Source organism: Clarias gariepinus, chromosome 3, assembly GCF_024256425.1.
Source record: "Clarias gariepinus isolate MV-2021 ecotype Netherlands chromosome 3, CGAR_prim_01v2, whole genome shotgun sequence".
NCBI classification, from domain to species: Eukaryota; Metazoa; Chordata; class Actinopteri; order Siluriformes; family Clariidae; genus Clarias; species Clarias gariepinus.
Genome location: NC_071102.1, coordinates 18,027,000 through 18,091,758, shown reverse-complemented (window position 1 = coordinate 18,091,758; position 64,759 = coordinate 18,027,000). Strand labels below are relative to the sequence as shown.

Here is a 64,759-nt window from a genome sequence, read left to right as displayed (position 1 = left end):
CAAATCCAAACCCAAGTAGAGGACCATGGACAGCGTTTACCTTCGTTAGAACTCGCTACAGATGACCTGAGCCAGCGTGTGAGCGAGTTAGAGAACATCTGCTCCGGACTTCGGGAAAACAACTCTAAGTTAACACCGCGGTGAAGTTGGTTTTATATTGGACATTCGCCACACATTCAAGATTATCTCATCTGTTTATAAAGAAATAAATACCCCAAAACGACAATTCGCATATTTTCTTACTTTCTTAGTAGACAGAGAAGCTATTACAAATAAATGTATTTTTATATCCTCTCCTGTTACAGCCTGCTGGACCTAAATCTTTCAGAAACGCTGCTTACCGCCGCTTTATAGCGATGGAGTCACTAAGGGACCGTCTAAAAAGTGCATGACCAAGACCCAACCGTACAGAAGAATACAAAATTACACAGAAATACCTCACAGGACATCAAACATATTACACTGTTAGGCTATAGTATGGATTATTTGTATATTTATTTATTTGTTTGTTTAATTGATTAATAATTATTTTAAGGTACAGTATGAAACAAATGATTATACAGACAGTTCCTGTGCCAAAAAAGAGATTTTGTTAAATGAGAGTCGGGTGTGTTTTATAATAAAAATAATAATAATAATAATTGAAAAGGTGTGTATGAAAATGAATGCACTTTGGTACAGTCTAATATGAGTTGCAAAAAATGACAATTAAATGAAAAAAATTCAATAACTTTTTTTATATAGAAATTTCACATGTAAAATCAACTGTACTATATTCCACTTTATCATTGCTAATAACTACAACCATTCACTTTGCAATATTCAGTTTGATATTTTTTTAAATTATTTTTTTACATAAAAAATATGAATTTTCAATAGCTTTTTTGTTAAGTGGATTACACATGTAAAACCAGTTGTACTATAATCCACCCCATTATTGCTAATAACTACAACCAATCCCTTCGCAATATTCAGTTTAATATTTTTTTTATTAACTTTTTCCTATAATGTATATTCATTTTCATTTTTAAAAATTATGAATTTTCAATAGCTTTTTGGTTAAGTGGGTTACACATGTAAAACCAATTGTAATATAATCCACTCTATCATTGCTAATAACTACAACCATCCCCTTCCCAATATTCAGTTTGAATTTTTTTAAATTAATTTTTCATTATTAAAATTTATGAATTTTCAATAGCTTTTTCGTTAAGTGGGTTACACATGTAAAAGCAGTTGTACTATAATCCACCCTATTATTGCTAATAACTACAACCATCCTCTTCGCAATATTCAGTTTAATATTTTTTTTATTAATTTTTTACAAAACAATTATGAATTTTCAATAGCTTTTTCATTAAGTGGGTTACACATGTAAAACCAGTTGTACTATAATCCACCCTATTATTGCTAATAACTACAACCATCCCCTTCCCAATATTCAGTTTAATATTTTTTTATTAATTTTTTATAATGTATATTAATTTTTTATTTTTAAAATTCGCAATGATAGGGTGGATTATAATACAATTGGTTTTACATGTGTAATCAACATAATGAAAAAGCTATTGAAAATTCATAGTTTTTTAAATAAAAAAATAATTAAAAAAATATTAAACTGAATATCGTAAAACGAATGGTTGTAGTTATTGGCAATGATGGAGTGGATTATAGTACAACTGGTTTTACATATGTAACCCACTTAACCAAAAAGCTATTGAAAATTCATTATTTTTAAAAATGAAAATTAATATACATTATAGGAAAAAATTAATAAAAAAAATTTAAACTAAATATTGGGAAGGGGATGGTTGTAGTTATTAGCAATGATAGAGTGGATTATAGTACAATTGGTTTTACATGTGTAATTCATTTAACGAAAAAGCTATTGAAAATTCATAATTTTTTATGTAAAAAATTAATAAAAGAATTATCAAACTGAATATTGCAAAGTGAATGGTTGTAGTTATTAGCAATGATAGAGTGGATTAAAGTACAATTGGTTTTACATGTGTAACCCACTTAACGAAAAAGCTATTGAAAATTCATAATTTTTTAAAATGAAAATTAATATACATTATAAGAAAAAATTAATAAAATTTTTTTTAAACTGAACATTGCAAAGATGATGGTTGTAGTTATTAGCTATGATAGGGTGGATTATAGTACAACTGTTTTTACATGTGTAACCCACTTAACGAAAAAGCTATTGAAAATTCATAAATTTTAATAATGAAAAATTAATTTAAAAAAATTTAAACTGAATATTGGGAAGGGGATGGTTGTAGTTATTAGCATTGATAGGGTGGATTATAGTACAACTGTTTTTACATGTGTAACCCACTTAACGAAAAAGCTATTGAAAATTTATAATTCTTTTTAATGAAAATTAATATACATTATAGGAAAAAATTAATAAAAAAAAAATTAAACTGAATATTGGGAAGGGGATGGTTGTAGTTATTAGCATTGATAGGGTGGATTATAGTACAACTGTTTTTACATGTGTAACCCACTTAACGAAAAAGCTATTAAAAATTCATAATTTTTTTGTAAAAAATTAATTAAAAAAATATTAAACTGAATATTGCGAAGAGGATGGTTGTAGTTATTAGCAATGATAGGGTGGATTATAGTACAACTGTTTTTATATGTGTAATCTATTTAATGAAAAAGCTATTGAAAATTCATAATTGTTTAAAATGAAAATTAATATACATTATGGGAAAAAAATAATATTTTTTTTTTTAAACTGAATATTGCAAAGATGATGGTTGTAGTTATTAGCAATGATAGGGTGGATTATAGTACAATTGGTTTTACATGTGTAACCCACTTAACGAAAAAGCTATTGAAAATTCATAATTTTTTTGTAAAAAATTAATAAAAAAAATATTAAACTGAATATTGCGAAGAGGATGGTTGTAGTTATTAGCAATGATAGGGTGGATTATAGTACAACTGTTTTTATATGTGTAATCTATTTAATGAAAAAGCTATTGAAAATTCATAATTTTTTTAAATGAAAATTAATATACATTATGGTAAAAAAATAATATTTTTTTTTAAACTGAATATTGCAAAGATGATGGTTGTAGTTATTAGCAATGATAGGGTGGATTATAGTACAACTGTTTTTACATGTGTAATCCATTTAACGAAAAAGCTATTGAAAATTCATATTTTTTATGTAAAAAATTAATAAAAAAATTATCAAACTGAATATTGCAAAGGGGATGGTTGTAGTTATTAGCAATGATAGAGTGGATTATAGTACAGTTAATTTTACATGTGAAATTTTTATAGCAAAAAAGTTATTGAATTTTTTTCATTTAATTGTCATTTTTTTGCAACTCATATTAGACTGTACCAAAGTGCATTCATTTTCATACACACCTTTTCAATTATTATTATTATTATTTTTATAATAAAACACACCCGACTCTCATTTAACAAAATCTCTTTTTTGGCACAGGAATTGTCTGTATAATCATTTGTTTCATAATGTACCTTAAAATAATTATTAATCAATTAAACAAACAAATAAATAAATAAACAAATAATCCATACTATAGCCTAACAGTGTAATATGTTTGATGTCCTGTGAGGTATTTCTGTGTAATTTTGTGTATTCCTTTGTACGGTTGGGTCTTGGTCATGCACTTTTTAGACGGTCCCTTAGTGACTCCATCGCTATAAAGCGGCGGTAAGCAGCGTTTCTGAAAGATTTAGGTCCAGCAGGCTGTAACAGGAGAGGATATAAAAATACATTTATTCGTAATAGCTTCTCTGTCTACTAAGAAAGTAATAAAATATGCGAATTGTCGTTTTTGGGTATTTATTTCTTTATAAACAGATGAGATAATCTTGAATGTGTGGCGAATGTCCAATATAAAACCAACTTCACCGCGGTTAAGTAAACGGCCAAAGTCGTAGACCTAGAAGGCCGGAGCAGGAGACAGAACTTGCGTGTCCTGGGTCTTCCGGAGGGTACTGAGAGTGGACTCCCTACCGAGTTTTTCTCGAAGTTTTTGTGCGAGGTGTTTGGGAGTGAAACGCTCCCTTCCCCGCCTGAGATTGACAGAGCCCACCGCATACCTGCATCCAAACCCGCTTCAGGTCAGCGACCTCGGCCCGTCATTCTCCGTGTGCACCGGTACCAGGTTAAAGACCTTCTGGTTCGGGAGGCTCGGCGGAGAGGGAAGCTGGAATACCGCGGTCAGCAGGTTCGTATCGTGGAAGACTACGCTCCCGAAGTTTTAAGCCAGCGAGCCGAGTATAGAGACGTTATGACTGAGTTATACAACCGTGGACTCCGGCCTTCTCTCCTGTATCCAGCACGGCTCCGGATAACTCTCTCTACCGGACAGAAGAAGTGGCTTCGCTCGGTAGAAGAGGCGCAGAAACACATAGACAGTCTGCCGAAAACTACGTAGTGCACTATAGTTTTATTTTTTTTAATACTACAATTCTCAGGAAAGTACCCTTTTTAACTTTAAATCTAGCCATGTTTACGTTATTTCCTGGTAAGAGTATTGTGTTAAACACGTGTAGTTGTTGTTGGTTTTCTATTATTATTTTCTCTACTTCTAGTCACGTGTAATTTACATGTTTGTTTATTTTATTTAGAGTTACAATGTGATGTGGGGGGAGGGGGTTGTTTTGTGTTTTTCTCTTATTTAGAGATTTCAGTATTGGAGTGGGGAAATGTTTTATTTATATATTTAATTCTTAGTTTTTGTAAACTGTGTCGGAGCAGAAGATGGTGTGGTTAGCGGCAGGAAGAGTGGTTAGGTGGAAAATGGAAGGATGGAAGAGCTTGCTGCTTTGTTTCTTAGCAGCTATCTTTGTTTGTTTGGGGGTAGTGGGGTGTGAGGGGGAGGGGTGTGTGGGGCAGGGGTGGGGGTTCTCCAAAGCCAGTATTATGTTAGTTCAGTATACACGGTGTATCTTTAACGTGATGCTCTGTGTTTTACACTTCTGTTTTAAAGCTGACGCTGGGCATTTCATTATTTATGTTTATCTATCTGCATCTCCTCTCAGGGAGAATGAATAGTTCTTTAAACTTTGTGAGCTGGAATGTTAAGAGTTTAAACCATCCGGTCAAGAGAAGGAAGGTGCTCTCACACCTTAAACAACTTAACACTGCAATTGCATTTTTACAAGAAACTCACATTCGCAGTTTCGATAATTCTCGTCTTATGTCGCGTTGGGGAGGGCAGCACTACCACTCGACTTTTCAGGCCAAAGCTAGGGGTGTCTCAATTCTCATTAATCCAAACATCTCTTTTGAGCAGCATAATATTATTGCAGATATACATGGTCGTTATATCATTGTTTCAGGGAAGTTATTTAATACTAATGTAGTGTTGGCTAATTTATATGCCCCTAATTACGATGATGTTTCCTTCTTTGAACATTTCTTCTCTGTTTTGCCGGATCTGAGCTCATACTCTCTCATATTAGGGGGAGACTTTAACTGCTGTTTAGACCCATCAATTGACAGGTCATCTCCCAATCCTATACCTCTGAGTAAATCTGCCACGCTACTTCAGTCCTATCTTTGCAGCTTTGGTATTTCTGACATATGGCGCTTCCTTAACCCAAAAAAGAGAGAATATTCATTTTTCTCACATGTTCATCATACTTTCTCCAGAATTGATTATTTCTTCATAGATAATCAATTGATCCCAATGGTTAATTCTTGTGCTTATCAGAGCATTGTGATATCAGATCATGCTCCGGTTCTTATGTCTCTAAAGATCCCCAATCTACCTCAGATTAATAAAAATTGGCGTTTTAATTCATCGTTACTGATAGAGGATGATTTTGTTAAATTTATGGAAGATCAGATCGTTTTTTTCTTAAACACAAATGAAACATCTGAAGTGTCATGTTTAACTGTTTGGGATGCTCTGAAAGCCTACCTCAGGGGACAGATAATTTCATACACTGCAAATATGAAAAGGAAGGCATATAAAGAGCGAAAAGATCTAATCAACCAAATTAAAGAAATTGATCAGCAGTATGCTCTATTTAAAAACCCCGATCTGTATAAAAAACGTGTAGAATTGCAAAGTAAGTTTGAACTTATCTCAACACATGTTATAGAACGTCAATTATTAAGGAGTAGGAGCCAATTTTACATTCATGGTGACAAATCTGGGAAACTTTTAGCTAGTCAGTTAAGAGGATTTAGAGCACAACAACACATTACAAGAATTCGGATGGAGGATGGTACCATTACTACCGATCATTCTAAAATTAATGATGCATTCAGGAATTTTTATTCTCGACTATATACTTCTGAGTTCCCTAAGGACCATAGTTCAGTTGAGAATTTCCTGACTCAACTAGATATCCCAACACTGTCCCCTGATTCTAAATTAAAATTAGAAGGGCCCATATCACAGGAGGAAATCATTTCAGCTATTTCATCATTGCAATCTGGTAAGTCCCCGGGTCCTGACGGGTTCCCTGCAGAGTTTTTTAAATCATTCTCCTCATACCTTGCACCACAACTAGCTTCGGTTCTATCTGAATCTTTTCAGCAAGGTAAGCTGCCCGCGTCATTTAATGAGGCTCGCATCACCCTCATAGCAAAGAAGGATAAGGACCCAACAGAGTGCTCTTCATATAGACCAATCTCTCTTCTTAATGTGGATGTTAAAATCCTTGCTAAAGTCTTGGCTCGTAGATTAGAGATTGTTTTACCCTCTATTATATCTGAGGACCAGACCGGTTTTGTTAAAAATCGTTTTTCTTATTTTAACATTAGACGCCTTATGAATATCCTGTATACACCATCAGAGGGGATCCCTGAGTGTGTCCTTTCTTTGGATGCTGAAAAGGCTTTTGATCGTGTGGAATGGGAGTATTTATTTAGGGCTTTAAAAAAATTCAATTTTGGTCCAAGTTTTATCACTTGGGTTAAATTATTATATTCAAGCCCTAATGCCACAGTTCTGACAAATGCTCAGCAGTCTCAACCATTCAGCCTTCAGCGGGGAACTCGTCAGGGGTGTCCTCTTAGCCCATTGCTCTTTAACCTTGCCATTGAGCCACTAGCAATTGCATTCCGCAGTTGTAGGGACATATCTGGGATTTGGAGGCAGGGAGAAGAACATAAAGTTTCTCTTTATGCAGATGACCTTCTACTGTTTATATCAAATCCAATCTCCTCCCTTCCACCTGTGCTGTCATTGCTCAGTGAATTTAGCTATTTTTCAGGATATAGGCTGAATTTGCACAAAAGTGAACTCTTTCTGCTTAATAATACAGCACTAACAACTGGTATCCACAATTTTCCTTTCAACATAGTGAGAAATCAGTTTACCTATCTCGGTATTACAATCACAAGAAAACATAAACACCTTTTTAAAGAAAATTTTATTAGGTTGTTGAGCCAAACAAAAAAGGACTTGGGACACTGGTCACCACTGTCCATGTCCCTGGTGGGACGCATTAATGCCATTAAAATGAGTGTTCTTCCTAAATTTTTATATTTTTTTCAGTCTATACCTGTTTTTATTCCCAAATCTTACTTTGGTGCTTTAGATTCAATTATATCCTCTTACCTTTGGAAAGGTAAACATCCACGACTGAATAAGTCCCTACTTCAAAGATCTAAAAGAGACGGTGGCATGGCTTTGCCTAATTTTCGTTTTTACTACTGGGCAGCAAACATTCGATCTGTCATCTTTTGGGCATATTTCCACAACCAACCTAATCGGCCTGCCTGGGTGGAAATGGAGATAAAGTCCGTAAAAAATCTCTCTGTCTCTGCACTCCTTGGATCTGCACTCCCCATCCCCTCAATTAAATCTATCAATAACTCAGTTGTTAGGCATACCTTGAGAGTATGGGCTCAGTTCAGAAAGCACAGCGGTCTTCTGGGCTTCTCTCTTTCCAGTCCTATTGTCTCTAACCATCTCTTCCAACCTTCCTTACATGACTCAGTGTTTCAGGAATGGTACAATAAGGGCATCAAGCTTTGCAAAGATATGTTTGTTGATCATAAGTTTGCATCGTTTGAGCAGCTTTCTGAAAGGTTTAACCTACCCAATTCTCATTTTTTCAGATACCTGCAAGTAAGACACTTCATTAACTCTTCAATACCAAATTTCCCTGAAGCTCCTGATGTAAATATTCTAGATAATCTCCTATGTTTGTCCCCGTTACTTAAAGGCCTAATATCCACTATTTACGGTGGATTGATGGGTTTGAGTCACACCCCTTTAAGTAAAATTAAAACTGCTTGGGAGAAAGATTTAAATTTGTCACTATCAGATGATACTTGGAATTCAATTCTTAAACTTGTCAACTCAACTTCTTTATGTGCTCGCCACTCTTTGTTACAGTTTAAGGTTGTACACAGGGCTCATTTTTCTAAACTTAAACTTTCCCGTTTCTACCCAGGCATTGATCCTTGCTGTGATAAGTGTAAAAGTGGAGAGGCGTCTCTTATTCATATGTACTGGACATGCCCGAACTTGGAAAAATTTTGGAGGGATGTTTTTAAAACCTTGTCGTACATATTAAAATGCAACCTTGAACCAGACCCTCTGATCGCTCTCTTTGGTGTCACTGGAGAGGAAGACAAGTGTCTAACTCCAGCTAAACAGCGTTTGTTATCTTTTGCGACACTCCTGGCTAGGCGTTCTATTTTATTCAAGTGGAAGGATACCACGTCACCCACTCACGCCCAGTGGCTCAGAGATATTATGTCCTGTTTGTCCCTGGAGAAGATTCATTACTCAATCCGTCATTCAGACTTGAAATTTCAGCAGGTGTGGGGGCCCTTCCTTCGCTTTTTTCATATACATTAATAGTTCGATTCCATTCTTATTTAGTTGTTTGTCTGTTTGTTTTTTCTTTTTTTTTTTTTTTTTTTTTGCACGCAGAACTAAAAAACTTCCAGCTCCACACATGCGTACATATATATATGTGTGTGTATGTGTGTGTGTATATATATATGTTTTTTTTCTATTTTTCTTCTTTTTTTTAGATGCCTGGCGTCTAGCCTTTCTTATACATGTATAGCTGGCTTGGAGTCAGGGAGGGTTGGGGTGGGTGTTATAGGGCTTATAAGAGGGTCATAGAATCTATAGTATATTGAAACTTTACATGTTTACCCTGTTATATCCCTGTTTAAAATCAATAAAAATATTGTTGAGAAAACTTAGTCAAACTTATTTTTCTACTTTCTAACAACTTGATTATATCACTTTAGAAAAACCTAAAATTTAACATTATATTTAAGTTTAGTGTTTTACCTTAAAAGAAACAACTTACATTCATGTAGTACAAAGTAATAGGAGTAAATTATAGTAGTAAACTTTTGGTTTGAAGCAGAAATGTCCTTTGAGTGAACGGATACATTTAAGTTTAAACAGGGGCTTCGATGTTTGCTTTTAAGCAAGGTAAAAATATCAGTTTTGTATAGAAAATCAAAAATTTCCATCAGATCAATGTAGAAACATATTTTATATCAATGACCAGCAGTTTTTTTCAGTGTAGTATTCACTCTTATGCAAATTTTGTTTATACCCAGAGAAGGAACCAAAATGATCCAAAATGGTTAAAATAAAAGGCTGAGGCTGCAGGATCAGTCATATAACAACAAGTCATTGGCATATAGGGATAATTTATGCTCCAACCCATTACGAATAATACCCTTAAAAGCAAGAGAAGATCTAAGCTTGATAGACAATGGTTCAATAGCAAGGGCAAAAAGCAGTGGTGACAGTGGGCAGCCCTGCCGGGTACCAAACCCATATCATTTGTATGAACACTAGCTTGCGGGGATTTGTAAAGGAGGCGAATCCAAGAAATACATTTATCACCAAACCCAAATTTCTTTAATACGGCAAACAAGTATTCTTACTCAACCCTAAGCTTTCTCAGCATCCAGTGAAATTCCAACCTCAGGAGATACAGATGTTTGTTTGGAGTAAATTATATTAAAAAGTGTACGACTATTAAAAAACAAATGCCGTCCTTTTATGAAACCAGTTTGCTCCTCAGATAACATGTGGTAAAACATCTTCTAAATGGGATGCAATTACTTAGCAAAAGTTAGCCAGAACTTTCACATCAGCATTCAGCAATGATAATGGCCTACCGTATATGATCCACACTGAAGGGGATCCTTTCACTTTTTTTAAGAAGAAGAGCAATTGAGGCTTGGTTAAAGGTTAATGAGCCCTGGTAATGAGCCCTGATCGAAGGATTCATTAAACACACCAAGAAGCAATGGTGCCAATTTATCTATAAACTTTTTATAAAATTCAATTAGAAAACCGTCTGGGCCTGGAGCTTTATTAGACTGCATTGCCTTAATTGAAACTATGATTTCTTTAAGAGATAATGGAGAATCCAAGTCCCTTACAGATATTGTATCAATAACAGGAATATCTATACTTCGAAGGAAATCATTCAATTTTATATCATCTTTAAGGCATTCAGATTTATAAAGGGATTTAAAAACTGCATTGATCTCTTTAGGATAAGCAGTGATAATATTTAAGTCATTTTTAATTTGTGGTACTAGGCGTGAGGCATGCTGTCATTTTAGCTGATGTGCTAACAATCTACTTGATTTATCACCATATTCATAATACGTTCCCCGAGTCTGTAACAACCTACATTCTGTTTCTTTTGTTGAAAGAAGATCAAATTCTAATCGTAAGTCAACGCATTGCTTGTATAACTCCAGAGAATAATTAGATGCATAAATATGGTCGAGTTTGCTAATAGCTAGTGTGAGTTTGTTGAGCCTAGTCTTGCGACTTCGATTTAGAAAAGCAGAGTATGAGATGATTTGCCCTCTAAGATGGTTAAACAAAGAAAACTCTTGATAATTGGATATCCAGTGATAAAGGAGCATGGTCAGAAATCACAATACTTAAATAATCTGAAGAAACAACAAAGGATGAAGATGACTGTCAATGAAAAAATTATCAATTCTAGAATACGAATGATGCACCTGAAAAAAATGAGAATTTTTTATCTACAGGATTACGGAAAATCAAAAAATATTTTAGACATGGCAGAATGGGACACAACGTAAGAGCTAAAGCGATCCAAAACTGGATCAGAAACACTTCCTCAAAAACTATCAAGTGGGTGTTTTAGCAGGGAAGGCTACTAAGTAATTTATTTACAAAATCTGGATCATCGAAGTTTGGAGCATATACATTTACCAACAAAACCTTGGTCTGAAATTGCCTGTAACAATAAGACCTGCCATTTCTGTCAGCAATTACTGTATATGGCTAGGTGAAAACTGTATCTTTTTTCTTTTTTTTTATTATTATTATGGCCACACCCCGTAACTTAGAATTAAAGTTAGTATGAAAAATTTGACCTACCCAGGGACGGAGAAGCCTATGATGATCCTTAACTTGAAGATGTGTTTCTTGTAAAAACACTATATCAGTATGTAAACGTTTCAGGTGATTAAATACCCTAGATCTTTTAATTGGGTTACCTATACCTCTAATGTTACAGCTAAGAAAACGGATAGGTGTACTACTCCCAGCTAAACTTGGGCCTACATAGGAATTAGCCATTTATCTAGAAAATGTGAAAATGATAAAGATTCGCAGAGCCAGAAGGATGACACCCCTCCCCCCACATGCACACACACATACTGTACACACACAAACACACATAAAACACAAATTTAAAGTCTCCATCCTAACAAACCCTAGGAGACAGCAAAATAAACTAACTAAAAGAAAAGTCACTCTTACAGTAACTGTGGCCACGACTCGGAGAGTGAGCTCAATGTAGAAGGGGAAAAAAACTAAGGAAAACAAAAAGGCTGCTACAGATTAAATAGAACAAAAATAATGCGCAAATGGAAGTATCCTCATCCCCAGCTTATAATAATGTATAGGTAAATGATAACCTAAATCTTGAAAGAAAAAGAAAAACAGAAAAAAAGAAGAGAGAAAAAACATCAGCAACTACAACAAAAAAAGAAAACCCTAGAGGTGAATGCATGCAATATATCAATCAAAAACACTAACTTTGCAAAATAAGAAGCTTGTATAGATACTGTAGAGGTAGCATCAGAAAATGTAAACAGATCACACATTTTGCTTTTTAAAAAAGGAGAAAGAAAAAAAAAACCCTATTCAACAATAAAACAAAATTAAAGTTAAATATATGACGAACTATTTAAAACACTATGAGTGCAGATCACGCAGTTTGGATAGCTTTAATGTAGTCCTTTGCTTCATCGGCCGAAAGAAAATCTTTCCCTACACCATTGTAGGTTATCCTCAGCCGCGCTGGGTAAAACAGGCCGTAGCGCACGCCCTCAATTCCACGGAGTTGTCGTCCGACCTCATTAAAAGAAGCACCCGCTTTTGCAGTTTTTGCTGTGTGGTCGGGAAAAACAGAAATACTAAATTCCTTGAATTTAATCTGCCTTAACTCTCTGTCATGCCGTTAAACATCAAGGTATTCACTGTGGTAGTGAAATCTGGCCACAACAGCTCCAGGTCGTTCACTAGGCATTGGTACAGGCTGTAGAGTGCGGTGAGATCTGTCTAAAGTCAGCTCCTTCTCCAGGCTGATCGAGCGCCGTGACCTGTGGATTAGGCCTCAGTTGTGACTGCGTTGTGACACTGTAACCACCTTTAGAGACGAATATACAAATAAAACTGTTAACGCGGAAGAATGACAATAAAATTAAAACTGGAAGGCGCAATTTAATAACAATTTAAAAAAATCCTCCGAAAACACGTCTTACTCCACCACAAGCTCAACAGGCCCACCTCGACAAAACATTTTCTAAGACTGGTTTCTGGTCCTCCAATTTATAAAATGTAAAGATATCATTGAAAGAGTGAGTTGTGACCAACGTACAGACAAAAGTTTTATATTATTTATATAATCAAAGTGCATCCCCACTAGATGTCACTCTAGACTAGCAGGCAGACTGAAAAATATTTTATGGAATTAATCCAACTGACACGGCATTTACTAAATAATGTAAATATATTTACAGGTTTAACTTCAGAAAATTACCTGCATATTGCAAAAGTTTTATCAAATTCTGTCCAGCTAGCTTTGCTGTGACAAAACCTGGCTGTACAGAGAGACATACAAACAGACAGACATACAGACAGACACATAAACATACAGACACATAGACATAAATTTTTCTGAGACAGGTTTTGGGTCCTCAATTTAAAAAAACTAAGATATCATTAAAAGAGGGAGTTTTGACCAATGTACAGACAAAACATTCTGTTTTTACATAGATAACTATTAATAATAATAAAACTTCGCAGGGCCAAATATATACATATATCACACACTCATTTACACACTACGGGCAATTTGGGAACACCAATTACCCTAACCTGCAGGTCTTTGGACTGTGGGAGGAAACTGGAGTACCCAAAGGAAATTCTCCAAGCACCAAGGGGAAAACATGCAAACTCCATACACACAGAGGCGGAAAGTAAACCTGGCCGAAAATTGAACCTGGACCCTAGATGTGCAAGGAGACACTGATAATCACAAACCCTTTTAGGCTGTTCTGTATAGTATTAATTAGATTTTTTTAATAGACCTTGATTAAACCAACTACATACAGGGGGATGTCATCAAGCTACAGTGCATACACTCCTTATTTCAATAGTTGTGTGGTGTAAGGCGTTAATAATGCTGGGTGAATTCAAATTTTTTTTTTTTTTTTAAATAATTTAAAGATTCTCATCATATTAAAACAACTACATTTGGTGAAACATCTCTAAAATCCACATCTTGACTAATTGCATATGTATCATATGTAATATATTTGCATCATATTAAAAACAGCTTGCTCACTCTTTTTACTTTTAATGATATGTTTGGTATTTTAAAATATCACTTTTGACAATCTGTTAACATTTTCATTGGTTTAAGCTTGGCAATATCAATATTACTCTTAAACCAGTATTTTAAATCAAACTTCAAAATGGATTAAAATTATTCTGCAAATGTAATATTCCAATACAGTAATAACAAAGTAAATAAAACTAATTTCATTTCATGTTCATTTAGACAGTTCTGTGTTTAAAGTGGGTTGAGGGTTTTGATTTGTGAATCAAAAGACAAACAGGAGTTTCCTAAATTGTCTATGCTTGTGTGTCATTAATAAAACAAAAATCCAATTACAAATTTTATTCAATTTACTATTTATATACTGTATGCTATTAAACATACTATTTATTTATGCATTCCCCTTCCCCTTACAATAAAATAGTCAGTAATATTAGTGAGGTGTCAATGTACACTTGATCAGTTCTGTGTTTTAAGCCTTAAAAAAAAATCTAAAATCTGTAAATTCATAGCACAACATAAATGTGGACTGAATTCTTAATAAAGTATTGTATTTCGCTTTCATCTAAAGCAAGGAAGATGTCTTGTCCTGCTCCTTGGCTATCTGATGTACTATGCAATAACAGGAGAGAATTAAGAACTGCAAAGAGAAGATAGAAGAAATCGAAGCTTCATGCAGATCTTGTCTCTTGCTGTACCAGACTCTTCTCTCCAAATTCTCATGTAAAGTGACTTCTGCCAAAACTACCTTCTACAGAGAAAAGCTGGAAGCCTCTGTACGTGATCCGGGAAAACTACACAACATCTTCTCCTCACTACTCAACCCACCGACTCCTCCTGCCCCTTCCTCTCTTACTGCTTACAATTTTGCCGCATTCTACGATAGGAAAATTGCAGCAATCTGCCATTCTTTCGCTCCCAACCAAACTCCTACAGCAGAACCTCAGGACCTGCCCTTCCCTCCCTTAGCAGAATTCTTAAACCTGTCATCTGATGAGATTCAGCAGATCATCTCATCATCTAACCCCACCACCTGTTCATTAGACCTAATCCCTTCCACAATGCTCCAGGCCATCTCACGAGACCTCCTTCCCTTCACCACAACCATCAGCAACCATTTCATATCATCTGGTCATGTTCCTGCTGGTTTTAAGAAGGCAACGCTTATTCCCATCCTTAACAAAACCTGCCTAGATCCATCAGAAGGTAACAACTATCGCCCGGTATCACTCCTCTCTTTTATTAAAAAAATTCTTGAAATTCTTGGTTTATAACCAAATGTCTTTTTATCTCTCACAGAACAACCTCAATGATTCCAACCAATCTGGATTCAAAGTGGCACATTCTACAGAGACTGCCCTTCTGTCTGTCACTGAAAAGCTCCATGTCGCTAGATCTGCTAAACTGTCATCTGTCCTCGTTCTCCTGGACCTGTCAGCTGCATTTGACACAGTAAACCACAAGATTCTATTATCTATTCTTACAAGCCTTGGAATTTGTGTAACAGCGTGGCAATGGTTTGCTTTTTACCTAGAAGATAGGTCATATGAGGTAACATGGAGGGAATCTACATTTGCCCCACGTAGACTCTCTACTGGTGTCCTGCACGGCTCAGTAATCGGTCCTTTTCTGGTCCCCCTTTATACCCGGTCTCTTGGTAAAGTCATGTCATTGCATGGATTTTCATACCATTGTTAGGCAGATGACAACCAACTTATTCTTTCCTTTCCTCCCTCTGACACTCAGGTTCCCACTCGGATCTCAGCATGTCTGGTAGACATCTCATCCTGGATGGCAGCTTATCAGCTGAAGCTCAATATGAGTAAAACTGAACTGTTGTTCACCCTATTTATCATATTTATATCTTCATCTATGGACCACTGCACAAATCACTTTAAATAAGACACTTTATAAAGTCACTTTTTATGCATATTTGCACACCCCAGCCATTTCAAACTTCTAAATTTCTGTTTTTGACAAATTTCTGTTTCTATTTCCTTTTCTATATTTGTTATATTGATATTTTGTTCTATATTGATATCAGTGGCGATTTCTTTAAGACTGCAAGGGAAGCTCAGCTTCCCCTATAATGTCACAAAATGAATGGTAAAATTATGTACTATTGTATTAACATTTTATTGACTAAAAATGCGTTAGAAAACGTTCATCTCAAAGACGAGTTCGTTCAGAATCAGTTAGATATAGCAGATCGGCTGACTTGATTATGAGGCGCCGTATAGGGCTTAAATCAAACTTTACTCATGCACACACATATGAAACACTTGCATACACATATATGAAACACTCACACATACATATATACTACTAACTGCTCAAACAACTACATATGAAATGCGCGCGCACATACATACATACTTTCCGCGCACACACATACATACTTTCCGCGCACACACATACATACTTTCCGCGCACATACATACATACTTTCCGCGCACACACATACATACTTTCCGCGCACATACATACATACTTTCCGCGCACATACATACAAACTCTTCTCGCACATTCACCTATGAGATTCTCAGTGTAACCGGAAGGCATTTCAGTGTAACCGGAAGGCATTTCAGTGTAAAAGGAAGGCATTTCAGTGTAACCGGAAGGCATTTCAGTGTAAAAGGAAGGCATTTCAGTGTAACCGGAAGGCATTTCAGTGTAGACGGACTTGTCGCTTCATTCTCCCTGAATGGTAGTACTGGTTTGTATCATCACTGCTCAATCACATGACGTATTCGAACTATCCACATAATGTCTGAATATTTCAGCGGCAGAAAACGCAGGTGATGATTTGCAAAAAGAAAATTGAAGCACGGAATCTGTGGCTAATATGTCGGATCCTACAACAGAAAGAAATACTGTTTTGTGAAATGTGTTTCCTCGCCTTCGCTAATATGAACAATAACTCATCGGAATCCCACGGGACAAACATTGTTCCGACCCCCCATATCACCCACTTTTGTGGTGATAAATAAATCACTCGTTGTCTTCTAAACTGTCCATTAACGGTCTATTTAAGAAACGCTACTACTAATCAGGGAGAATGAAGTTCATATACATTGAAATTACTACTCCCTACACCCTACACCCTACTCCCTGCGCAGGAAATGTCTGAAAAGGGAACTTCACTCTACAAAATTCCACCATTCAGAACACCATGCAACGTCACTTCCTCCTTGCGTTACCATGGTAACACAAGCACCTCGGATACCTGTCGCTGCTGCTGTGGAAATTTCACGCTACAGACATTAAATATAGATTATTTATTGAAACAAAAACTGATACCATAAAAAAATATAAAACGTATTATTTATTTATTTATTTTTACAGATTACTAGCCTATATAATACGAATGGTTTCTTTATTAAATCAAAATGTAAATTATTGTGTCCTATTTATATGATGTCCTCGCCTCGATAATAATTATAATAAAAATATAAATTATTTTTCGAGTAAAATTTTTTCACACTCCAGCGATATGTAATGACTTATAGGAAATTATCCATTCCCTTTTCCGCTAAACTAAAGATCCGTTGTTCACTCGTTCCCTACACCGCTACAGTTGGCTTTGTGCGCGTGCACAGAAAGTATGTATGTGTGTGTGTGTGCGTGCAAGTGCGCGGAAAGTATGTATGTATGTGCGCAGAAAGTATGTATGTATGTGCGTGAAAAGTATGTATGTATGTGGCGAAAAATATGTATGTATATGCGCGGAAAGTATGTATTTATATGCGCGGAAAGTATGTATGTATGTGCGCGGAAAGTATGTATGTATGTGCGCGCGCATTTCATATGTAGTTGTTTGAGCAGTTAGTAGTATATATGTATGTGTGAGTGTTTCATATATGTGTATGCAAGTGTTTCATATGTAGTTGTTTGAGCAGTTAGTAGTATATATGTATGTGTGAGTGTTTCATATATGTGTATGCAAGTGTTTCATATGTGTGTGCATTAGTAAAGTTTGATTTAAGCCCTATACGGCGCCTCATACTTGATTTTCTTCTCATACATTCCCGTACAATAATAATAATAATAATAAATTTGGAGAACTAATACTACTAATAATAATAATTCTGAATGAAAATGAAGAATAAATACATATCAGTTTGAGCTTGACACGTTTATGAGCTCTGTCGCTTGCCGTCAATGGGCGCCTAAGAGACATAACATTTTTCGGCTTCAGTAGACACACAATACTTTAGACTGAAACACAACTGCCCCCTACAGGTATTGAAGGGCATTTTCACAGCTTGCCGCGCGCACTCGCGGCAAGTCGTGGGATCCCTTTTCCGAAAACGTGCGTTTTTAAAGGCCAGATCTGTAGCATCACAGTGCATTTCCCCATTGAAGCCCAGCATCCATTGACTTTAATGCGGCTGCTTTGAACGTTTTTTTTTTTTCAGTGCTTTGAAACTAGACGGTCATTGGATAAACGCTGCGATTATGTCCCGCCCACGGACCCTCAGCGTCTCTGGGGGTGAATGAGGAGCAAATGAGGAGTGGGCTGGCCTGGACTCCGAGCCTCTGCGTGATGATTGGAGAGTCTGTCGAAAGATTGCATCTCCTTTTGACTGACAGCGATTTTGTACTATAAGGAATCGCTGAAGCTATTCGCGCTCAGTCCCATCGCGGATTTCTCAAGTTCAGTCGAAATAAAAACTGCTGCAACCTATTTCTTTTTATTTGCTTTGCGAAATTGCTTGATTTTCATCATACATTTCACACAATTATACACCACATTCCTTGTTACACTTTTACAGAGTTTAATATTTTTTTTTAGATCGTTCATTCATTCATTCATTCATTCATTCATATAGTAGGCTAGGCTAGCGTCGTGGGTGAAACTGCACACGATAGTAGACAGTGCTAATATTGTCTACCTTATTTTGGCGAAGCCATTTGAAAGTGTTCCTTACGAGGAAAGATACGAGATAAACGGCAGGGCAGATCAACACCTAAACACCTCAGGAGCGCTTTATTGGATTTTTTTTTTTTTCTAGGGGGCGAGATGCCAAGTCCGTTTTTGAAATATTAAATGAGAACATGCAGGGCTACAAAGCCGCATTAAAGTCAATGGATGCTGGGCTTCAACGGGGAAATGCACTGTGACGCTACGGGAATGTATGAGAAGAAAATCAAGTCAGCCAACCTGCTATATCTAACTGATTCTGAACGAACTCGTCTTTGAGATGAACGTTTTCTAACGCATTTTTAGTCAATAAAATGTTAATACAATAGTACATAATTCGACCATTCATTTTGTGACATTATAGGATAAGCTTGTGGCACAGACCTAGACCAGGCCAAAGTGAAAGCAATAGCCCCCAGTGCAATGTTTGTGCATTGCTATGCACACAGACTGAATCTGTTGCTGTCACAGGGGGCTAAATGCTTGCCTGAGTGCAGACTCTTTTTTGCATCACTCTCTGGATTTGCCACATTTTTTTCAAAATCCACAAAGAGGACATCTTTTCTGGAGTCTGCAGGCTGTTGCCCAGAAACGCTCCTACTCGATGGAATTTCACATCACGGATAGTGAGCACTGTGGCAAACAATTAGGATGGCCTCCTGCAGACATTTGAGAGCATCACTGCAGATACAACAATGGATGATGATACACTGGATTGTGCCAAAGGCTTTGTGAGGAAACTGGAGGGTTTTGAGTTTGTGTTCATGTTGTACACATATGAACAAATCTTTTCTGAGACTGATGTGGTCTTTGATATTGTCCAGCAGAGGGCGATGGATGTTCTTTACTGCAAGAAAATAATTGAATCGGTTCTTTGCATTTGTCAAAGAAAAGAGGTCAGAGGGGGCTTTCCAAGCCGTTTATGCCAAAACAGCAGATCTCACATCAGACCCACGAGATGAGCCCATGAGAAAGCGCCGTCTGACCCAATTACAGGATCCCCAAGAGCGATACAGAAATCTGTACATGGCCATTTTTGATAACATCTTGGAGCAGATTCCTCGACGTTTTTCAAATTTGGAAAGCATGCTCTTCTTAGAATTAGCCAATCCAGAGAAATTTGATGACATGAGACAAGTATTTCCAGAGGAGGCCTTCCAAAGTGTCCTGAAAAGTTATGGCCATCACTTTGATTCAGAGAGACTGAGGTCAGAACTTCAAGTCCTGTATTCAGATCAGGACCTGCAGGGTAACAGGGGAAAGCTGTGTGATTACTTGGTGTTCCTTAAAGACATGGAGTTGGACAGTGCAATGCCTCAGCTTTATAAACTGTTCTCATTAGTGGCAACAATTTGAGTTACATCTGCAGGTGTAGAAAGGAGCTTCTCCTGTTTAAAGCGGCTCAAGTCCTACACCCGAAATGGGCCAAGGCCGTTTAAGCAGCCTAGCTCTGCTGGCCATTGAGAGGACACTGGTCAAGTCACTGGAAAAGACGCCTAGTTGGTACGACAGGGTCACAGACCATTTTCTTGAAAAGGAACGTAGGGCAGAATTTACTTTTAAATAAATAGACAATTTTATGATGTAGGCTGAAAATGAGCTTCCCCTATTTGACAGACCAGTAGCCGCCACTGATTGATATTCTGTTCTTATTTGTAAAGTATATTTTACTTTGTAAAGTACATTTCACCAGTTAATCTTATTTTCTAAGGTATTTCTTTTATTACAGTATATTTTACTTTGTGCAGCATATTTTACTAGTTAATTTAATTTTGAACGTATTTCTTTTATTCATATTTATTTTTTTATGCACAAGCTTTTATTATTTTTTTAAGGTCACTGGCAGTCGTATAAGCATTTCCCTGCATATCGTACTGTGTATGACTGTGTATGAGACAAATAAAATTTGAATTTGATCCCTTGTGACTTATCCCCAGGTCAAGACCTTGTGATATTCCCGGACAACAATCAAATCACTCCTTTAGACAATCATCTGTCTTTTTTCTTCACACATCGCTAACCTTACTCACTCTTGTAGATTTCTTCTTTACAATATCAGAAGAATCTGCCCATTTCTTTCTTCACAGGCTACTCTGGTGCTTGTTTAGTCCCTTGTTATTATAAGACTGAACTACTGCAACTCACTCCTGGCAGGCCTGCCTCTGTCCATGATTCGTCCTATGCAACTGATCCAGAATGCAACAGCACGTCTCGTTTTTACCCTTCCCAAGTTTTCCCACACCACCCCACTCCTCCGCTCTCTGCACTGGCTTCCTGTAGCTGCCCGCTTTAAAAATGCTAATGCTTGCCTACAAAGCTAAAAATGGCCCAGCACCCACTTACCTCTCTGCTCTAATCACACCACGCACTGCACCACGTTCCCTCCGATCCTCCAACACTGCTCGCCTCATCCCACAATCTCTCAGGGATCGAGGACGGCACTCATCCAGACTCTTTTCTGTTCTGGCACCTAGGTGGTGGAACGAACTTCCTCTAGATGTCCGTACAGCAGAGACCTTGACGATCTTTAAATGAAGACTCAAGACCTATCTGTTTCTCTAGTACTTGGACAAAAAAATTAATAAATAAATCTTCCCAGTTGTGATGACTAATGGCACTTGTGTACTCCAGTGTACAGTAAGTACTTATCCAGTGATGTAAACTTTAAAGCACTTTTTGTAAGTAGCTCTGGATAAAAGCGTCTGCCAAATGCCTAAATGTAAATGTAAATGTATGTTTTTCATTCTGTATTTTAATGAAACTACCAGTCCTTAGCCATTAGACATGAATAAAATCAAAATGTTGAGCAAAAGGGAAGTTATAAGCAGTTTTGTGCTAGATTATAAACTGCACGTTTTTACTGTGCATGCTTCAAACAGTGGGCGCACCTTAAATTGTCTGCTAGATTATAAACCACAAGATTTGAATAAATAAGTTTTAAATTTTAAAATAGCTAAAGCGTAGACATTAAACTAATTGCTGGACAGAATTTAATAAAACTTTTGATATTAAAACTTATGAAAATCAGCACGCAGGTTAAAATGTGTTGCCATTAGGACACCTGGACACCATCGACACCACATTTAGATAACATTGAGTTTAACAACTATCGCTGTGCATGTAATTGGCTCTTCTATACAGGAAATCTGTTATTTTGGGTTGTTTTTCAAAACAATCAACACCAAACCAGGCTTTTATGGTCTCCAGTCATTGAGGATGCTACTAAATTTAAAGCCAAAGCATGTTGACAATAGCTCTAATATGTCAAAGTGTGCAAGGGCCCTATTGACAAGACAGAAATTCTGGTACTAATGCAACACCACATCCAGCTACCCAGCAAACATTGGTCTGGTGGCAACGTTAAGTCCCTGGCCATAAGAACAGCATTAATTGGTAAAAAAATATGTGACACAAAACATTTCCCAAAAATGTTGCATGTATAGGTGTTATTTTGCCTTTTAGCTAAGTGTTGTTCAATATATAATTTGGACGATTGATGACCGTTTATGACAGCTGTTGTGAATCGAATAATGTCAAACAAATGCGTTCAACTTTCATTTTGGAAGTATTTTTCAACTTTGACAGGACGTGTCGTGGGGGACGTTATTACAACAGTCATCAAACGTCCGAATGTTTCCGGGGTAGAAAAATTAGCTTATTGATCTTACTGTAAATCTGGATGGCTTTCTGTTCCAATCAAGTGCAACAATAAAAGACCTTAGTGTGATTATAGATACTAGTCTGTCATTTGAAGCTCATGTGGATAATATCACCAGGATAGCATTCTTTTACCTCAGAAATATTGCCAAGATAACAAATATATTAGCAAATATATACAGTACGAGCCATGATGCAAATAGCAGTACAACATGATCTTGACCTTCACCAAATGGATGTAATGGATGGATTGCATGCTTTTTTTAAGGTCACTGGCGGTCGTGTAAGCATTTCACTGCATTTCTTACTGTGTATGACTGTGTATGTGACAAATAAAATTTGAATTTGAATTTTTTTGAATTTGATTGTGAGCTTTACATGGAGCAGCTGGAAGGATTTGAAGTGAAGTCAGACATGGGTGATAAACTAGACTGTAAACTGAACAAATCACTGTATTGTTTAAAACAGTCAGGCAGGAATTGGAACAAAATGTTACATGATTACTTCAGTGAGGACAGTTTTGTTTAGAATGTACAATGAACAAACTGAAAAAGAGAGAGTGACAGTAATAATCTAAGTAGTTGATCTCATCATTGCTGGCAGTGATAATGATTTGCTGAATAATGTGAAAAAGATGCTGTCATCAAGATTTAAAATAAAAGATCTGGGAAAACTCAAACATTTCCTGAGAATTGACTTCTATCAAAGTGAAGAGTTGTAAAGATGAACCAGAAAAGGTACATTTTAAGGATACTAGAAGTGTTCAGTATGTCAGATTGCAAACCCAGGTGAACACCATGTGAGCAAAGGTTGGATTACAACAGTGATAGTGATCATGTTGATCCAAAGAAATACTGTGAAGCAGTAGGTAGTCTGATCTATCTAATGACATGTACTAGACCTGATCTAAGTGAGATACATGGATATGGAGCCCTCTGCATTCAGTGCTTTTTTTAAAGTCTCACCTTAAACTTCCATTCAGTCGTCATCCCACAGCAATCTTATCCAGATGTCTAGAACAGCCCTGTAGAAAAAAAACAACAACAAAACATTAACAGGCTAATGAATGCACAAATTTTTTTTACAATTAAAATGTAATTCATTATCAGTTTACATATCTGATACAGATACCTTTGTATTTTAACATGATCAGCAGATTAATAGTTGACAATTGGCCTCTGTCTTCTATGCTGTATCACTAAAGTATGAAAACCCATGACAGGTCATTGGAGTGACACAAATAACACCAAAGATGATTACCTCTTATCTTTATCCTTGCCTTCCCGTCTTCATCTTCTTCACTCTGTTTGTCTGTCTGTCTTCTTCTTCTGTCCCTTTTATTTTTATGTATTTCTCCTGCTACTTGACTGATTTCTTTTTCTCCTTTCAAACCTTTAAATGCATTTCACTGTTTCTCTAGCTTTTAATCTTTCTCACTGTTTTTTATTTACTTTTTTAACTAGCTTAGTCATCCTTTATCAAATGAGACGTAGTGGGTGGGAAAAACATACAGTCTGAATATTGGGGTGCTGGATTAAGAATAATATGAAAATAATGTTAATTAAAAAATATTTTAAATAATTAGTCTTATTGTGTGCATGGCGGGTGTAAATATTGTACGCCAAGACACTAAAATCTGGCCTTGCAAGCTTTGGCTTCAACTAGGCACTTGTCTACTTTTGTCTAATGGTAACACCGCCTCTGATAAGCACTTATGTTCTATGTCAGTAGCCAGTTACATGTCTGAATGAAGGTATGCTTCCGATATCAGCCAGCTGGATTTAAGCATTCTGGTCCATGTTTTTTCGGACATGCTAATGTCAAGCAAAAAGTGTGCTCATGTTTTTGTGTAAAAAGTTACTTGATAAACAAGTTGTGTGTGCATCCTGAGCCTTTATCTGCACCTTACTAAAACAGTGTACACACAACACTTAGTGATGGCAAAGTGACAGTTGAGTATTGTCAAACGGAAGAAATGGTGGCCAATGTATGCTAAGCTAAGAATGACGAACTTGCTAAAATGTATGTTTTGCTTAGCTTTTGGTTTCCCTTAGGCCCAATGTTATTGTTCCTTAGTTCCCATATGTAAGTGTCATTTCATTATTGTTGATTATTAAAAGCCTATTTCCAAGTATTCACCTCTGCACATATGCCTTCTCGAAAGCCCACGCACAGCTAGGATACTTACTGCCCCTTATATTTCCCTTTCCTTTTATCTTGGCAGAGATGCATGTCAGGGGTGCCCTTTGTCATCTTTGACTTTAATTTATCATCGAAGTAGAATTAGACAATGCTCTTTAATAACTTCTATAAGCTGTATAAACACATCCCACAAAATTTCACTGTGTGCTGATGATGTTTTGTTATATGTATCCAAAATCACTGATTCGGTAAATGAATGCTTAAAACTATTCAATGCATTTTGTAAACTTGCTCCTATTTAGTCCTTACCCATGGTTCCTATGATTCCTAATAAATTAGATTACTAATAAGCTTCTCTGTTGGTCTCCATCCTGCTTGGCACTTCATGGCAGGCTAGCCACTATTAGCATAAATATACTCCCAAGTTTTTTTATTTTTTATAATTACCTCTAGCATCACCTATGGGCTACTTTAAAATGCTCAAAACAACAGTTAATTTTTGTGTGTGTGTGTGTGTGTGTGTGTGTGTGTGTGTGTGTGTGTGTGTGTGGAATAATAAGCGACCCAGAATTAGTCAAAAATCTATCCCACATGGAAAGAACCTATATGAGGATATATGCGCATATATGAAACCTATATGCAGTATATATGCACATATATCCTCACCTATATGAGGATATATGCACATATATCTTCACCTACAGTATATGCAGTATATATGCACATATATCCTCACTTATATGAGGATATATGCGCATATATCTTCACCTATATGCAGTATATATGCACATATATCCTGACCTATATGAGGATATATGCGCATATATCTTCACCTATATGCAGTATATATGCGCATTTATCCTCACCTATATGGGGATATATGCGCATACATGAAGCCTATATGCAGTATATATGCATATATATGATAATATATATGCTGCATATAGGCAAAATTGAGGTGCATATATGTGCATATACAGGCCATATAGGTCTCCTGTATTGCTTCTTTATATCCACATATAAGCCCTATATGTACATACAAGATATGTCTCCTATATAGCTCATGGCAGGATCTGGTCATTTTAGCTCATATCTCACTTTATCAACTGTCATACATGATGCGCTCATATTTTCTATTATCAAGGCAATAACTAAGAACTAACTAAATAAAAAACACATTTTAGAATTTCTGTCGCATTATCTGCTAATGACCCGAGGCAGGACACGCCCACACGCTAATCACACGGAAATCAGTCCGGCTAATTTACATACTAGGCCACGCCCCCCGGACAAGGAAACTCTTCAGAATGTTCTGGAAAGTGGGAGGAGTTTACATTTACCTCAGAAGAAGACTGTGTGGCCCTGACGACGAACGGGAGCATTTTGAAGAGAGAATCCAGGAGGACACACTGGGTAAGTTATTAAGTCTTATATAACTCTTATTCTGATAATATTAAACTAATATTAGTAAATATTTTCCTCACTTCAGCTAGCTCTTGTCAGCTTGTGTGACACATTGGCTTTCAATGCCATTTACATAGTTTAGGTAAATCATGCTAACATGCTGCCTTTCTGCATGTAGCACAAACATGATATTTCCCGGTGGCTAAGCTAATGCCTTATGGAGTTTACAGATGTTTATAAACGTTTTAATAAATAATAATTTATTATTATTATACTGTCTTATTATTTTTGTCTTTTCTAGATGCTACATTGAAGAAGTGGCCGGCAGCCACCCGAGGGCAGACAGGCACATCTATCAATTCAAAGCTCACGAAGCTGAGAAGGTCCTCAAAATATATATATGTTTTCTTCCTGTTGAGTTTTTTTGTCTTATTTTTGTTCTTTTACTATTTGATTGTTCTTAAAAAAATAAAAAAATTAAATTTCTACATTTTGGGCTTTTATTTATGTTGTCTAACAGCTATGGATTTTAATAATTTTACTAATATCTAGGTAAAAATATAGGTGCATATATATGCACATAGGTACATATATGCACGTATATATGTACACATATATGTACATATAATATAGGAAAACGGCCAATTTTATATATGTCACATATATGTCTATAGGTACATATATGCACGCATATATGCACGCACGCATATATGTACATATATGTACATATAATATAGGAAAACGGCCAATTTTATATATGTCACATATATTAAAAACCTATATCAAACCTATATTAAAACATATATGTTTTATATAGTTTTTTTCCGTGTGGGATGTATCGGTTGAAACCTCATAGTGGCTTATCTCAGATTTTTGGTCATATTATTTAGCAAAACTAATGAAACCACTTGGGACTTGGATGGAGGTTGACTCCCCTGTGCCATGGCAAGCTTTGGAAATTGATATTATTTATCCAAAACAGTTTGGTTCAAGTATGACATTTTGGAAAATGGTAGAAAAATTGATGTCTATAGTGATTCTACTCCCATCTCGCACAATCTGGCACAATGATAATATCACATGGGTAATTTCCAAAAATCCCCAAATCCTGAGTTGAATGTGGGATTTACACATTAAAAAATCTATATAATGATTATGGACTCAAATCCTTTCAAATCCTAAAAGATAATTTTTTTTATGCTATTTCTTCTTTTTCTTGTACCTGAGCAGTGGCGTGGAGTTTCCCGGTGGGCCGCTGGCCAATGCAGGCCGGCCCAATCAGTACACAAATATATAAAAAATGATGGAAACCATAATATCGCATCTCTTCTCTACGCATATGGATGAGTGCGTCCATTGCCCGTGCGCCGCGAACAAAGAGCGTGTGTTTTATGTTACTGCACATGCAGATGTATTGCCGTTCCTCAATATTAATTAGTTTTGTCTGTTCGATCCGTGTTCTGACAACTCTAACATTACGGTCCAGGACAGCGAGTCTGTATTCAGCACTCCACCACATCCCACATCATAAAACATTGGGTCATTATGTAATATTATTATATTATACTAGTATAAAAATATAACACAATACAAAAACATAAAAAAGTATCACTGAACATATCTTGGGTAATCTTTGTGAAACAAAGAAACAAAGTCAAGAACAACAAGACAAACAACATATACAGTAAAAGTACGTATGAAGACAATATTTTCAGTGACCAGTAGCACCAGTCTCACATAGACCCAGGAGGCTTATTAACAGTTTGACAGCAAAATTAGACATTTGGGCAGTATTGTTATTTATTTATTCATTTATTTATTTTAAAAGATGAAGACAATACTGCCAAAATGTATCATTTACAGGCTGTAAGAAAATATTCTTTGCATTGTCCCTTATTGAGTCACCAGGATGTTACAAAGCATTCATTATTCAAAGTTATTTAGATCAGTGTAAAGCTAGTATGATTTTGAAAGTGCTATAACTCCACCAGCCACAGTTTTATCCCAGTGGAACAATCTGACTACATGTGCAGTGCCATGAAAAAGTATTTGCCCCTTCCTGATTTTTTTCTTTGCATATTTGTTACACTTGTATGGGTGGAATTTCACGTTTACGAGTGTTCCGCAAGATGAGCATAGATTTTTAATAAATTTTGACTTAAAAAACGAGCATTGCCTTGGTTTACAAGCACCAATTATCATGTTTTTCACGCATGCGGTTCTTGTTTTGACGCTGAGCGTCACGTGATCACAACTGAGCAAGAAATTCTCAATGCAGAGGTTAAAAATCTATTTTCCTTCTCATCGCGGTGTGTGTGTGTGTGTGTGATCAAATAAAAGATCGACCAGTTTGTCCATCTCATTACACAAGCATGGCTGTTACGCTGTTGCAAGAAATATTAAAATAAAGCGGAGAAGCTTTAAAAATTTAGAAGAGAACAACCGTCTTTCCGTTAATGTGTGTGTGTGTGTGTGTGTGTGTTTAAACGAGAGGAGAAAGTTTTAATGTGTAAGATGAGGAGGGGGAGACAGGAGGGGCTGAAAGCAAGAGTCTCCACTTACTCTAGCTTCACACACACACACACACACACACACACACACAGCGCCTGCGTGCACAAACGGAAACACTTATCTGCCGGGATTTATTTTTTACTTTTTTGAAAGGTAAAGTGCAGGTTAATTTGTTTTATTTTTACTTTATATTTTGTATTATTTATTTTTATGTATTTATTTTGTAGGGCTGTAGAACGAATAATTTAAGTTTCAATTATTTCTTATGGGAAAATTAAATTTGGTTCACTTCCGGAACGAATTAGGCTCGTAATCGGAGGTTTCACTGTATAAGGAAAAGACAAATCGGCCTTTTTGTTTGTAAGATATCATGAACATTTCGCAAGGGGGTATCATCGTGATGCAGTGTAAGATATACCATACATCAGTGTAAGATACACCACTCATCAGTGTAAGCTGCAAGTGCAGCAGGGTCAGTGATGAGAAGCAATGCCTGCTAATGATGACCAACACCTCTCCCATGATCTACCAGAGCCGAGTGAAAAGAATGGCAATCGACATGAGGAGGTAAGCTGGAATAAAATCAGTAGCAGCATTAACTCAGTTATATTATGCTAGTAATTATTATGGTAGTCAATATTAATTTTAATGTTTCTCAGCATTATTTTAAATTAGTATTGACTACCATAATATGTAAAATAAGTAACTAGTGTACTCGCGTAAGCTAATGCTGCTACTGATTTTATTTACATTTAGGCATTTTGCAGACGCTTTTATCCAGAGCGACTTACATTTTTATCTCATTATACATCTGAGCAGTTGAGGGTTAAGGGCCTTGCTCAAGGGCCCAAAAGTTGCAACTTGGTGGTTGTGGGGTTTGAACCTGGGATCTTCACGGGTCGGCGCTGTGCTATTTCAGCTTACCTGTTCGGATTTGTTTCCATTCTATTTAAAATATTGTCTTTATAGTTTTATATGTTGTTTTTTTGTTTTACTAATATGCCACAATATACAGTGGTGTGAAAAACTATTTGCCCCCTTCCTGATTTCTTATTCTTTTGCATGTTTGTCACACAAAATGTTTCTGATCATCAAACACATTTAACGATTAGTCAAAGATAACATAAGTAAACACAAAATGCAGTTTTTAAATGATGGTTTTTATTATTTAGAAAGAAAAAAAAAATCCAAACCTACATGGCCCTGTGTGAAAAAGTAATTGCCCCCTGAACCTAATAACTGATTGGGCCACCCTTAGCAGCAATAACTGCAATCAAGCGTTTGCGATAACTTGCAACGAGTCTTTTACAGCGCTCTGGAGGAATTTTGGCCCACTCATTTTTGCAGAATTGTTGTAATTCAGCTTTATTTGAGGGTTTTCTAGCATGAACTGCCTTTTTAAGGTCATGCCACAACATCTCAATAGGATTCAGGTCAGGACTTTGACTAGGCCACTCCAAAGTCTTCATTTTGTTTTTCTTCAGCCATTCAGAGGTGGATTTGCTGGTGTGTTTTGGGTCATTGTCCTGCTGCAGCACCCAAGATCGCTTCAGCTTGAGTTGACGAACAGATGGCCGGACATTTTCCTTCAGGATTTTTTGGTAGACAGTAGAATTCATGGTTCCATCTATCACAGCAAGCCTTCCAGGTCCTGAAGCAGCAAAACAACCCCAGACCATCACACTACCACCACCATATTTTACTGTTGGTATGATGTTCTTTTTCTGAAATGCTGTGTTACTTTTACGCCAGATGTAACGGGACACGCACCTTTCAAAAAGTTCAACTTTTGTCTCGTCGGTCCACAAGGTATTTTTTCAAAAGTCTTGGCAATCATTGAGATGTTTTTTAGCAAAATTGAGACGAGCCTTAATGTTCTTTTTGCTTAAAAGTGGTTTGCGCCTTGGAAATCTGCCATGCAGGCCGTTTTTGCCCAGTCTCTTTCTTATGGTGGAGTCGTGAACACTGACCTTAATTGAGGCAAGTGAGGCCTGCAGTTCTTTAGATGTTGTCCTGGGGTCTTTTGTGGCCTTTCGGATGAGTTGTCTCTGAGCTCTTGGGGTAATTTTGGTCGGCCGGCCACTCCTGGGAAGGTTCATCACTGTTTCATGTTTTTGCCATTTGTGGATAATGGCTCTCACTGTGGTTCGCTGGAGTCCCAAAGCTTTAGAAATGGCTTTATAACCTTTACCAGACTGATAGATCTCAATTACTTTTGTTCTCATTTGTTCCTGAATTTCTGTGGATCTTGGCATGATGTCTAGCTTTTGAGGTGCTTTTGGTCTACTTCTCTGTGTCAGGTAGCTCCTATTTAAGTGATTTCTTGATTGAAACAGGTGTGGCAGTAATCAGGCCTGGGGGTGACTACAGAAATTGAACTCAGGTGTGATAAACCACAGTTAAGTTATTTTTTAACAAGGGGGGCAATCACTTTTTCACACAGGGCCATGTAGGTTTTTTTTTTTTTTTCTCCCTTAATAACGTAAACCTTCATTTAAAACCATTTTGTGTTCAATTATGTTATCTTTGACTAATAGTTAACGGTTTTTGATGAGCAGAAACATTTAAGTGTGACAAACATGCAAAAGAATAAGAAATCAGGAAGGGGGCAAATAGTTTTTCACACCACTGTATGTTCATTATTATACTTTAAATACTATGTTTAAATAGCATTGATTTCTGTATTGTGTTATATTTTTATACTAGTAACTGGTGTTAAAAATTTACCTCTACATTAATAAGCCAATGTATTGTAGCGTTTTTACCACTAAAAAGATCTTGGAGAGATAAGTTGACTTGATTGCTGCCCAATGCAATAGCTGGGAGAACTTTATTTCACACAGCACAGTACAGCATGGGAAACACATTCACTCGAGAATCAGACCCAATTCAGCCTTGAACCGGAGCAAATTCAACAGGTCTTCCACACTTAACACACACAAACATTGCCAAGCCACTAGCTCAAACAACATTTCCCAACAGGGTAAACACAAAGAAAACCTCCCCCAAGGCATTATGGTCGTCAGCCGCCCCCCGCCTATGCCATGACTCTCTCAGTCTCGAGAGAGACGTGAAGGCGGTGGGCACTGGCGTTGTGAACGCCGAAGTCCTTTTGCGGGGGAGGGAGAAGCGCAAACATTGTTCTGAGGCAGTCCGGCCTCCACAGAGTTTGATGTTTCGCCGGTGTGCGGCTGGTAGGGAGCAAGACGGTCTCGGTGGCTATTAGGGAGCAAAACTACTCGCGCCCGCCCCGTCAACCGCACCCGGTAGACGACATCGTACAGGGGCCCACCCAGTGGGACATAACCTTGGCCAAGAGCCCCCTCTTCCTTCCGGAGGAATACACCCATACCTGCTCTCCAGTAGCAAAGGCTTGCCCCCAGGTGTGAGTGTCCATGCCCATACGCTCCATAGGTGCCCCCACCCGAAAGTCCTGCAGCGGTGCCCGTGAGCGCTGAGTGGGGCCCTTCTTTGCCGTGCAGAGGTCGCATCGGTGGACAAAGAGTTTACTGTCGGTATGACAGCCCGGCCAGTAGAAACGAGCGCGCAAAAGCCACAGAGTTTTAATCACCCCGAAGTGTCCTGAACTGGAATGTCCATGCACCAAATCCAGTACACATGTCCGCAAAGCCCTTGGTACCAGCAGCTGAAAGCATTCGCCCGCGCCGCACGTCCGTTTCCAGTAGAGTGCAACGCTAGGTAAGTAACTGGGAGTGAAGAGCTTTTACCTCTCGTCCTAGATGAGCGACTGCGGTGTAATCCGGTCTCAGGCCCACTTTAACCCAACCTAGTACCTTATGCAGGACCGGATCCTTCTCCTGCTCGGCAATGAGTTGATCATGGTCTAGCTGTGGCACAGGCGAAATGACTACGATTGGCGCTTTAGGCAACGCAGTAACTCGGCTGGCTCGGACGGCTGATCACCCCCGGAGAGCCCGGAGGACTGAATGGGGAGAATGGTCTGAGTTGAGAGTTCTACGTTGCAATCGCACACGCGCTCTTCAGAGTTGAAGAGTGCTTGCAGTACCGACCACGCGCTTTGCTGCACGGCTGTCGGGGAAAGCGTCAGCGTTAGAGTGTAGTTTACCCGCTGTCTGCTACCGGATGTTTACATGGGTTGACTTGACTACCAGAAGTTCCGTCCCCCGGGTGTGTGCTACTAACAGTTCCAGCTGTGGTTTGGGTATTAGCAACCCGGCTAACCTAAAGTTACCATGCAGAGTTCCATTATTTAAGTTTAACACCACACCCCATTTCTCTAAAATGTCCAACCCCAAAAAACAATCCTCCTCGATATTCCCCACAAAGGATTCATGTGAATGAATCCGCTCACCTATTTTTACTTGGACCGTGCGACAAGCCCCAGAAACAGTGCGAATATTGAAGGCCGAGGACATTCTCCGGCCGCTTCCCACTTCCGATCGCGGAGACCGGTATGTGCTGGTGGCCGTGGATTATTTCACCAAATGGCCGGAGGCTTTTGCTGTCCCTGACCAGAGCGCTTCCACTACGGCTCTAGTGCTGGTGGATGAGGTGTTCAGCCGATTCGGCGGAGGTGTTTGTGGTGGTTTGCGAGCGCCTCGGGGTGAAAAAGACCCAATAGACCAATAGAACACACACCTAAAATTGAATTTCACACAAAGAGAAAAGGGATGCAGTATTTCTGTGCAGCTCTCTTCAGATCTTCTCACACATTTTCAGAAAATCTGAAATCTTGATGAATCTGTTCTTTTGTTGGTTCTGTCATGCTGAAAGATGAAGTTTCTCCTCAACTTCAGTTTTCTATCAGAAGAGTGAAGGTTTTGTGACAACATTGACTGGTATTTAGATTTTTTCATAATTCCCTTCACCTTGACTAAGGCCACAGTTCCAGCTTAAGAAAAACAGCCCCAAAGCATGATGCTGTTCCACGGGGGACCTGGACCCTATCCCACACACACTCACACACTACGGACAATTTGAAAATGCCAATTAGCCCAATCTGCAGGTCTTTGGATTGTTCGAGGAAACCAGAGTACCCACCAAGCACGGGGAGAAGTTTTGATAATCTTGAAAATGAAAGTCAAGAGATATAAGGAGAATACATTTTGCTTAACTGTTTAAATATTATTGGTGTAGTGTTTTACACTTTGTGTCTAACTGGATCCAGACTGCTGTGATAAGAGCCGGCCACAGATCTGCGTCCTGCAGACCTCAGCGCCCACTTTTCACTGAACAGCGCTAAGTCTAAATGATCATTGTCTTCCTGCAAAGTGTTAAGTTTTTGAACTCAATGTTTGCAGATTGCAGGAAGGGACTCTTGTCTGTTTATTGATCTTGCTTTTGGAAAAATGTTTTGCTTACAGTACATATCGGCTTCCCTTAATAGAAGCTTAAAACCTGCATCTCCACTTGTAAGGCATATAAAGAAGATTTTGTGGCACACACACATAATCATAATATTGCACATCTTACAGCTTAAACTGCATCAATAATGTTTCAGAATAGATTTTTATAAATATATTTACATATGCAGAAAAGTCATTAACATACAGTTTATCAAAACATCGTAGATGAACGTACATATATAATTCTTATTTTAGGAAATATTAAAACTTTGTATAGATGGTGAATTCATATATATTCATATACAGTACAGGCAATAAATATATTTAAACCCCCCTTATACATTAAATATATTCAATATTAAATACATTTAAACTGTTTATTTATTTATATTTAATATAATTAAATATATAAAATATATGTGAATTAAAAACTTACGGAGTGATGCAAGCTGTTATCTGACACCACTGCTGCATGAACCTGGTGCAAGTTGATACAGTATCTATTTCTAAAAAAAAGCCGACCTCACCCAGTGCTATCTCTCTAGACCTCCTGTGCTTCTAGCAAACATTGTGACATTGCCAAATAAATCCCATGTATAAAGTATTTGATTTGAATACACCCATACATAATATTTATTATATGCTACATACTGTAGAACCTAAAAAGAATCAGATATTTATGTTGCAGGTTTTAGAAAAAGTATGTTATTAAAAGGAATCACGTTTCTTATTTGCTAAATACACACACACACACATACCCAAAACTATTTCAAAACATGCTAAATGCCTATTTCTGAAAAAAAAAGAAGCAACTATAAGAAAGTGAAGATTTATTTAGGAAGGTAACAATAATAATTACAAATAAGTCATAGATCCCAAAAAGACATAAAGTGCATTACAAAAGTATTCATACCCCTTAAATGTTTCCTCTTTTGGTCATGTTTCAACCACAAATGTAAATGTGTTTCTTTGGGATTCTATAATTTAATTCAATTGAATTTTATTTGTACTGTATAGGGCCTTTAACAATTGTCATTGTTGCAAAGCAGCTTTACACAATCAAAATAATTATTTAAGTTTGCATGGAATGTGAATGTATATGAATCGGAATGGTCAGATAGTCCCCGGTGAGCAAGCCGAGAGCGACAGTGGCAAAGAAAAACTCCCTGAGATAGTAATAGGAAGAATCCTGGAGAGGAACCAGACTTAACAGAGAACCCATCCTCATCTTGGTGAAACAGGAAGCAGGAATTGATCTGCATTCATACTGTGTGTTAGGTGGCAGCCAGTTCAGCTATAACAGTTTAAGTTGATTGATGTTAATATGGACTCCAGGTAAAAAAATATATATGAATAAAATTTTAAAAAGTGTGAATATTAAGTGTAAATATTTGAAATATTTTCAAGATCATGAAAGACTAATTTTACACTATACGAAAAGGGCAATTTATAATGCAATAACAATAAGTCTAATGTGTTTACCTTTATATTAGATGTTCAAATGCATGCGGGCACCTGACCATTAAATATCCCTTTACAAAATCATATGCACCCTTATTATGTTAGGGTAAGACTCAGAGAGTGCTCATATCTAAAACAAAACCTTCATCATGAGACTATCATAATTATCACACTTCATTCACTTCAGAATCATCAAAGATCATTTGACCAAGCTAATGGAACTTAATATCTCGCTCAATAACTTTCTTTTCGTTATTCTGATAATTATTCTAATGATGGAGGTTTTGTTTTAGACATGAGCATTGTCTGAAACTTACCCTTACATAACCAATATATCTCAAATTATCACTAAATTTAAAATATTTTTGCCTCTCGCATATATTCCTTTATTATTATCTACATGCTTAAATATTTATTTATCCTAATGTGGCAGGATGAGTAAAATTCTTCCTACCTGTCTCTGGTTGGCTGTGTTCCTAATTGATTGTCCTATTGGGGGTTGGTCCAATACTATTTAAGCTGGGAGTAAGGTGGCCTGGGCTTACAGGTCCCGCCCCCTAGCTTTCATTGTATGTCGTCACACCCAGAACAGAACCAGGAAGTCGGAGGTGATTGTGTTGCAGGTAAGGGTGTCAGTTGCGGTGTATGTGTTTGGTGGGTTTTGTATATTATAGCGGTGTTCTGTCTGTGGTACAGTATTTACACAGTTCAGCAAGCCTGATTTAAGTCAGCGGGTACGGCCAATCACCTTTTGTGAAAGTGATTGTTCCTCCCAACAAACTGGCAGTCTTCCTGTAGAACTGATTGAGCTTTCAGCTTCCTGGAACCTGGCTTAAATGCCCTTCTGGTGAGACTTGGTGCCACATTGCACGGTATGTAATTAAGTTGCTTATGTTTATGCAGTATGCTTTGCTGGTAATGGTCTTAATTGTCATTTTCATGCAACAGATTGGGGTGGCGCGACGTGTGCTAGCTTCCTGAGGTGCTGCAACGCAAAGAGCATTATCGGCGGGCGCTGCTGTTTTGTTTTAGGCTGTTTTATTCTGTTTTATGTTTGTTACAATTTGTTTGCTAACGTTGTTAGCCGTGTCGCTTGGTAGTAGTGGCGGTTGCAATTTCTTATTTATTAATTTTTTAGTTCAAGTTTGTTATTTACATTGTTCAAAGTATTTGTTTTTTTGTGTTTTTCTTTAGGGTGCGTTTCTCTTGTCTTGTGTGCTTCCAGGCTCTGAATTGGAGCTTAATTGTTACTTTCTGTGCCGGAATTTACAGCCTTTGGGTTGTAAGTCACGGTGTGTGTGCGCGCGCATGTGCATTTTTTTCCCTTTTTGTTTTTGTGAATAAATGTGAGTATCGGGTTGTTATATGTTGGATGTCTGTGTAGAGAAAACGCATTTCGAATAAGACCGTGGGGAAACCTTATCGGCCTTTGGCCAAGGAGTTTTTCTTGTAGGTCTTTGTATGTGAATTTATTAAATTTTTTTTGTTTAGATTGATGTATTGTAATCCTGGGCCAGCTGTGGAATTCTAGTTTTTCCTATTTGAGTGGTTGGAATACGAGCATGTGTGTGTGGTGAGTCACTTGTGTGATTGCAAGTTGCTGTGCTGTGTAGGCCGATTGCGCCCTTAGGCCCCGTCGCCCGGCTTCGGTTCCTGAACTTAAGGCCCTGGATGTGCAGGTTGCTCATGAGCGCATTTCATGTGAACCACTGGTCCCAGTGATTTTGTTATTGATTTCTTTGTTTATTTGTTATAACTAAGTTGTTTTAAATAGTATGTGTAATAAAATTTGATACTTTTGGATACCCTAGTCTCCTGCTTTATCTCGTGAACTGACCTGTGTGCCTTTTGACGAGATTTACTTAATTAGGGTCCCTGGCCTTTATCCAGGGTGGCGTAATAGGAATTCTAATGAACCTTTTCTTGCCTCTGCGCTCCGCCACACTAATCATTAAGAAAAGTCGCCGTACACTTCTACAGATAAAGAAAGGATCTGATCATTGAAATCAATTTGTAGTTACATAAGAATTTTGGTTAGTTTCTTAATATACTTATTAAAAGTAAGACACTAAACGTTAGTTATTCAAGATTGACCCCCCCCAAGTCTCTGAATCGTCCCTCCAGGTCAGTGTCCCTGTGCTCATGCGTCAGGTTAGGAATGTTATCTGTTCAGGCTAATGTCGGATACAGGTCAAATTAAATATGATCAGTCTAACAAAAAAAAAATTGTTTAGTCAGTAAATTCAAAAATGGCTCACTTTTACTTGCATTGTGATCGTAACCTATGAGTTCTAAATGGCTGAAAATACAAAAAGTGAAAACAATTTACATAGGATATAGAAAATGTTACAGCATCACAAATATTACAAATCAACACAAATTATTATATTCAGGTAGTTTATTGTACAAACAAATAAAAAAAAAATTTCACTTCAATTTATCTAAAACAGGAACCTATGGTATTTGTATTATGAACAGTTACTTTTCTAAGCAACTACTGTAATTACATTACAATATTACTGTCATTAAAAAGTAATCAGTTACATTACAGCATTACTTTTTGATGCATGTATGTCATGCATGTTGTTTTAGTCAAGACCTTTATGATTAATCTACCATCACTCTCTGCGAAGTTTGACCCATAATCTGTTTACCACTAATACCCCTATCTTACTTACGCAGTTTCACACAGTGGCTGTAAGTACGGTTCATCATGATTTACTGCAAGTTTTGGCTTTGTGATTACGTTTTCCATCTTTCCCCTCATCGGGCCTTGTAGAAGTTTAAACCGCATAGGTGAGATGTGGTATACACCAGGAATAACAGAGGGGGGCGGGTTATCTGGGATGGGGCTTTTAGGACGACTTTCACACGCACGCACTAATGGAATCACTAATGTCTGGCTGACAGATTATATAAATTGTCGGATTACATTTTTGAAAACATAACTAAATAACTGAATACTTAATTGCTGGACCTAACGCGTTAGATTACTCATTACATACATTCTTTTTTCCAAGTACAGGCCTCCAAGTGGCGAAGTCGTAAAGTGCTCGCCCTATCATCCGGAGATCACTGGTTCGGTTCCCGGGTAATGCTGTAACCTCTTGCAGCCAGATGTCTAGAGAGAGCTAATTGGCCAATCAGGGGCGTCTGTGAGCTCGCGCGAGTGGAAGAAGCGGATAGCGCTGTCCTCCGAATGTGTTACGCCGAGAAGATGCAGTCGGCTGGCATCACATGGTTCGGAGGAAACACAGGATAGTCTTCAGCCCTCCTGACTAAGTGGTAGTAGTAGCCTTAATGTGGGAGCCCTCTAGTGACGAGGAGGAAATGAACACGACTAAATTAGGGAGAATATTAAATAAAAAAATATAATAATAATTCAAGTACTTTGTAACGCATTACACCCAACACTAGTGATGAAAATGAAAATCTTTAGTCTTTAAGTTTTCAAAAACGCGGTTACAAAATGTGTTTTAAGAGTTAGAACAAGATATGTACAACTGTATAAAATCTTAATCTTACATTCACTAAATAGTGATTATTTGATGTAATAGATCAAAACAATATTTGTATAAACAATATTTACTCTAATGGTTAGAGTCTAACACTAAACCTGTTTACTAAAGTCTCCAGGTAAAATCTAGACTTTACTTATCATATAAATTGATATTTTGTATTATGTTTGTTAGGAGTTTAAATGGAAGTTGGGAGTTTAAAATTTTATTTAGGAGTTAGAAAAATGTTTGTTAAAATACCACATAGCAATTCAATTTAAGTTTTTTTGCATAGAAATAAACATGGCCTGTCATGTTATTTAATTGAAAACACAATTCTGAAATTCTATTGGTTATTTTATGTGGACATTTATTCGCATTTACATGTACAGGGTCAGTTTTAAAACTGAAATGGTTTGTTGGTTTTCTGTCAAAACACAATCAGCATTTAATGGTACTGTTTTCCGAGTGCGGAGACTACGACAGCCAGGAACTTCTGCAGAGCTGCCTGCACTTCAGCTGTGAAGCCAGCACCCAGGGTCGAGGCAACTACAATGGTGATGCAGTCAGCCAGCAGCTAGAGGAGGAAACAGGGGAAACACAATGAACACAAGTTCAGGTAGAAAACAGATGATTCGTGTAAACTACTATAAGTGTAAACTGCCAGTGGATTAAAATATATAAAGAAATTAGGACAAATAAAGAAATTTAAGGGTAAATCAGGTTATAAATAAGTCTTAAGTCAAATTATGACGCACCCTGAAGTTATCGGGATCCACATGCAGTTTTTCAGAGTGCAGCACACTCAGTTCAGCGTAAGTGCCCTTAATGTTGTCCAGGTTCTTCACAGCTTTCTCCAGACCACGCATTACAGTCAAGCCGTGGGCAGCAACATTGGGATTTCCTGCGATGGCAGCGGCGTTATACAGGTTTCCAAATTTACTGAAATACCTCTGGGTCCATGGGTACACGACCAGACATCTGAGAAGCGTTGAAAAGAATAAATACAATTTTATTAAATATTCTCAAGACATTTACCTGATTATTTATTTGGTTCTAGTTATAGATATTTATGCATAAATGTACCTTGTCAGTGCCTGGAGACCAGCAGACTCGTAATCGATCTTGGAAAAGATGTCCTGGATGGTAGTGCGCTCGAAATCTGTCCATGCAACCATGTTGACTTTTGGGGTTTCAGAATGTTCTGCTGAAGTCTGAGTTCTGTCATTTCTGTCTTTTTATGCCACTTATATATGCGTCTGACCCTGCCTTCCCGGACCCGGCCACAATGGGTGTGTTCAGTCTCACAGTCTGGACGGTTCTGATTAGATGTGACCAGATCATTTTATCTTTCAGATAAGTCGGTTGTCATGGTGCCTGGTCCTCCTTGTGCTTTCAGATTGTAGTTACTGGTTTTATTATTATTATTATTAATGCCATCATTTGTAGTCAGTGGTTTTAAATAACGTTAAACAACATCCAAAAACATAGGAAGACCATGCAATATATCTTTAGAGGTTGCGCCCATGGAAACCTGTTAAATGTGTTTAAACTAAAATACCAACATTGTCTTGGCAGCCTTTTACAAGACCCCCTTTAGTGTAATTGTTAAAGCAGATATAGCCTATTGTGTTTGACTGGTAAATCATTACTTTTCCACATTTTGATACATCGTATGGGGTGTGAAAAAGCAAAGAATGTAAATAAATAATGAAAAAAGTAAACTATTTACATATAAAATAATTTTATGGTGCAATTACTAAAAACACTATTTTATACTTATGGCAACAAAAAAAGTTCACTCAAATTTTTTTTAAATAAAAATACTGGTCACTGAAATTACCTTAGAAAGCCAAAGTTAGGGCTACATGTGAAATTAACAAACAAACAAACTACTACTACAACTAATAATGATGATGATGATGATGATAATGATGATGATAAGATAAGATAACCCAGCAAACATTTGGACGTTTAATGACCGTTCAAATGCCGTCCCTCCGACACGTCCCGTCATGGATGAAAAATAACCTGTTTGACGTCATCTGATTTAAAACAGCTGTCATAAACGGTCATCAATCGTCCAGTTTTTGTTTCGAGGGTATATATTAAACAACACTTAGCTAAAAGGTTGTAAAAAAAAGTAACAGCTATACATGGAACCCCAGACATCTGTAGACATGTACAAACGTATCTGAATGCATTTTTAGGAAATGTTCTATGTCAAATATTTTTACCAATTAATGCCATCCTACCACAACTGTTTTTGGCCAGGGACTCAAGGTTGCCGCCAGACCAATGTTTGCTGGGTACTGACTTTCATTAATTTCATGAAATTTCTTCTTGTATTATAAAACAATTTTAAACAGCAGGTAAAATGACCAAAATGACGGGGCAATTTATCAGGTTGTTTCCTATCAGGCGTGGACATTATCTATGACAAGCAGCAGAAGCCTTGTCTAATCTTGTCATATGTAACATTAGTCCAAGTTGCTACGATATTGAGGTGGGTCGGGGGTGTGCCCGGTCTGAGTCCTTGTATAAAAGGGAGATTTTGTTGTGTTTTTGAGGCAGTTCACAGAAGTCTTCTCCAAAACCACTCTGTAACCATGAGTCTCTCTGCTAAGGACAAAGACGCCATCAAGGCCTTCTGGGCTAAGATCGCCCCAAAGGCTGAAGAAATCGGTAGTGAAGCTCTGTACAGGTAGGTGCCTGAGTAACTCTTCTTATTTAGTATTCATTTTAATTCTTTTCCCAGTACCGAGGGCTAACTTTATGCAATGTGTCTACGCAGGATGCTGACTGTTTACCCCCAGACCAAGAACTATTTTTCCCATTGGAACGACTTGAGCTATGGCTCTGTCCAAGTGAAGAAGCATGGAAAGGTTATTATGTCTGGAGTGGGAGAGGCTGTCAGCAAAATCGATGACCTGACCAGTGCGTTGGTCAGCCTGAGCGAGCTGCATGCTTACCAGCTGCGTGTTGACCCGGCCAACTTCAAGGCAAATACATTTTAATCCTACTTTATTTTGCTCTTTAATGTTTAAATCTTTTTTTTTTCATGCTTGTTAATTACTGGTGTTCTTTCACTTTACGTTGTAGATCCTGTCCCACAATTTGCTCGTGGTTCTGGCCATGCTGTTCCCCACTGACTTCACTCCTGAGATACATGTGGCTATGGATAAGTTTTTCATTGCCGTGTCCCTGGCTCTCTCCGAGAAGTACAGATAAGACGCTCTGCAAGCAACAGAACTGACACACCCACATGCACAATATGTCTTTTTCAAATAGTAAATGTACATGTTTTATCTAAATAAAAGCCAAAATTCATATTCATATTATATGAATGTTTTATGTGTTATTTTATGAAGGTTAAATGAATGTTTAATACACACATCTGACATAAAAATAGGTGTTAATATTTTACTATGGTTTACATTTAACATAAAGCTTCAACATAACCAGAAGCTGACTGGCAAAAAAAAAATACAAAAATCAATCCGGAAATTTACTGTCAAAAATATCTGGTCTTTTTTTTTTTAAATTGTGCATACTGTTTGTTTGTGTGTGTGTGTGTGTGTGTGTGTGTGTGCGCGCGTGTACAGAAAACAAAAATTAATTTAGAGTTAAATTAATGTTGTGCTCACCTGGCAACGAATCTGAAACATTCTCTTGTTCACCTCTTCAGCAAGCCAGTCAGCCGATGCATTTTTTTTATTATATACTGTAGCGTTTTTTAAAAAGCAATTAAATCATCTACACTCACCTAAAGGATTATTGGGAGCACCATACCAATACGGTGTTTGACCCCCTTTCACCTTCAGAACTGCCCTAATTCTACGTGGCATCGATTCAACAAGGTGCTGAAAGCATTCTTTAGAAATGTTGGCCCATATTGATAGGATAGCATCTTGCAGTTGATGGAGATTTGTGGGATGCACATCCAGGGCACGAAGCTCCCGTTCCACCACATCCCAAGGATGCTCTATTGGGTTGAGATCTGGTGACTGTGGAGGCCATTTTAGTACAGTGAACTCATTGTCATGTTCAGGAAACTAATTTGAAATGATTCGAGCTTTGTGACATTTTGTATTATCCTGCTGGAAGTAGCCATCAGAGGATGGGTACATGGTGGTCATAAAGGGATGGACATGGTCAGAAACAATGCTCAGGTAGCCCATGGCATTTAAACGATGCCCAATTGGCACTAAGGGGCCTAAAGTGTGCCAAGAAAACATCCCCCACACCATTACACCACCACCACCAGCCTGCACAGTGGTAACAAGACATGATGGATCCATGTTCTCATTCTGTTTACGCCAAATTCTGACTCTACCATTTGAATGTCTCAACAGAAATTGAGACTCATCAGACCAGGCAACATTTTTCCAGACTTCAACTGTTAAATTTTGGTGATTGTAGCCTTTTTTTCCTATTTGTAGTGGAGATGAGTGGTATCCGGTGGGGTCTTCTGCTGTTGTAGCCCATCCGCCTAAAGGTTGTGCATGTTGTGGCTTCACAAATGCTTTGCTGCATACCTCTGTTGTAACGAGTGGTTATTTTATTCAAAGTTGCTCTTCTATCAGCTCGAATCAGTCGGCCCATTCTCCTCTGACCTCTAGCAACAACAAGGCATTTTCGCCCACAGGACTGCCGCATACTGGATGTTTTTCCCTTTTCACACCATTCTTTGTAAACCCTAGAAATGGTTGTGCGTGAAAATCCCAGTAACTGAGCAGATTGTGAAATACTCAGTCCGGCCCGTCTGGCACCAACAACCATGCCACGCTCAAAATTGCTTAAATCACCTTTCTTTCCCATTCTGACATTTAGTTTGGAGTTCAGGAGATTGTTTTAACCAGGACCACACCCCTAAATGCATTAAAGCAACTGCCATGTGATTGGTTGATTAGATAATTGCATTAATGAGAAATTGAACAGGTGTTCCTTATAATCCTTGAGCGAGTGTACAACAACAGTAAACTTAAACATTTATATAAAATCATAAACTTATAAGTTTGATAGCTTGTCTGTAACAACTCGCTCTAATTGACTGTCTCTGCGTCCCTACACCGTGCAATCAATATGCATACAATACATTGTTATGTTCGCATTAAGGTGCTTGTATTTTGGGGGAAAAAAAATTGTGTATTGGAAAACCAATTAAATGAAACTACTGCTGAACTGGAGCTTGTTAAAATTCAATTGTGGGATTTGACAGGAGCATAAGATTAATTAAGATATGTAGATAGGTAAGTTGATAAAGACTAAACTCCGTTATAAAATTGTTTTGTAATAGATAAATGTTTTATTTTAAAATCTAGTTCATTTATTTAAAAAAAAAAAAAAACACCAGTTGTATTATTGTACAGTACACCCAGTTGTCCCTAGTTGATCAACATAGATAACCTTTTACAAATGTGTACACCCTAACGAATTTTCTAAAATTAAACTGGCAAATGGCAAATGTCATTACCAATAAATAACTAAAATGTAATATTGCAAAATGCAGAATCCTTTTTTTAAATAATAAAGTAAAGCAATGGGAAGCAGTGATTTCTGTCTACATTTATTATTTAAGGCCAAACCTATATTTCATTATACATTTATGACTGAATGTTCAACATTTTCTCATGGCCAACCCAATTAAGCCTACAATACAGTACATGTAAAGTAGATTCTTATAAATATATAATTTCCCACAATTTCCTCCCACACACGCTCCAAGCCGGCAAATGTTTAAGGGTGTGTTAGTGTGTTGGAAAAATGTACAGTGCATCGCCAGGCCTCAGTGTCAAGTCAGCAAAAACCCCTTTACCAAGCACCATTCATCCAGAACTTTTGGTGCAGTAGCACACCACCTACTTTGTCAAATGAAGAAGAAGACCAAGAAGAAGAAGAAGACAAAAACGTATGGTGAAGGTGGGTTTTAGTTTTTTGCGTCAAATTTAAAATTAATGCATAGTTATTATTGATAAAAAAGCATGTTGTAAAAGAATATAAAGAAATAAATATATTGAATCAAATTTAATATATTATGAAGTATATTGTTGAATATAAAATTACATACATTAAGATATACATTTAAGTATATTTCTCAATATATGAATGTTTATATCATTTTTTATGATTAATTATTAGTTATTACCAGTAGATCAAAACACTAAATCATTGAATATGTTGACAGTTAATATACAGAGAAATATATTTTCTTTCCGCAAGGGAAGTGTTGCTGTAATACTCCCGGTGATAAAGTTTTTAAAGATACTGTTGTCATCCAATACAATCCTGTGGCATTCCTATTTTTGTGATGTTTCTTTTCATGTTACAGTAATATTAGCTAGGTCTTTAGGTGTGCCAGCAGCAGTGGAGGGGTATTCCAGGACTCGCAGGATCTATATTCTGTATAATACAATATACTACAGTGTCAAAAAATAGATATAAATAGAATAAAAATATATAGAAAAACTAAAAAACTACTGACTGTACAGAAAGGTGCAGAATTCTCTCCTTTTTGTCTTGTACATGTAGGTTATTGCACACAGGATAGATATTGCACACAATATTTGATATTGCATATAGAGTAGTAATAATATAGCACACCGGATAGTATTGCACAATGTATCAGGGCATAATAAAGTTCTATTGATTATGCTGTCATGACACCTGCTGAATGAAGGGGGAGGAGTAATAGAGTTTAATCGCCACATGTATATATGACATCCTTTGGCGTTCAGTTTTAGACTTTGGTAGTCTCAGTCTGTGGCTAAACGTGCTTCTGTATGACATCAGTAACTCAACTTTAGACTTAAATGGTGATTATTTTGCATGTTCTCTAGTGGAGTTTGGTGTTCCACAGGGTTCAGTTTTAGGCCCACTGCTTTTTTCCCTTTACATGCTTCTTCTGGTCAATATAATCCGTAAGCATGGTATTAGTTTTCACTGTTATGCTGACGACACAGTTATATGTCTCAGCAAAACCTGATTAGATAAACCAGATTACTAAAGTTGAGCAATGTGTGCAAGACATAAGAAATTGGATGCTAATTAACTTGCTTCTGCTTAATCCCGATAAGACAGAAGTTCTAGTCACAGGACCGCATACAGCTAGAAGTAAGATTTCACATCACTCTGTAACTTTAGATGTCCTTTCTGTTCCATCAAGTGAAACAGTAAAAGACCTCGGTGTGATTATAGATTCCAGCCTTTCATTTGAAGCTCATGTAGATAATATTACCAGGATAGCATTTTTTCACCTCAGAAATATTGCCAAGATAAGAAATATATTGTCGCTAAACGATGCAGAAAAACTAGTTCATGCTTTTATCACCTCTAGGTTGGACAATTGTAATGCCCTACTGTCTGGTTGTTCAACTAGGTGCATAAACAAGCTTCAGCTTCCTGTAAAATTTCGTACTGATTTAAAAATACTACTTTTTACACATAAAGCATCAAATGGTCTCGCACCGCAGTATCTGAGTGAACTGCTAGTGTCTTACGATCCGCCACGCCTACTTCGATCAAAGGATGCAGGCTGCCTATCAGTACCGCGTATTATAAAAACTACAGCTGGGGGCAGAGCTTTTTCTTACAAAGCCCCAAAGGTATGGAATAGTCTTTCAAATAGTGTTCGGGACTCAGACTCAGTCTCAGTGTTTAAGTCCAGGCTAAAAACCTATTCATTTAATCAAGCATTTTTATAATTACATTTGCCTAAGGTAAAGGAGCAGATCTAGGAGACTCATGGACGTAGAGTATTATGGTGAACTGGTATGTTTAGATGCTGTCCTCCCCACTCTCATTGATCACTTAGGTTTGCTGACGGTGAGGTGATTGGTTGCTTTACATCCCAGGGAGCCCTCATGTCTGTAGCCTGTCATAGTTACGGTAGTCCTGCCGGAGTCTCTGCTTGCACTCTACAGTAAATATACATTTATATTATACATTATTTGATTGTGACCAGATCTAACTGTTATCTCCTCTCTTCTGCTCTCCCTCCTGCTCTTTCTCTTCCCTATCTCCCCCTCTCTCTCTCTTTCCCTCTCTCTGTCGAGCTATACATGTCGTTCCCGAGCTGCCAGTGATCCAGACTCCCTCTGCCCTCCTGACCCATCCTGGTGCCCCGCATCTGGTTGGTGATCTCGTCACATGGATGCCCCGTGTGTCTCTTTGGGATGCGTCTCGTGTCTCGGTATGGTTCTTTCTACCTAGAAGACGGTTCTGGCCTCAACTGGTGTTGGCAGCTGTTTCTCTGAGGACTTGACTGTTCAATAGTTCAGGACTGGAACTTTATACAAGTCTACTGAGTTTTCAATAACTAACTGGACTCCTTATTAAAATCAATTAACATCAACTGTTATGCTGAACTGCCTGCCAACTAACACATAGTATGAATGCAGATCAATTCTTGCTCTCTGTTTCACCCAAATGAGGATGGATTCCCTGTTGAGTCTAGTTTCTCTCAAGGTTTCTTTCTATTACCATCTCAGGTTGCCACTGTCACCCTCGGCTTGCTCACCAGGGACTATCTGACCATTTTGATTCATACACATTCAAATTTCATACAAACTTAAATAATTGTTTTGATTGTGTAAAGCTGCTTTGGGACAATGCCAATTTTTAAAAGCGCTATACAAATAAAATTGAATTGAATTGAATTGAGTGTAGGGGATGTGATGTATTGTCCACAGAATGACCACAGAATGAAAGAACATCTGAAGAATGGTTCTGGATACATTAAAGGACCTAACTCTCCGGAGAAAGTACAGGTGACTCTGACCTTATTTGGACACAGCATCGATGTTCTTTGACCAGTCCAGTATATTGTCAGTGTGAACACTTACAGTAGGTATTTGTAGCTATCCACAACGTCCACCTCACTGCCCATGATGTTTATGGAGTTAGGGATAGTCCTCTGCTTCCTAAAATCTACCACCAGCTCTTCAGTTTTTGAAACATTGAGCTGCAGGTGATTTAGTCCACACCACTCCACAAAACTGTCGACCACACTCCTGTACTCAGTCTCTTGACCTCTCCTGATACAGCCCACTACAACAGAATCATCTAAGAACTTCTGCAGATGGCAAGACTGTGAGCAATGTCTGAAGTCTGAGGTTTAGAGTGTAAACAGAAAGGGAGATAGGACTGGCCCTTGAGGGGCCCCTGTGCTGCTCACAGTAGTGTCTGAAGTTGTGCAGCCTCACATATTGTGGACGACCTGTTAGATAGTTCGTAATCCAGGTCACAAGGGAAACATCCATCCACATGTCCAGTAGCTTATTACTAAGTAGCTCAGGTCTAATTGTGTTGAACACACTGGAGAAATAAAAAACATGACTCTCACAAGGTTACCTGACTCTAGGTATGTATATAGTCTGATAGATGATGGCATCCTCCACACCAGGGGTCTCCAAATCCAGTCCTGGAGGGCCAGTGTCCAACACTTGATAGTTCAGGACTAGAGTTTCTTACAGTTTACGTGAGCCTCCAATAACAAACTGGACTCCATACAAACTTAAACACATCAACTGTTAAACTAAACTTCCAGCCTCCTAACACTCGGTATAACTGCAGATTAGTCCCTGCTATTCGTTATCACAAATAAATTTGGAGAACTGGTGCCAGAGGAGCAATCTCCTACTAAATGTCAGTAAGACAAAGGAGTTGATAGTGGACTTCAGTACAAAGCAGTAGAGGAACTACCACACCCTCGTCAGTGTCTCTACCACTTAAGGCGCTTGAGAAACTTTAGACTGCTTTCCAGGGTGCTTGGGAACTTTTACTCCTGCACAATAGAGAGCATCCTGACGGAAAACATCACGGTTCGGGAACAGCACCATGCAGGACAGATGAGCTCTTCAGAGGGTAGTGAGATCAGCCAAGTGCATCATCTGCACTGAGCTCCCTGACCTGCACTCAATCTACAGCAAGTAGAGCTGGACCAAGGCTACGAAGATGGTGAAGGACCTCAGCCATCCCAAAAATGGACTGTTTTCTCTGTTGCAGAAAAGTGCTTCTGCTCCCTGAAAGCCAACACAGACAATACGGGTTTTTCAATCAGAACTCCACACAGGGCTAAACCATTTTTGCACATTGCACATTTATGGGCATTTGCATTCACTCTGGACATTTATGGACATTATGTACACTTATGGACATTGCACATCTACACATCCATGCATATTTGCACACTGCCCGGATATTTGTATTTAAATTCTATTTTACTTCCACAACTAAAGTTTTCTATATTTTCTATATTTGTCCAGTTTTTCTTATATTTTATATTTTATTCTTATCCTTTATAGCTATATTTTCTATACCTAAAGTATTTTATTTTTTATTTTATTCCATATTTTTTTCTCATTGATAATTTTAAATGTGACTATGTATGTAACAAAAACAAATGAATTTGAAATAAGGATGGATTTTGTTGAGTCTGGTGCCTTCTCAGGGAATTTTACCTTCAGCGCCATCTCCCTCGGCTTTAGGGACAATCTCATCATTTTTGATTCTTACAAATTGTCTCAAATTTTACATTTGCCTAATTTTTTTCCAAATTTTCTAATGTTGGTTTGCAACAATGACCATGCTCATTTCCATGTTCATTCGCTTTTCCACCTTGTAAGTCGCACTTTGATATGGGGTGTAGAGGGGTGTGTTTTTAATATTCTGTGCCAGAGGCCAGCTATACTGTATTTTATAAGGTGCGTTTGTAGCACACACAAATAATAACCCAAATTTACTAAATGTAATCTTAAATGTAATTTTGGGTAAATTACTAGTAATCTTCACTAAAGTTGTGTGTGGAAAGTCTGTTGGCATATTTTATAATATAGTATAGTTGTCAGAAGAAGCAACTGGGGTATGTTTAATGTCTAAAGTCTTAATATGTCTTCTGTTTTTGTGTGTTAAAAAAAAAACAGTTTGTGTTATGTTCACCCAGTAGTTGATTTATTCTTTGGCGAACTTTTTTTTTCTAACACGATCATGCTCAGAGCACTCTCCGAGTATTTTATGGTAAGTTAATGTGAATTTTTAATTCTCTTTTAGAAAGTTCTGCTAGAAGCAAGCATGCTTTATTGTTCAAATTAAATGCTTTGACATGAGGGTGTGGGGTTAATGTTTTTTTCTCATTCTGCTTTTTATTATTCAAAAAATAAGTGCGTCATTATTAAGTCATAGTTTAAAACGAGCTATATCTGCATCCAATATAATGAGAATGATATCTGCAAAATATGTAGATGACTAGAAAATTGTTCCACGTTTTGTGCCTTGGGGATGAGACACAAGGGCGAACTAACATACCTTTCCCATTGTTGGAGGTAATGCTATTGATACAGACTTAAAGACAGTTGATGTTTGTTTGACGTTGATTTTTGTTAACTACACAAAGAAGTGTCTTCTCATTTGCTTATATTGTTTTACAGACTGTTTATGTTACATTTATTTTATATTTAACAAATGGTCACCTTGAGATTATATGGTGGGTCTGTCTGACATTTTTGTCAAAATTAAGTTATTTGTTTAGTTTTTATTCTGTGTACAATCTATTTACATTATTTGAAGTTGTGTACATTTTTATGAATAAATACAAAATGGAATGTTTCAACCCAGCAAGAGTGTCAGTTTAACCCACTGGTTGGGTCATATGAACAACCCTGAATTTTGGGTAAAATGGTTATGGTTGAGTTGTTTTTTAATCCAGCATTTTTTAGACTAACAACATTGCACATCACACTTTAAATTTCCAGCTTTAGACTCATCAGTAACGCAGTAAAACAATATACCTGTATTAATATTGTAATAATTACAATATTATATACATAGATTACTGTATTAATTGTGAAATATTTACCAGTGATATTGTTTCATATTTAATGTGCAATAAGGTATTCAAAAGTTTAGTGTGCAATATTTTTCCCTTTTAATTTTTATTTAATTTTATTTTATTTTATTTTTATTTTTATTTTATTATCTTATTTATTACTTTTTCCTTTCTACTGGATAACAACTGTGAGCAGCTGTAACCAGGAATAAGCAATTTCCCTTTGGGATAAATAAAGTTCTTTGAAACTGAATCTTGAATTTGAATCTTAAATCAACCTATCTGCTACTAATTTTATTCCTCTTTCAGGATAAATCCTACTTTTTTTCCTTTTCTATCCACACCATGGTAAAACAACCCTGCTTCTAAGCTTCTAGACTTGCTACCTTTCCACCTGGTTTCCTGCACACACAGTATATCCACCTTCCTTCTCTGCATCATGCACCCTAAAAAAATACTGGGTTAAAAACAACCCAGTTTGGTTTGTTTTTAACCCAGCTGCTAAGTAAATATTAGACCAACTACATGCTTTCATTTAACCCAGCAAAATGAGATAAATATTCAATCTAAATGCTGGGTCATATTTACCTATAATGCTGGGTTGTTGGGTTGATTCTACCTCACAAATAGGTTATTATTATTTTTATGTTTTACAGTGAATCTGTAAAAAAAAAAAAAAAAAAAAAACTAAACAGATATACTAGTCTATTACAAAAAAACTTACAAACCATACATATATGCAATAAACAACATACTATTAAACGTTCATAGAAAAAGCATTTTTTTAAAAGCACAAGAGCAGATAATCAACAGTAACATCATTACTATACTATTACTCACAAGGGCAGAATGGAGTAATTGCACAAATAGGTTGAGACAGCATTTACAGAGCAGGATCTCTCTGTGACTTCAGATATCTTTTCTGCAGAACAAAACCATCCAGGCCTGGTCTCATTTTAACATACAAACACTGTCTATGCCTTTTCAAGTAGGCCTCGCTATTTCATAGCAACATTACAAAAAGTCCTATACAGGAGCACACTGCTTTGGATGGTTAATGTAAAATTTAAATGCCTTGAAGCACACATCAACCGCCCCAAGTAGTGTGCATTTCTCCAGAGCCTGTCCCACAAGAATGACAAATGCCTGAAAGCAGCGCTGGTCATTATCTCCCAACGTCAGGATGTACAGTAGGGGTACGGCCTTGACACTTCAGCCTGCTGGAGGTATTCCACCATGTTGGTTCCAACCTTAGAAAGAAAAATGGAAGAAAGTAAAAAATTTGTTGAATAGCAAAGATTAAACTGAATAAGACTATCAATTTAGTGTGTAATAGGATAGGATTAATACTAAATGAAAAATGACAAAAGCTAGGGTATAAGCAGGCCTGGACCGACCATAGGGCATACCAGGCAATGCCTGGTGGGCCGACGCACATTTTTGGGCCGGGGCTGTCAGTCATAATTTAATATTCTTAAAAAAGTTTATTAGGCCAATTTATTTATAACCTCAACGGTAGAGTATCTGAAATACGAATCGCAGCCCATTGGTTGACTGTCTTAAAGGACAATGAGCTAGTCCAATGAAATTTCAGGCCACGCCCTGCCTTCATCCTGGCCAGCCCTCAACTCCCCGTGACAACATCTGCAATTTAGAGTTCGACCGAAGGTTGAGATGAGTCCGTCTATAACAATGGATAAACCAGAAAAAGAGAGAAAAGGGGGGTGCAGAAAAGCTGCAAGAGAAAAGACACAAAAGCCTACAAGTGTAAGCAGCAAAATGTGCGAAAATCATTTTATGTGCAGATTTTTTTTTTTACCAAGGTTATTTGCTTCCATGCAGGTTACTGTGGTTTAATGTTTGAAACAAAACAGTGAGCGCATATATCCTTTGATGTGTCATATGCCTCAGCATATTGTTTAAATAATCATGGTGGGCCGCTATGGGCAAAAATGCCAGGGCCGTTTTTTGGTCCCAGTCCAGCTCTACTCTTAACTTGGTTCGAATCAGTGAGTGTAACCTTCTTCACTCTCGCTACCAAACATCACTTTTCACATCACAAACATCACAATTCAGCCTTAGCATGAACCAGAGCACATTCAACAAATCACACACACTTAACTCACACAACATGGCCGGAGCCACTAACCCAAACACCCTTCCCCAACAGGGTGAACACATTGACAACCCCCGCAATGCATGATGGTCGTCAGCCGCCGCCCCACCCACGCCACGATATATAGAATTTCATTCAATATATTAGGAATCCATACAATATACCTGGAATCCATTCAATATATATAGAGTTTCATTCTATATATTCAGACTTTTCATTCGATTCTCTCATGAATATTTTTCTAAATGGCTTGCCATATATATACCAGCCTGCTACAAATATGTTTACAGATATGTTGTCATACTTAAATAAAGCAAGCACCTAACCACTGAATATCATGTGGCCTAAAATGAAACTGATCCCCAATTTAGTGTTATAATGCGTTCCTTCTCTTCTAAGTAGGCTTTGGAAGTTGGAGCACGGCCTACTGTATGACAAATGAGTCATAGGTCCCAAAAAGACATACAGTGCATTGCTCAAGTATTCATACCCCTTAAATGTTTCCTCTTTTGGTCATGTTTCAACCACAAATGTAAATGTATTTCTTTAGGATTCTATAATTCAATTTTATTCAATTCAATTTTATTTGTATAGCGCTTTTAACAATTGTCATTGTCACAAAGCAGCTTTACACAATCAAAATAATTATTTAAGTTTGCATGGAATGTGAATGTATATGAATCAGAATGGTCAGATAGTCCCTGGTGAGCAAGCCGAGAGCGACAGTGGCAAGGAAAAACTCCCTGAGATAGTAATAGGAAGAAACCTTGAGAGGAACCAGACTTAACAGAGAACCCATCCTCATTTGGGTGAAACAGGAAGCAGGAATTGATCTGCATTCATACTGTGTGTTAGGTGGCAGGCAGTTCAGCATAACAGTTGATGTTGATTGATGTTAATATGGAGTCCAGGTAGTTATTTGAGGCTCAGGTAGACTTGTAGGAAAAACAGTCTTGAACTATCGAGCAACTGCAGCCAAGTCAAGTCCTCAGAGAAACAGCTGTCAACAACAGTCGAGGCCAGAACCGTCTTCATGGTAGAGTGAAACCATCAACAGACACCAAATAACTTTCTTTTCGTTATTCTGATAATTATTCTAATGATGGAGGTTTTGTTTTAGACATGAGCATTGTTTGAAACTTATCCTTACGTAACCAATATATCTCAAATTATTACTAAATTTTAAATATTTTTGCCTCTTGCATATATTCCTTGATTATTATCTACCTGCTTAAATATTTATTTATCGTTATAATTGAAAAAAGTCGCCGTACACTTCTACTGGTAAAGAAAGGATCTCATCATTGAAATCAATTTGTAGTTACATAAGAATTTTGGTTAGATTTTTAATATACTTTTTTTACTTTGACACTAAACGTTACAGAGTCGTTCGAGGTTGACCCCCCCAAGTGTCTGAATCGTCCCTCCGCGTCAGTGTCCCTGTGCTCATGCGTCAGGTTAGGAATGTTATCTGTTCAGACTAATGTTGGATACAGGTCAAATTAAATATGATCAGTCTAAGTAAATTCAAAAATGGCTCACTTTTACTTGCAGTGTGACCGTAACCTATGAGTTCTAAATAGCTGAAAATACAAAAAGTGAAAACAATTTACATAGGATATAGAAAATGTTACAGCATCATAAATATTACAAATCAACACAAATTATTATATTCAGGTAGTTTATTGACCAAACAAATAAAAAAAGATTTCACTTCAATTTATCTAAAACAGGAACCTACGGTATTTGAATTTGTATTATGAACAGTGTTACTTTTCTAAGCAACTACTGTAATTACATTACAATATTACTGTCATTAAAAAGTAATCAGTTACATTACAGCATTACTTTTTGATGCATGTATGTCATGCATGTCATCAAAAAAATTATCCAAGTACAGGCCTCCGAGTGGCTTGTCTTATCATCCGGAGATCGCTGGTTCGGTTCCCAGGTAATGCTGTAACCTCTTGCAGGCAGAAGTCTAGAGAGAGCTGACTGGCCAATCAGGGGCGTCTGTGAGCTCGCGCAAGCGGAAGGAGCGGATAGCGCTGTCCTCCGAATGTGTTACGCCGAAAAGATGCGGTCGGCTGGCGTCACGTGATTCGGAAGAAACATGTGATAGTCTTCAGCCCTCCTGACTAAGGGGTAGTAGTAGCCTTAATGTGGGAGCCCTCTATGGACACGACTAAATTAGGGAGAATATTGGGGGAAAATCCCATCCAAAAATAAACATAAAAAAAATAATCCAAGTACTTTGTAACGCATTACACCCAACACTAGTGATGAAAATGAAAATCTTTAGTCTTTAAGTTTTCAAAAACGCGGTTACAAAATGTGTTTCAAGAGTTAGAACAAGATATGTACAACTGTATAAAATCTTACAAATTTTACGTTCACTAAATAGTGATTAGTTGATGTAATAGATCGTATTATTTGATGACTGCATATTTGAAGGTTCAACTGACAAAATATGAAGAAAAGAAAAACTCTTTTTTTCTTATTTGCTCTAATGGTTAGAGTCTAACACTAAACCTGTTTACTAAAGTCTCCAGGTAAAATCTAGACTTTACTTATCATATAAATTGATATTTTGTATTATGTTTGTTAGGAGTTTAAATGGAAGTTGGGAGTTTAAAATTTTATTTAGGAGTTAGAAAAATGTTTGTTATGTTAAAATACCACATAGCAATTCAATTTAAGTTTTTTTGCATAGAAATAAACATGGCCTGTCATGTTATTTAATTGAAAACACAATTCTGAAATTCTATTGGTTATTTTATGTGGACATTTATTTGCATTTACATGTACAGGGTCAGTTTTAAAACTGAAATGGTTTGTTGGTTTTCTCTGTCAAAACACAATCAGCATTTAATGGTACTGTTTTCCGAGTGCGGAGACTACGACAGCCAGGAACTTCTGCAGAGCTGCCTGCACTTCAGCTGTGAAGCCAGCACCCAGGGTCGAGGCAACTACAATGGTGATGCAGTCAGCCAGCAGCTAGAGGAGGAAACAGGGGAAACACAATGAACACAAGTTCAGGTAGAAAACAGATGATTCGTGTAGACTACTATAAGTGTAAACTGTCAGTGGATTAAAATATATAAAGAAATTAGGACAAATAAAGAAATTTAAGTGTAAGTTAGGTTATAAATAAGTCTTAAGTCAAACTAGGACGCACCCTGAAGTTATCGGGATCCACATGCAGTTTTTCAGAGTGCAGCACACTCAGTTCAGCGTAAGTGCCCTTAATGTTGTCCAGGTTCTTCACAGCTTTCTCCAGACCACGCATTACAGTCAAGCCGTGGGCAGCAACCTTGGGATTTCCTGCGATGGCAGCGGCGTTATACAGGTTTCCAAATTTACTGAAATACCTCTGGGTCCATGGGTACACGACCAGACATCTGAGAAGCGTTGAAAAGAATAAATATAATTTTATTAAATATTCTCAAGACATTTACCTGAATATTTATTTTGGTCTAGTTATAGATATTTATGCATGAATGTACCTTGTCAGTGCCTGGAGACCAGCAGACTCGTAATCGATCTTAGAAAAGATGTCCTGGATGGTAGTGCGCTCGAAATCTGTCCATGCAACCATGTTGACTTTTGGGGTTTCAGAATGTTCTGCTGAAGTCTGAGTCCTGTCATTTCTGTCTTTTTATGCCACTTATATATGCGTCTGACCCTGCCTTCCCGGACCCGGCCACAATGGGTGTGTTCAGTCTCACAGTCTGGACGGTTCTGATTAGATGTGACCAGATCATTTTATCTTTCAGATAAGTGGGTTGTCATGGTGCCTGGTCCTCCTTGTGCTTTCAGATTGTAGTTACTGGTTTTATTATTATTATTATTATTATTATTATTATTAATGCCATCATTTGTAGTCAATGGTTTTAAATAACGTTAAACAACATCCAAAAACATAGGAAGACCATGCAATATATCTTTAGAGGTTGCGCCCATGGAAACCTGTTAAATGTGTTTAAACTAAAATACCAACATTGTCTTGGCAGCCTTTTACAAGACCCCCTTTAGTGTAATTGTTAAAGCAGATATAGCCTATTGTGTTTGACTGGTAAATCATTACTTTTCCACATTTTGATCATCGTATGGGGTGTGAAAAAGCAAAGAATGTAAAGAAATAATGAAAAAAGTAAACTATTTACATATAAAATAATTTTATGGTGCAATTACTAAAAACACTATTTTATACTTACGGCAACAAAAAAAGTTCACTCAAATTTTTTTTTAATAAAAATACTGGTCACTGAAATTACCTTAGAAAGCCAAAGTTAGGGCTACATGTGAAATTAACAAACAAACAAACAAACTACTACTACAACTAATAATAATAATAATGATGATGATAATGATGATGATAAGATAAGATAACCCAGCAAACATTTGGACGTTTAATTCAATTCAATTCAATTTTATTTGTATAGCGCTTTTAGCAATTTTCATTGCCGCAAAGCAGCTTTACATAGTCAAAAGAATTATTTAAGTTTGTATGAAATGTGAATTTGTATGAATCAAAATGGTCAGTTTGTCCCTGGTGAGCAAGCCGAGGGCGACAGTGGCAAGGAAAAACTCCCTGAGATGGTAATAGGAAGAAACCTTGAGAGGAACCAGACTCAACAGGGAACCCATCCTCATTTGGGTGAAACAGAAAGAGTAAATGATCTGCATTTATACAGTGTGTAGGGTGGGAGGCAGTTCAGCTATAATAGCTGATGTTAATTGATGTTAATATGGAGTCCAGGTAGTTATTGAAGACCCAGGTAGACTTGTAAGAAGTTCCAGTCATGAACTATCGAACTGTCAAGTCCCCAGAGAAACAGTTGCCAACACCAGTCAAGGCCAGAACCATTTTCTAGGTGGAGAGAATCATTCCCAGACACCAGACGCATCCCAGAGAGACACACGGGGCATCCATGTGACGAGATCTTCAGCCAGAAGCGGGGCACCAGGATGGGTCAGACAGGTCCGGAGGGCAGAGGGAGTCTGGATCACTGGCAGCTCAGGAACGACATGTGTAGCTCGACAGAGAGAGAGAGAAAGAGTGAAAGGGGGGGACAGGAGGAGAGAGGAAAAAGAAAGAGGGGGGGAAAGAGAAGAAGAGGAGAGATGGCAGTTAGGTATGGTCACAGTCACACAATGTATAATGTGAATGTATATTAACTGTAGAGTGCAAGCAGAGACTCCGGCAGGACTAACTATGACAGCATAACTAAAAGGGAGAGCCAGAAGGAAACACAAACATGAGGGCTTCCTGACATGTAAAGCAAACAATCACCTCACCGTCAGCAAACCTGAGTGATCAATGAGAGTGAGGAAGACAGCATCCAAACATACCAGTTCACCATAATACTCTACGTCCATGAGTCCCCCAGATCTGCTCCTTTACCTATGGCAAATCTATTTATAAAAATGCTTGGCTAAATAAATAGGTTTTTAGCCTGGACTTAAACACTGAGACTGTGTCTGAGTCCCGAACACTATTTGGAAGACTATTCCATAACTTTGGGGCTTTATAAGAAAAAGCTCTGCCCCCAGCTGTATTTTTCATAATACGCGGTACTGACAAGCAGCCTGCATCCTTTGATCGAAGTAGGCGTGGCGGATCGTAAGACACTAGCATTTCGCTCAGGTACTGCGGCGCGAGACCATTTAATGCTTTATATGTCAAGAGTAGTATTTTAAAATCAATGCGAAATTTCACAGGGAGCCAATGGAGTGAAGATAAGATAGGGGTGATGTGCTCATATCTTCTGGTTCTGGTGAGGACTCTCGCTGCTGCATTCTGGACTAGCTGAAGCTTATTTATGCATCTAGCTGAACAACCAGACAGTAAGGCATTACAATAGTCCAACCTAGAGGTGATAAAAGCATGAACTAGTTTTTCTGCGTCGTTTGGCGACAATAAATTTCTTATTCTGGCAATATTTCTGAGGTGAAAGAATGCTATCCTGGTAATATTATCTACATGTGCTTCAAATGAAAGGCTGGAATCAATAATCACACCAAGGTCTTTTACTGTTGCATTTGTTCGAACAGAAAGGCCATCTAAAGTTACGGTGTGATCTAAAATTTTACTCCTAGCTGTATGCGGTCCTATGACTAGAACTTCTGTCTTATCCGGATTTAGCAGAAGGAAGTTAATTAGCATCCAATTTCTTATGTCCTGCACACATTGCTCAATTTTAGTAAGCTGTTTTTTCTCATCAGGTTTTGCTGAGACATATAACTGTGTATCGTCAGCATAACAATGAAAACTAATACCATGCTTACGGATTATGTTGCCCAGAGGAAGCATGTAAAGGGAAAAAAGCAGTGGACCTAAAACTGAACCCTGCGGAACGCCAAACTCCACTAGAGAACATGCAGAATAATCACCATTTAAGTCTACATACTGATAACGATGGGTCAGATAGGATCTGAGCCAGGAGAGGGCTGTACCCTTAATTCCCACTACATTTTCTAATCTGTGAAGAAGAATAGCGTGATCAACAGTGTCAAAAGCTGCACTGAGGTCAAGTAATACAAGCATAGTTACACAACCCTGATCAGAGGCCAATAGAATGTCATTTACTACTTTAACGAGCGCTGTCTCTGTACTGTGATGAGGCCTAAATCCTGACTGATACAGTTCATGTATGCCATTTCTATGTATATATGAGCATAGCTGCTCCGCTACTATCTTTTCCAGGATCTTAGAGATAAAGGGGAGGTTTGATATTGGTCTGTAACTGGACAGCTGACAGGGGTCGAGGTCAGGTTTCTTAATTATTGGTTTGATAACTGCTAATTTAAAAGATTTTGGAACATATCCAATGCTGAGTGAAGAATTAATTATTCTCAACAGGGGTTCTATTATTGCTGGTACTATCTGTTTAAGAAAATGTGTCGGTACAGGATCTAATATACAGGTTGATGAATTTGAAGAAGAGATGAGTGAAATTAGTTCATTCTCTTCAAGGGGAGTAAAGTATTCTAGGTTCTGGTCTGACATGGCTAGATTAACATCTGCATCAATTACATTGTTCGGTTTCAAAACCTCAATTTTATGCCTAATATTTACAATTTTATTATTAAAAAAGTTCATGAAGTCCTCACTATTGCATGATGTTGTTGTGGAGATTTCTGCAGTGGTCTTATTTCTGGTTAATTTGGCTACAGCATTAAATAAGAATCTAGGATTATTTTTGTTATTTTCTATAAGAGTGGAGAGATATGTTGATCTAGCTACACTAAGAGCTTTTCTATAGTTCAGGATGCTCTCCTTCCATGCTATTTGAAATACTAGTAATTTAGTTTGACGCCATTTACGTTCTAATTTCCGAGCGGTCTGTTTTAGAGTGCGCGTGTGATCGTTATACCAGGGAGCAAGTTTTTTATCTCTAATAATTTTTCTTTTGACTGGAGCTACATTATCTAGGGTATAGCGAAATGTCGACTCTAAATATTCAGTCGCCTGATCGAGTTCTGTGGGGTCAGACGGTGATCTAATCGTAGTTGGGAACTCTGGGAGATTACTGATAAAACTCTGTTTGGTAGTTGATGTGAATGTACGTTTTATACGGTAGCGCGGCGCTGTGTGTACATTATTATTGTGACACACTTGAATTGAGACAAGATAGTGATCTGAGATAACTTCAGATAGTGGTATTGTGAATAAATTTTTTATACTTAATCCAAATAATATTATTAAATCTAAAGTGTGACCTGCTTTATGAGTGGGTCCTACTACACACTGATTTACTCCTACCGAGTCCAGTATAGACATAAATGCAGTTCTCAGAGGGTCTTCTGGGTTTTCAAAATGAATATTAAAATCTCCAGCAATTAACATTTTGTCTACAGAAACGACTAGGTTTGAGAGGAAATCTGCAAATTCACTAAGAAATTGCGAGTACGGCCCTGGAGGTCTGTAAATGACAATTAGCGGGATCGACTGAGCTGACTTAATATAGTTAAATACACTTATGTTACTATAAAGAATTTCAAATGAATTAAATTTGTGTCCGTGTTTTTGTACAATAGTCAAATTATCATTGTGAATAACTGCGACGCCTCCTCCTCTACCAGTTAACCGAGGCTGGTGTATGTAGCTGTATCCAGGAGGACTCGCTTCATTTAGAGCTACATACTCGTCCTGTTTAATCCAGGTTTCTGTTAAACAGAGTATATCAAACTCCTGATCTGTGATAATTTCATTAACTATAACTGCTTTAGATGCGAGAGATCTAATATTTAACAGTCCTAGCTTCAGATCAGAGGTGCGGGCTGCGCATTCAGTCTGATCCAAGTTTGTGGTCTTTTAATGACCGTTCAAATGCCGTCCCTCCGACACGTCCCGTCATGGATGAAAAATAACCTGTTTGACGTCATCTGATTTAAAACAGCTGTCATAAACGGTCATCAATCGTCCAGTTTTTGTTTCGAGGGTATATATTAAACAACACTTAGCTAAAAGGTTGTAAAAAAAAGTAACAGCTATACATGGAACCCCAGACATCTGTAGACATGTACAAACGTATCTGAATGCATTTTTAGGAAATGTTCTATGTCAAATATTTTTACCAATTAATGCCATCCTACCACAACTGTTTTTGGCCAGGGACTCAAGGTTGCCGCCAGACCAATGTTTGCTGGGTACTGACTTTCATTAATTTCATGAAATTTCTTCTTGTATTATAAAACAATTTTAAACAGCAGGTAAAATGACCAAAATGACGGGGCAATTTATCAGGTTGTTTCCTATCAGGCGTGGACATTATCTATGACAAGCAGCAGAAGCCTTGTCTAATCTTGTCATATGTAACATTAGTCCAAGTTGCTACGATATTGAGGTGGGTCGGGGGTGTGCCCGGTCTGAGTCCTTGTATAAAAGGGAGATTTTGTTGTGTTTTTGAGGCAGTTCACAGAAGTCTTCTCCAAAACCACTCTGTAACCATGAGTCTCTCTGCTAAGGACAAAGACGCCATCAAGGCCTTCTGGGCTAAGATCGCCCCAAAGGCTGAAGAAATCGGTAGTGAAGCTCTGTACAGGTAGGTGCCTGAGTAACTCTTCTTATTTAGTATTCATTTTAATTCTTTTCCCAGTACCGAGGGCTAACTTTATGCAATGTGTCTACGCAGGATGCTGACTGTTTACCCCCAGACCAAGAACTATTTTTCCCATTGGAACGACTTGAGCTATGGCTCTGTCCAAGTGAAGAAGCATGGAAAGGTTATTATGTCTGGAGTGGGAGAGGCTGTCAGCAAAATCGATGACCTGACCAGTGCGTTGGTCAGCCTGAGCGAGCTGCATGCTTACCAGCTGCGTGTTGACCCGGCCAACTTCAAGGCAAATACATTTTAATCCTACTTTATTTTGCTCTTAAATATTTAAATCTTGTTTTTCATGCTTGTTAATTACTGGTGTTCTTTCACTTTACGTTGTAGATCCTGTCCCACAATTTGCTCGTGGTTCTGGCCATGCTGTTCCCCACTGACTTCACTCCTGAGATACATGTGGCTATGGATAAGTTTTTCATTGCCGTGTCCCTGGCTCTCTCCGAGAAGTATAGATAAGACGCTCTGCAAGCAACAGAACTGAGACACCCACATGCACAATATGTCTTTTTCAAATAGTAAATGTACATGTTTTATCTAAATAAAAGCCAAAATTCATATTCATATTATATGAATGTTTTATGTGTTATTTTATGAAGGTTAAATGAATGTTTAATACACACATCTGACATAAAAAATAGGTGTTAATATTTTACTATGGTTTACATTTAACATAAAGCTTCAACATAACCAGAAGCTGACTGGCAAAAAAAAAAATCCAAAAATCAATCCGGAAATTTACTGTCAAAAATATCTGGTCTTTTTTTTTTAATTGTGTATACTGTTTGTTTGTGTGTGTGTGTGTGTGTGTGTGTGTGTGTGCACGCGTGTACAGAAAACAAAAATTAATTTAGAGTTTAATTAATGTTGTGCTCACCTGGCAACGAATCTGAAACATTCTCTTGTTCACCTCTTCAGCAAGCCAGTCAGCCGATGCATTTTTTTATTATATACTGTGTAACGCTCAGGTTTTATTTTAGAGCTAATTACACTAATACGGGGTCTAGAATCTAAATACGGGCTAATATTATTCACTTCCGGTGTTGCGCAATCTTCGCGGAGCAAGACAAGACACGTGTCAACAACTACTGAACAAACCCAAAGTGTATTAAATGAAAAAGACAAATAAACAAATAAGGTGCACCAACAAAACAATATATACAAAATATATACAACTATAAACAGTGTGTGTAGTGTATGCGTGTGTGTGAGTGCGGATGTATGAAAGTCCATGTCCTTGTTATTGTGAGTGTGAAATGGTGTACGGGAGAGATGGCTCGGCCTCACCGGTAAAAGATGTATCATCCGGGAGCACGAGAAAACGGAACGAGAAGGGTACTGAATGTGTCCAATGAAGATTAATCCCGTCAAGGAAAATAAATCTCCGTAACAACAATCAAGCTCTCTTTCTCTTATCCAAAATGCAGCGCGCTGTCTCATCTCTCCGTCTTGAGCCACTTGCCGGTTCCGGCTTTATACCGGCACACGTGACCCGACGCCGCTTCCGGGTCCTCTCGCTGCGATCGCGCATGCTCGCGAGAGCTTAACCCTGTGACCAACACAGTCTATGGGGACAAATAAAACCAGACAGGGCATATTTCATTGAGCAGGTGAGCCGCATTAGCTCCGTAACTCTTTCCCTGCTACTTAAAATGCCCCTTTATGTGGCTGCGCTACATAGACCCCCCCCCCAAGCCTCCGGCGTCTGAGGAGAATGTCCGTAAAAGCGCTTTATATTACCCACGTTCACTTTACCAGTTTTTTGTGGATTGCCCCAAGACACGGTGAGGTAGCTGGCATTTTTGGCTGGCTAACTTGGTGGTAGTTGAGTCTCTTCCTCCGCTGTGGTCCTTGGGTAGCTTGGTTCTGAAGGTGTGGCTGGGTCTGTAGAGTGGTGTTGGGTGGTAGGCTGCTCCGGCTGTCCCTGGGGCGGTCTGGCAGGTGGTAGCTCCCGGCTCTTCCCCCAGGTTTACAGGAACGTTGGGCTAGGGGCGTGGCCGATCTCCGATGGCCTCTGGTTCCCTTAGCCCGGCTCCGGGTGCTCTGGCAGACCTCGCAGGCTTCCACGTACTGCCAGACGTCCTTGCGGATGGAGGGCCACCAGGCGACGTCTAGGAGGCTCAGTAGTGTCTTTAGCCCCCCCCGGTGGCCACCCGTTGGCTTTCGATGAAAGTCTTGCAGGAACGTCTGGGTCTGTGATGGCGGGATTACCAGCTGGAGAGCTCCTCCCTTCTTCCTCGGCACTCTACGATGTAACGCCCCTTGGTGATGTTCGAAGGAGACCCCCTGGTTCTGGGTCTCTCCGGCATCCACCACAGTGGCGAGAAGAGCCACCTGGAGACCTTCCTGCTTTGGATGTTCCACCTCTGCCAGGTCTCTGGGTGGAGCCGAGGACAGCTCTGATGTGAAGTGTGGAGGTTCCGCTTTCTGTGGCAAGGCGTAGTAGAGCTGAGAGGGTGCAGACAGGGGCTGGGCGTTGGAGGGTCCGGCCTGGGATGAAGTAGAAGCGGGCTCCGGGGCTCCCTCCTTCACCTTCTCCTGGCTGTGTTGGGCCCCCTCCTTTTCCCGAAAATCCTTCGCCCCCAAGTGGTCCTTTTCTGTAGTTGCGATGCTTGGAAACTCGGGTGATTGTAGAGATGGGGATGGTGAAGACGCAGGGGTGTAGGCTTGTAACCTTTGTACGGTGGATGTGCTAAAGATGCGCAGCTTCCTCATCTGCTTTTCCCAGATGACATCGCGGCGCAAAAAACAGTCTGTTATCGCTCTTTCCAGTTTTTCTAAAGACTCTTGGCAGTAGCGCTCCAGCTCTGCTAATCTAGCATCCACTGCCCGCCAAAAACTGAGTTCACGATTTAAACTGCTGTTAATGGAATCTTTAAAATCCCTCTCTAACAGGCCCACTTTCTCAGACATAGCCTCTACATCCCCTTTACATTGC

The 64,759-nt window shown here is 38.0% G+C and overlaps 4 protein-coding genes and 2 long non-coding RNA genes across 6 annotated transcripts; 4 read left to right on the top strand and 2 right to left on the bottom strand.

Annotated features, from left to right (window-relative positions):
* The first annotated feature begins 25,857 nt into the window (after positions 1–25,857).
* Positions 25,858–26,459, top strand: LOC128518865 (uncharacterized). The gene is made up of 2 exons (XR_008357783.1): positions 25,858–25,978; positions 26,271–26,459. It is a non-coding gene; the product is annotated as an uncharacterized LOC128518865 (long non-coding RNA).
* A 9,353-nt stretch (positions 26,460–35,812) lies between these two features.
* On the top strand, positions 35,813–36,319 carry LOC128518864 (uncharacterized). Its single transcript, XR_008357782.1, has 3 exons — positions 35,813–35,891; positions 35,976–36,140; positions 36,217–36,319. It is a non-coding gene; the product is annotated as an uncharacterized LOC128518864 (long non-coding RNA).
* Positions 36,320–39,210: 2,891 nt separating this feature from the next.
* Positions 39,211–39,972, bottom strand: LOC128518853 (hemoglobin subunit beta-like). The gene is made up of 3 exons (XM_053492196.1): positions 39,852–39,972; positions 39,524–39,746; positions 39,211–39,342 (listed from the first exon to the last, which is right to left on the bottom strand). The coding sequence occupies exons 1-3, from the start codon at positions 39,941–39,943 to the stop codon at positions 39,214–39,216; spliced, it is 444 nt and encodes a 147-aa protein (XP_053348171.1). The 5' UTR covers positions 39,944–39,972; the 3' UTR covers positions 39,211–39,213.
* Positions 39,308–42,106, top strand: LOC128518862 (hemoglobin subunit alpha-like). Its single transcript, XM_053492204.1, has 4 exons — positions 39,308–39,384; positions 41,340–41,469; positions 41,560–41,767; positions 41,868–42,106. The coding sequence occupies exons 1-4, from the start codon at positions 39,369–39,371 to the stop codon at positions 41,994–41,996; spliced, it is 483 nt and encodes a 160-aa protein (XP_053348179.1). The 5' UTR covers positions 39,308–39,368; the 3' UTR covers positions 41,997–42,106.
* Positions 42,107–55,476: 13,370 nt separating this feature from the next.
* On the bottom strand, positions 55,477–56,358 carry LOC128518856 (hemoglobin subunit beta-like). The gene is made up of 3 exons (XM_053492199.1): positions 56,212–56,358; positions 55,884–56,106; positions 55,477–55,702 (listed from the first exon to the last, which is right to left on the bottom strand). The coding sequence occupies exons 1-3, from the start codon at positions 56,301–56,303 to the stop codon at positions 55,574–55,576; spliced, it is 444 nt and encodes a 147-aa protein (XP_053348174.1). The 5' UTR covers positions 56,304–56,358; the 3' UTR covers positions 55,477–55,573.
* On the top strand, positions 55,671–62,390 carry LOC128518863 (hemoglobin subunit alpha-like). Its single transcript, XM_053492205.1, has 4 exons — positions 55,671–55,744; positions 61,626–61,755; positions 61,846–62,053; positions 62,152–62,390. Exons 1-4 carry the CDS (start codon positions 55,729–55,731, stop codon positions 62,278–62,280), a joined length of 483 nt encoding a protein of 160 aa, XP_053348180.1. The 5' UTR covers positions 55,671–55,728; the 3' UTR covers positions 62,281–62,390.
* The last annotated feature ends 2,369 nt before the right edge of the window (positions 62,391–64,759 follow it).

Excerpts from the sequence above, each read along its gene's own strand:
- LOC128518862 (XM_053492204.1), top strand. Across the intron at positions 41,470-41,559 it reads GGTAGTGAAGCTCTGTACAG|GATGCTGACTGTTTACCCCC; the intron begins GTAGGTGCCTGA and ends GTGTCTACGCAG. Across the intron at positions 41,768-41,867 it reads TTGACCCGGCCAACTTCAAG|ATCCTGTCCCACAATTTGCT; the intron begins GCAAATACATTT and ends TTTACGTTGTAG.
- LOC128518863 (XM_053492205.1), top strand. Across the intron at positions 61,756-61,845 it reads GGTAGTGAAGCTCTGTACAG|GATGCTGACTGTTTACCCCC; the intron begins GTAGGTGCCTGA and ends GTGTCTACGCAG. Across the intron at positions 62,054-62,151 it reads TTGACCCGGCCAACTTCAAG|ATCCTGTCCCACAATTTGCT; the intron begins GCAAATACATTT and ends TTTACGTTGTAG.
- LOC128518853 (XM_053492196.1), bottom strand. The coding sequence starts at position 39,943 with ATGGTTGCATGGACAGATTTCGAGCGCACTACCATCCAGGACATCTTT. Across the intron at positions 39,747-39,851 it reads GGTCTCCAGGCACTGACAAG|ATGTCTGGTCGTGTACCCAT; the intron begins GTACATTTATGC and ends AACGCTTCTCAG. Across the intron at positions 39,343-39,523 it reads TGGATCCCGATAACTTCAGG|CTGCTGGCTGACTGCATCAC; the intron begins GTGCGTCATAAT and ends TTCCTCCTCTAG.
- LOC128518856 (XM_053492199.1), bottom strand. The coding sequence starts at position 56,303 with ATGGTTGCATGGACAGATTTCGAGCGCACTACCATCCAGGACATCTTT. Across the intron at positions 56,107-56,211 it reads GGTCTCCAGGCACTGACAAG|ATGTCTGGTCGTGTACCCAT; the intron begins GTACATTCATGC and ends AACGCTTCTCAG. Across the intron at positions 55,703-55,883 it reads TGGATCCCGATAACTTCAGG|CTGCTGGCTGACTGCATCAC; the intron begins GTGCGTCCTAGT and ends TTCCTCCTCTAG.